The 72,089-nt window shown below is 33.4% G+C and overlaps 1 protein-coding gene across 1 annotated transcript; it reads left to right on the top strand.

The window, feature by feature from the left end:
* Window positions 1–14,485: 14,485 nt before the first annotated feature.
* On the top strand, window positions 14,486–62,836 carry Dnajc10 (DnaJ heat shock protein family (Hsp40) member C10). Its single transcript, XM_027943980.2, has 23 exons — window positions 14,486–14,715; window positions 16,159–16,508; window positions 17,465–17,627; window positions 19,023–19,073; window positions 22,993–23,075; window positions 23,289–23,420; window positions 24,054–24,147; window positions 25,558–25,635; window positions 26,846–26,889; window positions 31,737–31,874; window positions 34,645–34,734; window positions 35,478–35,591; window positions 40,277–40,391; window positions 44,898–45,025; window positions 45,300–45,416; window positions 49,656–49,757; window positions 50,912–51,067; window positions 51,894–52,027; window positions 52,969–53,022; window positions 53,272–53,419; window positions 56,369–56,488; window positions 59,505–59,609; window positions 61,515–62,836. The coding sequence occupies exons 2-23, from the start codon at window positions 16,299–16,301 to the stop codon at window positions 61,524–61,526; spliced, it is 2,388 nt and encodes a 795-aa protein (XP_027799781.2). The 5' UTR covers window positions 14,486–14,715; window positions 16,159–16,298; the 3' UTR covers window positions 61,527–62,836.
* Window positions 62,837–72,089: the final 9,253 nt, after the last annotated feature.

Here is a 72,089-nt window from a genome sequence, read left to right as displayed (position 1 = left end):
ATCCATCTTAAGAGATAAACATTTTTAAAAGATCATTTAAAAGCAGAAAGAAGGAAATAAAGATAAGGAAAAATCAACAAGATAGAAAACAAAATAGTAAAAATCAAACAAAAAGCCAATTTGTCTAAAAGGTGAATAAGATGGATCAGTCAATATTTTGACCAAGGAAGAATGAGAATAATAACCAGTTTCAGGAATGAAAACAGAATATCACTATATATTCCCCAGGTGCTAAAGGATAACAAGCAAATATGAACAATTTTATAGCCATAAACTTGACAACTTATATTAAATAGACAGATCATTTAAAAGACATAAATCACCAAGCCTATCTCAAGGAAAAAATAGGAAATCTGAATAGCTCTAGGTCATAGAGAAATTATAGATAATTTTAAAATTCTATAAAAACCTCTCACAAAGAAAACTCCAGGTCCAGATGAATTTACCATGAATTCTACCAAACATTGGAGGAAAAAAATAAAATCAATTTCTCTTAGAAAGTAAAGAAGAAGAGCATACTTTCATTTATGAGGTCAGTATCACTCTCATATCAAAATTCCAACCCATAACCAGGCTGTCGAGTTTCAAGTTCAAGTTCTGCCCCACAGAGGGCACAACCTGGGTAGAGCAATGTAGTCTCTGTGCCTCACTACCTCCCCCATAAAGCTGGCATAATAACACCAACCTGAGAAGGTTTTTAAAGGATTTAAGGAATTATTATGTGACAAGCACCTAGAACACTGCCTGGTGTGTAGATGCACTTCATACATGGTAGTTATTTTAGCTATCTTCTGAATGTTACTCATTTCTTTTTAAACCTTAATAAGTTCATTCTCTTCACTGTTCCTTCCCAGGAACCCATCCGAGTAGCTGTAGAGGGTAGTAAGAAAGAAGTGTTTTCCCAGAAAGTAGAACAAGAGAATATAGGGTAAAGGATTTCACTTCAGAGAATGTCATTGCTAACCATAGAACTTCTTCCGCTTTGTCTTTCCCATCCCACAGGATTTGATGTGTGCTCCCAAGAAGTGCTTGGTTTCTCATTACATCTTTTTTCAAATATGCATTTTTTTCTGGAGTGTTCCTTTTTCTCCTTTGTATACTAGATGTTTTAAATTACTAATAATGATATTCCCAGAATTCACCCTTTCCACTTATGATTCTAGGCCCATAACAAGATTTAGATTCTTACCTAGAGCACCTGGGAGCAATGCAAGAACTGCTACTAGAAGAAATGACATGCACATACAAATAGTTAAAAAGAGCTGCCAATTCATATTGACAGGAGTCTGGGAAGCATGCAGAAGAATAAATTTTAAGGATATTCAGACCAAGAGATCCAGAATATATGACTAGATAAGACCAAATTCATCTGCATGGATGTGTACCATTGGGATTTCACATTTATATTTTGGCTTCACCTGAATACATGTTCATAACCCTTCAGGATAGCTAAATGAAGCCTGGATTATATGCTGGTTTCTAATTTATGAAGTTAAAATGTCAGAACATTCCTAGAATAATGTTGTGGAAGAACTTTAAAGGTTGGAGGTAAAGAGCAAGTTGAAATGGGTCTATATTGTTTAACCTACCCAATCATTCCCTTTGAACAACCAAAAGAATGTAATCTTCATCAAGGTATTAATTAATGCATTGGGGAAATGTGGGGTAACATCCTTGAAATAGAGCTTTGTGTTGGCTATCTCTCATAGGTCAGAAGTGCAGTGTTATAAGGGATGAGGTAAAGGGAAGGAGCATGGCCTGGCTGTGTGACAATAGGGTGAGTCAGGAGATAGCAACGCCACCAGAGTTGGTGTCCACCCACTCACTGGCACAAGAAACTGACTGATCAAGCAATCTAAGAGGGAAAAGGAAAAACTCTAGGAAGTGGTATTTAGATTTGGGTCTTGCCCTGTATTTGTTCTATTCCAGACACTTTGGTGCCTCCAATTTCCTGGATTGCTTGCTAAGAGAGAACTAAAAGCTCCTTTAGGACACATATCTAGAACATGTGAAGCATTAGGCAGGAGGTAGAGTCACTTTACCAAATAGAATGGTAAAGAGCAAACTGGCAAAATTTGATTTTTTTCGTGACCCATTCTAGTACCACTTTATTGTCCTGATACTCTAATGGGGAAATGATACAGAAGAGCAACAGGATCCTATGATAGGTGGTCCAGCATTATTTTCTGAGTTGTAAAGAGTGTTCTAGTGTCTGATTGGAGGATGTCTGGATATCCCAGAAGTAAACAGCGTCATCTGGTTAAGGCTTTATGCATGTGAGCATCAGCATCTAAACAGTCAATGCTTCTGTTTTGGTATATGAATCATCGGATGGATCTGGGGACTCTGTGGAATGGGACTGGTCAACAACTAAACAAAGGACACCTACTTCACTAGGCAAAGCATTTTCCTATTTAATTATTTAAATGTTATAGGAACAGATATATATAATTTGAGGTTCCTCCTTGGTCTCATCTTTCAGGTAGTCTGAACTCTCCTCTACTATTCCCACTATCTCACAAAGAACGCATTCTGGTTATCACAGGATGGGACCCCCATATCCTACTTTTTTCATAATACATACCAGAGATAACTTCAATGTTATTCCATTTGGTACCTTGAGTTCAAATGCCATAACCACTTAACCTTCCAAAAGACAGCCTTATGGTAGAGACCCACCCTGAAATTCTATCAAGTACAGTTGGTACAGTTATCACCTTCAAAGGAGCAGGGGTTGGGGTCCTTTGAGAGCCACATATTTTATGATCCCCTCTCCTCTTACCCTACATAGTGCCCTCACAACATTCTCTCTTACTGTATAGGATTGAAAGAACAACACATATTCTAGTTACATTAACTATATTACTCTGGGTATACAGCATTAAGGAAATGACCCATTTATCTGGTCTTATGTTATCTAGAATTCTTGGCAAAGTCCACTAGTAGTTCTACCTATGATTCTATGCTAACTCCTCTGCTTCTAGTTCACTTCCTATGCAATTTCCTCTACAGCTCTAAAAATAGTCATTGAATATTGGCAATCTGTAACTCCCGAGGTCTTGACATCCTTGGCAAATTTGCTGCTTAAGAAGTTTGAGACTTCAAAGGTCTAGTTCCTATAACCAGTTGATAATTACCCATCCCAATCATTGAAGCTAGTCATTCTGCCCTATTTGAGCTTTTCCCACTTCCTGGTTAGGTCTTTGATCTCTGATACCATGGTATGCTGAGCAAGATTCCCTGCTTTCTGTGCTAATTCTTGAGCACACGATGCCAAGTGACCAGGCACAAACACACCAGGCCTGTGATAAAGCTCCTGAGAAAGTAGTGAGCATGTTGTTTCCCTGTTGCCTAACATATTCTGGGCTAGAACCTAAGCATCTAAAAAGTTAGACAAAAGTTAGTCACTCTGAGAACTGTTTCCCACTTAAAAAAAAAAAGTAAACATACACTTAACCATACAACCCAGAAATCACAATCCTGGCCATTTATTCCAGAGAAATAAAAACAAGTGTAAGCACACTATACACAAACGTTTCCAGCAGCATTATCTACAGGAGTCCTAAACTGGAAACAACCAAGATGTTCTACAAAAGGAGGAGAGTTAAAATGTGGCATATATATACCATGGAGTACTGTTTCAAAATAAATGAAACAAACTATTGACATCTGCAAAAGATTAGATGTATTTGAAGGACATAATACTGAGTGAAAAGAACAAACTTCAAAAGGTCACATATCAGTTTACAAAATACTCTCAAAATTACAAAGATGAAAAACTAAAGGTTTGTCAAGAATTAAGAGACAGTGGGGCATACAGAGATATGTTTCTAAAGGGAGGTGATCAGTTTCTAAAGGGTAGCATAAGGGAGAACTGTGGCAATGAAATAGTTCTGCACTGTGATTTTTAAAGGTGGTTACTATTATCTACATGTGTGATAAAGTGGCATAGAATTATACAAACACTGTACCAATGTTCTTTTCTGTTTTCAATATTGTACTATAGTTATGTAAAATACCCATTATGGAAAATTTAGTGAAGGCTTAGAGAAAATCTATACTTTAGTTTTTCAACTTTCTTTGAGTCTTTAATTATTATAAAATGAAAATTTAAGGAAAAACAAATAAATATGCTTCATAACCCTGTATCTATTTTTTAATTGAACTTGAAGCTAAAAATCTTCCCACAAATAAAATACTAGATCCAGATAGCTTCACTGGTGTTATTACCAAATATTTAAGAAAGAATTCATACCAATTCTATACAAACTGTTCTAGAAAATGGAGACAGAGTGAATATACCCCAAAGCATGTTGTGATTCCAGCATTATAGCAATACCAACACCAAAGACATTATAAGAATAAAAAATTACAAACCCAAATCCCACATGAACCAAGATGTAAAAAATTCTAACTAAATTTTGGCAAATTAAATCCGATAATATGTAAAAAGAAAATATATCATGACTGAGTTATCCAATGAAAAACAAGCTTAGTTTAACATTGAAATCTATCAACTTATATGTCAAAATACACTCTACTGTTATGTATAAAAGAATAAAAATCAATCAAAAAATCAATAAAATCTATCAATTTAATTCACCATATTAATGAACTGAAAAAATGAAAACTAAACAAAATGTGATTATCTCAAAAAACACAAATCATTTTTTTAAAATCCAATATATAGTTTTCATAAAATCTCTTAGCAAACGAGAAAGAACTTTTTCAACTTGATAAAGGGGATCTACAAAACACATTCAGACACATCAAGATTAATGGTAAAACACTGAATATCTTCCCTTAAGATTAGAAACAATCTGTTCAACACTCTTCTATTCAACATGGTACTGGAGGTTCTAGTCAGTGCAATAAAGCAATATATATATATATATATATATATGAAAAGCAATAATTGGAAAGAGATAAAATTCTCTCTATTCACAGACCCTATGATCATTTTGTTTTTTACAAAATGAAATGGAATCAACAACAGCAAACAAAAATAGCTTCTACACTTTGTTTAGTGATGTTGTAGGACACAAGATTAAAAATGTAATTAAAAAACCTGTGTTACAGATCATGGCATTTGCAGGCAAATGGATGGCATTAGAGCAGATTATGCTAAGTGAAGTTAGCCAATCCCTAAAAAACAAATGCAGAGTGTCTTCTCTGATATAAGGGGGGTGACTCAAAATGAGATAGGGAGGAAGAGCATGAGAAGAAGACAACCACTAAATAGGGAAGAGAGGTGGGAGGGAAAAAGAGGGAGAAGGAGAGTTGCACGGAAGATGGAAGGAGAACCTCATTGTTATACAGAATACATATATGATGTTGTGATGAGAAAAAGAAAAAAAATTGTGTCACATTAGATTGGATAGAGAGAAAGGATGGGAGAGGAGGGGAGGAGTAGGGGGGATAGGAAGGGCAGCAGAATAGGATAGACAATATGATTGAGGTATGTACATTCCATGTATGTATTATATGTCAAAATACATTCTGCTGTCATGTATGACTAAAAAAAATAAAAATAAATCGTATGGTAAAAAAATCAAAATAAACATCCTTTTTAGAGTTAAAAAACCTGTGTTAGTATATATTTGTGATAACAATAAAATATTTAAAATAATTAAGTATAGATATATGCTAAAGCCCAGATGTATACACAATTCCTATGTACTACAGGCTCTTTTTGGTGTTCATGAACAGGGAGGAAAGGTACCATTGAGAGAACTGTGTCAGTCATCAATTTTCTGAGGATGTCATCTTCTCCCTCCTAGCAAACCAGGATCCTTCCTTGAAAACATAGAAAAATCTCATATCTTCATTTTACCTATCTGGCAGCAGCCTCTGCTGTTTACTGCTTAATTGGTTGGGGGCAGGGATGGAAGTTAGAGAGTAAAGGGACTGTGCAGAAAAGAGGTAACATAGAAAGCCTGGGATTGCTATCTTAGGAAGTTGTACTTAGAAGGTTGGCCCTTGCTGCATCCAGGCACTTGGCTGGTAAACAATTTCCTGTACTGATGTAAAACTTTTCTTCATATAAGGATGACTCACTGTGCCTGAACTCTAAAAACAAGGTGATTTGAACTGAACACCTACTTTTCCTTCTGAGAGTTTAGAATTTTGGTACCTGCTAAGCAGAGGGTGTCTATGTGTGCAGCTCCCAATGAAAACATTAGGCATTTAGTATCTAATAAACCTCCCTCATAGACAACCCTTTGCATGTGTTGTCACAATTTATTGTTAGAATTGTGTATTCTGCAAGCTCCACTGCAAAAGGACTTGGAAGCCTGTACCCTGTTTCCTCTATACTTTGCCCAGGCACCATTGTCCTTTGCTATTTTGCCTTGTGATTTTTCTCTATAATAACCACAGGCATGAGAACAACTATGACCTATGTGTCATTTTAGTCAATCATCAAAGCTAGGGGTGTTCTGGGGACACCCCACATGGGGACCACAAATGCTACCCTAGATGTGGTACCATACTAGCCATCATCTTCAAGTTCCCTCATTCCTTGTCAGTCTCTCCTTCCCAACTCCAGAGCCATCTCACAGTTAGCAGCATTCTTCTTCTTGTATATTGATCAGTAGTTACTTCTGTCAATTTAACTCTTTGTCTTTCACATTTCAAGAATTCTTCAAATTTTCTGGTTCATTCAGTGTGTTTCTTTTCCTATAGCCATGATGTTAAATTATCTTTAAAAAATAAACATCTCAGCCAGGTATGGTGGTGCATGCCTGTAATCCCAGCAGCTGAGGAGGCTGAGGCAGAAGGGTCCAGAGTTCAAAGCCAACCTCAGCAACAGCAAGGTACTAAGCAGCTCAGTGAGACCCTGTAGCTAAATAAAATACAAAATAGGACTGCGGATGTGACTAAGTGGCCAAGTGCCCCTGAGTTCAATCCCCAGTGCACCTTACCCTCCCATTCCCCCTCCCCCCAAAAAACTGCTCAATCATTTCTAAAGATTTGGGATATATATATGTAGATGAATTTTGTCAACCTGTTAACAGATATTCCACCACTCAGTCTCTGTTTAGCAAAAAGGAAAGAAAATAAATTTAACTAGGACTATTAACTTGTATTTGTCTGTAGGTCTTTGGGAGGTTCAATTTAGCAAGAATTGATTTATGGATTAGTGCTAAGAAAAGCCAAGGAATACAAGATATATGTACTTATATATGTATATATACATGTGTGTGTATATGTTCCTATGTCTGCTTGACTTTAACTTTTGTTAGATTAAGTGTTTATTTGCCAACAAATCATTTTAACATAAAAACTGTAGTGTCAAAATAATTGGTATGTAGAGAAATAAGCATGAAAGCAAGGTTAGTTATAACTAAAGGGAAAGCCATTGATTGGAGGTAGAAATATGAAATTGCAATTGCAGTAACTCTGCAAATTCAACTGAATGCCAACTCCATTAGCAAATGCTATTGGTGATTTCAAGACATTGACAAATGATTTTTAATATCCAATAAAGTATTACTAAACCTCTCAAATCAAGCTCACAATATTATGAACATTTTAATGAAAATAACACCTCCTCTAGCTTAAATAAATGCTACAAAAAATATTTCAGTTAACCCATCACGATGTCCTTTATGGACTCCCAGTCCAGACCACTCATGTTGGAATCCATATTCCACTAGTCACTGTGTGACGTGGAGCAAGTGGCCTACTCTTTCTTTGCCTAATCACTCATCAGTGAAAGTGACAATAACAGCACTACCTTTAGTATTATTGTGACAATTGAGTGTATAACTGCTTAAAATAGTGCCTGAAACATATGAACATGTATGTTTTAGTTATCATTTTAAACTGGCCAAGAAATCAGGAAATGTAAGTTATATTACCATTTACATTTGAGTGTCAATGGGTAAAGCACTCAAATTTCTCAGCTTCCATGTCCTATATTGTGAAGGAATGGAATTTATTTTTTTATTTTATTTTTTTATTTTCTTTCTTTCTTTATTTATTTTGATATTGACATATCATACATTTGAATCAGATGGGATATAATTTCTCTTTTTTCTGAGTGTACAGGTTGCAGAATTACATTGGTCATGCAGTCACGCATATACCCACAGCAATAATAATGTCTATTTTATTCTGCCGTCCTTCCATTCCTCCCTTCCCCTCCCCTCCCCTCCCATCACTTCTCTCTACCCAATCTAATGTGACCTACTTCTTTTTTTTCCCTCATCATACCTGTATTCTGTATAACGAAGGGGGTCTCCTTCCCTCTTCCATGCAATTCCCATTCCCCCTCCCTTTCCCTTCCACCTCTCTTCCCTATCTAGAGGTAATTTTCTTCTCATGTTCTTCCTCCCTACCCTTTTTTGAGTCACCTCCCTTATATCAGAGAAGACATTCGGCATTCGTTTTTTTGGGATTGGCGAACTTCACTTAGCATAATCTGCTCTAATGCCATCCATTTCCCTGCAAATGCCATGATTTTGTTATATTTTAGTGCTGAGTAATATTCCATTGTGTATAAATGCCACTTTTTTATCCAAGGAATGGAATTTATGATCTCAAAGATTCTATCTGGGTGCTGGGATTGTGGCTTAGTGGTAGAGCGCTTGCCTTGCATGTGCAAGACGGTGGGTTCAATCCTCAGCACCACATACAAATAAATAAATAAAATAAAGGTATTGTGTCCAACTACAACTAAAAAATAAATATTTTTTTAAAAAAGATTCTACCTGGTTCAAAATTTCCAATTATTTTAAAGAATTATTTTGTCTTTTAAATTTATCTGGGAATACCCATAGTTTCCCCTAATTGTCCTCTAAGCAATTCACTCAAAACTTAAGTCCCTATATACCATTTTGTTTATATCACTCTTTTAACATTTATTTTGTGTCTACGTGTGAATGTGTTTAACCATCCCCCACCATATCAGACAATGATAAATTTAGGAACAAAGGGACATTCTTTTCTCTTTGCCCATAATAAATATTGATTCTTCATTCCATCATAATGCATGTATTGAATGGATGCCAAACATTGTTAAAGTAAGACATTGAGAAAAAAATGAAACCAAATTTCTGATTTCTGATTTCAAAGAATTTACTTTAGTAAACCAACCAATAAAGTTTAAGTACACTGTGTTATGACAGATGCAATAATAATGGATGGAGAGATCAAATATCCTTGAATGGTTCACAATAAATGATTTCAGAAGCAACATATATTGGATCTTGAAAGGTAATTCCCCTGATAGAATTAAAAGGTGAAATGGCGAAATGATCTTGTGTATACATGATGAAGTTATTGTATTGAGTTGATTTATTATATCGAAGTTGGCAAGGTCTTGGTCCCCTTGAACCAGACATCCTGTTGTTAATTCTCTGTAGAGATGGATGTTCCTATATCTTTCTCTACTCCATACTGATGAATTCATACCAAATCCTCTATATTATCTTCTACTTTCTCTCTTCTATTTAAAAATGTTTAACAACTGAATATATTTAAGATGTACAACATGATTTGATATATGTGTACACAGTACACTAATTACCATAGTTAAATTAACATGTCCATCACCACTCGAGTTACCTCTGTATGGGCATCGTAGGTAGTAAGGACACTCAAAATCTTCTCTCATCAAATTTTAGGTAGACAATGCAGTATTAACTATAATCACTGTGCTGTATACTAGACCCCAGAATCTATTCATTAAACTGAAAAACTTTTATTTTATTTGACCAACATTTCCCCATATCCCCTATGCCTGAGCTCCTGGAAATCACTATTCTTCTCTCTGCTTCTATTAGTTCAACATTTTAAAATTCCACAGATAAATGAGATTGTACACTATTTGCATTTAATTTTCTGGACTATTCCATTTAGCACAAAGTCTTTCTCATTCTTCATGTTATCACAAAGGCAGGATTTCCTTCTTTCCTATGGTTAAATACATTTCCTTGTATATATGCCACATTTTCCTTATCCATTTATCTGTCAATGGATACTTAGGTTGTCTCTGCATCTTGGCAATTATGAATAGTGCTGCAATGAACTTGAGTTATGCTTTCTTCTTGAATCTGTTCATCTAAATCCACAAGAACTCTACCCTAACCCAAGCCAACATCATCAATCACCTGGATTATTTCAATGGTCAACTAGCCCATTTTCTCATATCTACTGTTGCTCTTATACAATATATTATTCAAACCATAGCTAAAATGATAATGGCCCTTCCCTATTTAAAATAATTCAGATTAAAAACCATTAGATTGGACTGGTGCCATGTCAGAGACCAACCAAGATGGGGAGAGTGTCCATACAAAGGAGGAAAAGTGAGTCTGTATGTATTGGAGCCCCTGCAGGGTGAGTTGTGTACCTCTGTGATTGGAAAGCCTGACCCAGACTGGAACCTAAGTCATGTGAGTAAAACATCTGCTCAGTGTAACTTGTGGAATCCAAGTGGGATAAAGAGGGCAACTAAACAGTGGATAGGCTGGCATCAACAATGAGAGATTAGTTAGGGTATTATGGTTTGGAAATAGGAATGCCCCCTGAAAAGCTAATATAATAGGCAATTTAGAAATTATTAGATTATGAGAGTTATAATTTCATCACTACATTAATCCATCAAATGGATTAATAATATGAATGGACTACTGGGTGATTACTGCAGGAAGATGGATGTGGCTACTGAAAATAGGTTCCTGAAGGTGTGGCCTAAACTCTATCTATAGTCTATGGTTCCTTACTTTCTCTCTTCTTCCCAGCTGCCACGTGCCAAGCAGCATTCCTCTGCTACACCCTTGTGCCATGATGTTCTGCTCATCTCAGGCCATGAGAGCAATGGAGGTGGTGGACCATGAACTAAGACCTCTAAAACCATTAGCCAAAGTAAACTTTTCTTCCTCTAAGTTGCTCCTCTCATGTATTTTGGTCACAGCAATGAAAAGATACTAACACAAGGGGAATTGAACAAATGAGAATATCAAGGATAATGAAGACCAGTTTTCAAAGAAAGGAACTACACATGTAAAAAGAAATAAAATTAAAATGAATGAATTCTGAGTTCTGTGGCATTGCCTTGCAAGGAGAAGTATCACTGTAAACTGATAGTTGTATGCATGTAAATGTGAATATTGTGGGTGTATGTGCATCTATATAGGAGCATATGTTCCCTACCTTTGTCTACAGAAAAGCAATAGTCCCAATAGCATGGAGCACGCCTAGCTCCCCGATCTTGCTATCGAATTACTGTTTTTCAAAAGAACCAAGACTTTTTAAAGAATTCGCTGTCAGGTCTGAGGCAGTGAAAGTCCTAGAGGAGCCTAGAACTTCATACTATGCACAAAACAAACATATTCAAAGTCTGAAACCACTTAAACATCTAAATAAGTGATAGTAATAGATGTCCATTTAATGAAATGGAAATCCATGAATCTACAAAAATATTAATGAATGAATAATTGAAAGTTTAGTGATAAATAGGAAATTTGCAGAGGATCAAAGTACCTCTTTCACAAAGCACTTATTTTAAAAAGGAAAAATGTAACTTTATAGGGGAAAAGTGTCACAAAAAGTTTATAATCGAGCAATCTAAGTGAATACTATGAACAATGAGACAAATCAAACTCTGGGCTACCTAATAATAAGATACAATGAAAAGAATATAGTGCCATTTCTATTGTATCCCTGTCATAACTGCATAATTTATTTATGGGAAAATGTGAGACACACCAAACAGAAAGTTATGTATTAAATAACTGGCATGTGTCATTCACAATTGCCAAGGCCTTAAAAGTCAAGAAAAAACTGGGAAACTGACCGAAGGAGTCTAAAATGTAATGACACTGAATGAAGAAAGTAGTTCCTTACTAGGTCCTTTTACTGAAAAGACATTATTGGGACAATTGGCAAAATATGAATAGGGTCTGTGGATTAGACAATAATAATGTAGTAGTTTAATTTCCTGGTTTTGATGACTGTGTTGTGGTTATGTTCTTATATGTGAAAAGAAAAAGCAGGCAGGCAGACAGACCACAGGTTGGGAAGATAATGAGACAAATTAGCAATGACTCCCAAATGGTTGAGAAAAACAAAGTATTTGTACTATAAATTGAATGCTTTATAACTTTGAGATTGTCTCCAAATTTAAGTAACAAACATACAATGGCATTCCATTACATGAAACTGTTCTGTAGCTTCCTGTTGCTCTTAGGAAAAAAGACAAAAATCCTTAAAACGAGGATTTTTATGAACAAGACTGCATAATCTTGTTCCTACATTTCAGTTTTGTTCTGCTAACTCTCTCCTTTTGGCATGTTGCATTCTGTTGTTCTTTTTGTTCCTTAAACATTCTTGAAGTACAGGGCTATCCACTTGCTGTGCCCTCTGCCCAGAACATTCTCCATTTCCTGGCCTCATATTATATTAAATTTCTTCTATGCGTTTCTTCCTTTCTTTTTTTAAAATTTGGTATGACCTTTTCCAAACCTTTGTCTCCAGGAGTAGGTCGTTTTCCCATTATTCGTCCTCACAGCACTAAGTATTACAGACTTGTCTGAATAATTGATGTAAACTCTATTATACTGCTTTTTGAGGGCAGAACCATATCTTTACTCAGTACAGGATCCCAAAGGATCTAGCCCAGACAACAATAAACAGTTTTAATAAATTGCTTTAAATTGCTACATTTGGCCTAATATTCTCCAAACTACTCTCCCTTTTCCAGCTTTCTCCCCTTGTATCATCTTGCCAATATCTGAGATAGTTATGTAAAATACTCAGTCCTTTACTTAAAAGCTTTAAAAAGCTTCCTCAGCATCTAAAATGTCTAAGTCTTCATCCATTATGGCATTTATAAAAAGATGACCTGGGCCCAGCTTAATTCTCCAGTTTTCAATTTGTTTTTCAAGCTATCCCATTCCTCAGTTTATACCCACAAGACTTAAAATCAGCAGCTACAGCAATGTTTATAGCAGCTCAATTCACAACATCCAAACTATGGAACCAACCTAGATGCCCTTCAACAGATGAATGGAAAAAGAAAATATATTATATATACACAATACTCAGCCTTAAAGAATAAAGAAACTATAGCATTTGCAGGTAAATGGATGGAGCTGGAGAATATCATGCTAAGTGAAATAAGCCAATCCCCAAAGGCAGAATGTTCTGATATGTGAATGCTAACTTCTCAATAAGGGGGTGCTGGGGAAAAACAGATATACTTTGGATTAGGCAGGGGGGAGTGAAGGGAGGGAGGGGTTGGGGGTAGAAACGATAGTGGAATGAATGTACATATATGATTATACAACCAGTGTGATTCTACATCATGAACAACCAGAAGAATGAGAAGTTATACTCCATTTATGTATGATGTGTCAAAATGCATTCTACTGTCATGTATAACTAATTAGAACAATTTTTAAAAAGAAAAAATGTTGGTTTACAGTGTGGCATAATAATTAACATCATAGTCCCTGGAGCCAGGTTGCTTAGGCGTGAATCTCAGCTCAAATACATATTAATCACAATTTCAGCAACTGTGTAATGCGTATAATAATAGCCATTATCTAATAGGAGGTCTGAGTTAATACATGTATATATATTCTTAGACCATTTCCTGGTACATGTTGACAATTATCACATCAGGCTGCTTCTAATATTTCTTCCTTTGTTCATTCTACTTCTTCTGGTTTCCTACAATATTAGCCATAGATCCCATGTATTCATAAATTTTTTATAAGCTGATATTTGGCATACTACCAATGAAGTTGCTACCCACTACAACTTATTTCATGTTGGGCATAATGTCATAAATAGGTATCAGCCTCGTTGTGTTGTTCTCTTTTGATGGTCCTAAGCGTAGCTACTTCCGTTGTTATATTGCTCCAGGTTCAAAATGCATTCTGTACCAGATCATGTAGATACAAGGTGAAAGAAAGGAGTATGGATAACGCCCTAGTATCTGGCTTGAACGACTCAGAAGCCAGGAACTACTGGAGAATGCTCAAATGTTTGTTGGTACAATCACATTTTTATTTCTTGCAAGTTTCCCATTGCCTGTTTAGTTCTCTAGGGTCACCCTGAAATGTCAGTACCGGGAAGCTCCCCTTTTCCTGCCAAATTTCCCTTTTCGGAGTGTCTCCCATCCATCAACCAGACAAAACTTGCACGTCTTCGACTTCCTATTAAAACTGGGGATTTAAGGAAATCTCACGCCCAAACCCTCCCTCAGGGTTTCGCCGTCACCCAGGCAACCGGACCAGGAAGGGGCGGGCTTCCCCATCCTTTCTTCCGCCGGCGGCCGGCGCCTGCCTCATTTAATGCGGGGGCGTTGGCTGCGCAATCTTCCCGCGTCCCTCAGCTCCGGGATGGACCCGGAGCTGGAGCCGGATCCCGGACAGACAGCCACGTCAACCTAAACCTACACCACCCTCCCCACCGCGCCGCTGCGGCTGGTCTCCGGCCGCGTCCTCCACGCCTTTCCCACAATGCCCCGCAGTAGGCTCCGCCCCGGCTCGCCGTGGAGAGCGGCGCGCGAGGAACGAGGAGCGGACCGGAGCTGTCCGCGCGCTCTCGCTGCCGGTGCGGCGCGTGCTCCCCCATCCCGAGCTCGGCGGCCTGGCGGTCGGAGAGTGCGTGCTTTCCTTCTCCGCGCACAGTTTGGGTTCGACTGGACAGGGTCCGCCGGGGATTGAGGATGGGGGAGTAGCCGCTGGAGGCTTCACAGAGGTGGGCATGGGCCGGGGGCTGGGGCTGTCCCGGAGCCGGCGGCGGCCTGGGCCCTCCCGGGAGGGAGGGTCGGCGTGCTTGTGCTCCTGAACCCCCCCTTCTTAGCTCGGACGACTGGCGTGCGGTGTTCTTGTCCAGCTCTTCCTCCCATCTACCCGCTCCGCCCTCTGTCTGTGGGTTCCCGGCTTCCTGCTCCCATTTCTCACTTTAGCTTCAGTCAACTCGGGTTCCCAGTCTCTTGATCAGACCTGACACTTGGGACACGCGCAAGACAGTCCTGTTTCCCCCTCTCCACTTTCTCCCCCATTTCACTCCGGGGAGATGTCTGCGGGAGGCTTTCGCATTTCGAGAAACGCTTTTAGCGTTTACCTGCAGCTTCCACCTGTACCAGAGCTCCAGCTTGGGCAGTTCAACCACACCCACGCTGACAGAACAACCCCTAGGGGAGGAACACCTCATCCCAAAGTGATGTTTGAGATGTTCTCTTTTTCTGAAGGTTGTTTTCAGCCTGGGTGTTTTTTCTTCATCAGTATATTTCCAAAAGGTATAGTTTTGGGGCATGAAAAGGTGGGATTAGAAACGTGACGAAGACCATTCACAGGTAAGGAGGAATTTTTAAAACGAGGCGTTTGGGATTAAAGGAAGAAAGGCAGAACTGGCTGAGGATGCTCGGAAAGTAAAGTTTTTCAAAGCATTTTGAAATCTTGGGTACTAAAGTGTACTAGTTTATGATATGATGAAATAATGATTCTTTTTGTCCTTCAGAGGTGAACTTGTCTAAATAACTGATTCTCCTTTAACTATTATTCTATTTTTGTAAAATAGCCTCTACTCAAATTTAGTATAAGCACCTTAGAAAACTCGGGAAAGATGGCCTGCCATCTAAGTTATGTATTGTAACAGGGTAATTAACTGATGTATTTTAAAAGGTTATGTGAAAAGTAGAGACCCTGTGGAAAAACACTGTGCTTCCTCCCAGTCCCCTGAAAAGATATTTCCTACAAATGAGATCTAATAAAAAGAAAACCACACAGCTTTAAGGAGTGTAAAAATAGCTGAAAAAGAAAAAGGTATTACAAAAGGACAACACCTATGCTAGGTAGAAAATAGAAAATACATCCTTTTCTTGCCCTTGTGTTCGGATGCTGATCAGAGGTTTTTCCCCATTGTATAAATTACTCTTTGTGTGTGTGTGCAGGCAATTGAGTGTTCTAGCTAGTTACCACTAGTCAATACCTTTATCTGCTGTCTTGAGATTTACACAAAATTGGCCACCAAAATATGGAAGCTGTGAGGAAAGGCCATGAAGAATAGATCTTGCATCATTCATACAGATTGGCCATTTGATGGACATTTTATGGCTTGACCGTGCTATTTGAAATAATTTATGTTATTGCTGTTTCATTTGAAATGTGTTTTAACTGCCTGGTTTTCTCTGTTTAGATTAACATTTTTGGAGACAATCCGTTGATACTTGATTCACCCTTGAAGTAATGCAGACAGAAGTTCTCAAATTTGCGTATTACATCAGCTGGACCCAGCAGTCTGTCTTAATGTTCACTTAAACCAGAGCTTGTATAAGAATGAGAATGGGAGTCTGGTTAAATAAGGATGATTATATCAGAGACTTAAAAAGAATCAGTCTCTTTCTTCTCATAGTGTATATGGCTGTTTTAGTGGGCACAGTTCAGGATTTTTACAGTTTACTTGGAGTATCCAAAACTGCAAGCAGTAGAGAAATAAGACAAGCTTTTAAGAAATTAGCATTGAAGTTACATCCTGATAAAAACCCAGTAAGTAAAGTTTTGCTTTTGAAAATATCTGATTATTGTAGTACATTTTGATATTTAAAATATTTTGAAGAAGAGTTTAAAGTGATGAGGAATAGTCACATGCCAAAAGTGACAATTCAGTTAAAAACAGAAGAAGAAAAATATTCTCGTCAGGAATGGTGGGAAGGAATGCCATACCAAATAGGCAGTTCCCTCTTAATTTGAAAACTATTTTCAGCACATATATTAAAGATAATAATTCTCAAATTATCATGTCTGTAAAGGAATTTTTAGTGTAGACTAGGTTATGATCAACTGTTTTAGAGAAGAAAATAATTTTCAGAACTCAGTGTCTTGCCAAAAATGACAATAATAACTGATAATTATGTGCTTTAACTTCCCTTTTTTTTTTCACACATAAGACCACAGACCAGTTAGAAAGTTTTATATATTAAAACTTGAGAGTATTCAGATGTACTTCCATTTATAAATATTTGTGTATCCAATAATGTGATCTTTAAAATTACTTTTAATTTTTATGGTCTGTTTGTAATTTGTGTAATGAATTCAATAATAGCTTTCATCATTATTAAGAATCAAATTATTAAGTTTTTTTTTTTCAAGGTAGAATTTTTTTTTAAAGGATTTTATTTCTGAAACATAAAGCTGAGCAATAGAAACAGTATTTCTTTAGAACTCTTATTAATTATCTTTGTGATCTATATTTAGGATTTTCACTTTTTTCAGTTTTTCTTTTAAATTTTCAGAATATGAAAGATGGTAGACCTACATTCGTATATTATTTAAATGAAAGCATCCTTCAAAAACCAAAATATAATAAAAGAGAAACTGCCAATCCAGTTTGAATTATTGCTTATATTAGTTCTTATGTAATTATCTGAGGGATTGGAGCACATACTTTTTTAAGTTAATATGATGTATCTTAAATAACTGTCATTTGTAATATTTTTTAACAGAATAACCCAAATGCACATGGTGATTTTTTAAAAATAAATAGAGCATATGAAGTACTTAAAGATGAAGATCTTCGGAAGAAGTATGACAAATATGGAGAAAAAGGACTTGAAGATAATCAAGGAGGCCAGTATGAAAGCTGGAACTATTATCGTTATGATTTTGGTAAGGTCATATATTGTGAATTTTATTATCTGATTTTAAAAAGAAGTTAATTTTGTTTCACCACTTAGCTTGTGAATTTAATATGTATCATCTTGATTTGCTTTTTTGAATTTACTCTGGGAGTGGAATTCTAAAGGCAGGTAACTTGGTATGCGGAGGTTATCTGTACAGATATGAAAGTGTATTGGCCAAAAATTCCTACTTAAAAAAAAGTGTGTGTGTATATACATTTACATATGTTTGTATTAAAATTAATTTCTAGAACATCGTGTTTTCCAAAAAGGGTAAATCGTCTTTTAAGTTTAATAGTGGTTACTTCAGTAGAAATGCCATCCTTCTCCTGTGTAACAAAAAATAAGGTAAGAACAGAGGGAGGAAACAAAGGAACCAAGGGAGACAGAAAATAAACACTGATATGAAGGCAGAATAACCAGTATTTCTCAGTCATTAATTAACCTCAAATGCAGTTTAACAACTGAAATATGCTTTTATATTAAACTGACAAAAATATTTTAAATTTGTTTTTAGAAAATGCTTCTTAAGACTGATTTTATTTTCAAAATCATAGTTTCAAGTATATTTTCTGCAACTCCATAACTGTGTCAGCTGTTAGCAAACTACATTTTACTGACCATTTAAATCTGACTCACCACCTGTTTATATAAAATGTTTTATTGGAATGCAGTTATGCTTAATTGTTTTCATGTTGGCTATACGTTCACATTTTGAAGGCAGAGTTTAGTATTTGTGATTAAAAATCATAGGTCTTCAAAAGCCCCAAATGTTTACTAATGGCCTATATAGAAAAAGGTTGCTGACTCCTGGTTTTATATCCATTGTTAGTACTATTTGGATATTTTATATAGTAATGAGAAATTTTCTCACATTGATTTTAATTATGGTAAGTAAAATTCATATTTACTGCTAAATGTTAGAAAATAGAAATTTTCTGTGGAGATGAAATTATGTAAATATTAGAAACTTCCTCTACCCCCAATAAACTCACACTCTTGACAGGCCAGATCAGAAAACTAATGTCTTTTTTGTTGTTTTATTTTTGTTTTTAGTAGTTGTAGATGGACAGCAAGCCTTTATTTTATTTGTTTATTTTTATGTGGTGCTGAGGATCAAACCCAGTGCCTCACACATGGGCAATAAGCACTCTGCCACTGAGCTACAGCCCCAGCCTGAGAAAACTAATATTTTTATATCACTTTGCAGATGTATCACCAATAGTATTATTTCCTGTTGGTTTTTCTGTTAGTTTACTACACATTATGCAAGTTTGAGAATTTATATAAAAATTTTATTTTTTCATGGTTAAAACAAAAATATTACGTGGTAATTTACTTTTATGGAGAAGTGTTTATAATTTTTGTATATTTTAAAAATTAGGTATTTATGATGATGATCCTGAAATCATAACATTGGAGAGAAGAGAATTTGGTAAGTTTGTAGACATGATTTTCTAAAACTAGTTCAATCTCAATACCATCTCTTGGATCTAAATGTGTTCAGAAGTTAGAAACATTTGGGATTTTAGAAAGGTAATAATGGAATATTGTTTATATATTAAACAGTGTTTCCAGAAGAATGTGAGGTAGTATGCCATTAATAAAGACACTAGTATTTCTGTAGCAAAATGCATATGTATGAAAAAATGCATATATATATATATATATATATATATATATGTAAATCAAACAAAAGAAATAAAAATAGTATGTAGCTCTGTGTCCATTCAGGCCAGATTTGGATGCCAAATTAGCTTGCTGCATATTTGCAAAACAAAAAAAATTTCCATAAATAGAAGAAAGATCAGTAGAGTAGAGGGAGGGAGGAAGGGAAGGAACTGGAAAATACTTGGGACTGAATTAAAGCAAATTATATTCCATGCTTTTATAATTGTGTCAAAATGAATCCTAATGTTTTGTATAACTAAAAAGAACCAGAAAGGGGAAAAAAGGAAAAAGAAAAACTTCCAGTGTCTGAGCTTTTTTATTTTAAAATTTTGGATTAGTATATGGTTATTTTAGAATCAGTTTTAATTTGATCTGTGATTTGTGTGAAAATGAATATTAAGAATATAGTTATGCGTATTTCATTTCAGAAACTAACAAAAACTGGATTCAATTCTTACATTTTCAGTCTTTATACAATAATAATAGGTTTATTCATTCTTCTGTATTTCAAAGCAGTAAATTGAACCTCAAATTAAATTCTCATTTTATTCTTCTGTATTATAATCAGATTTAATTTAGAAAACTAAAATAGCATACCAGTTGCAAAAAGTATATATTTTATGTTTTTTATATATTATCATCATAAAAGATGTATTACAGTCACTTGATTTTGTACCATTTATTACTTCTAAGCAAGTATTACCTTTTATTCTAACTTTTTATATCAGTGAATTCAGGCATAAAAAATAACTATACTGTGTTATAAGTTTTGCATGTGAATACAAGTTCTGAGTAAAGAGAAAATATATCTTCCCTACAAAGGAAGTAGGAAAATTTTGAATCGTTTGGATTATTGGTAGGATAAATTAACACCCATGTGATGAACTGGTGGACATAACTTTACAGCATGTTCACTATATAAATCTGTAGCTTTTCCTGTGTGGTTGTTATTGTCACTCATCTTCTATTTTAGTGAGTGTTGTGTGGACCAAGAAAGCAGAAAATATTGGAATTACAGATAGAATAAAAGGAACTGAACAAAACCTGCAAATGAACTAGTTTATGAATCCACCTAGAATGAGACTTTACTGATATTGCACATTAGTTCAAGCTTTTTCAGCTGTGTCACTATGTGGAAAAGGCTGAGAACCACTAACAGTTCACGTAGAACTCCAAATAGTAGTTTTAAATTATTACAGCCACAAAATGTAAGACTAGATTACTAGCTAATATTGACAGTTCAATACATATTTGCCATTATTCCACTTGATATCTAATACTACTCTTCATATTACTAGACTTAGACAAGATAATTCTGAAGTTGTAGTTGAAGAAGCAGAAGTAAGATGTCAAACAGATGGTAGAATCAATTTGCACTTATGTAAATATCACACTACCCTCAATTGTATGTCTATTACCAGTTGTTTTCTTTTGCTTTGAGTTGTTTAGTCTTATGTTTTCATAAATATAGAATTATTTTAGTTTTGTTTTCTTCCTCTAGGAAAGATAATGTATTTTCTTCCAGTTAGGATCACCAGCAGTTTCAAATAAAGTAATTCAAAAGCTGTGCTTTGAATTTTGAGAGGACTAGTCACTTTCCAGTTGTTCTTTATATACAGAAACCTTCTTGAGATGTGCCCTGAATGCCCTTTTGTCCTTCTGGCCCAATAAATCAATTGAAATCTCTGCTCATTTCTTCCTTGTCAGCTGCTACATTTTCTCAAAGTGACAAACACTGACTCTGATTTTTACCTTTTTTCATACCATTAGCCACTGATTCTTCACTGTTTGGTAACTCTCTAATACTTTTAACAAAGGTCTTTTATATTTTGTCCAGTTTTCCAATTTTAGTAGTGGCAGAATTAGTCCAAATTACATAGTTAAATTTTACCAGGAGGGAAAGCCCAAAATGTTCAAGTTTTGTTCAGAAGGAAAAACCTGATTACACTTTCACAGCTTTTAAATGTTCTCATCTTTCTCGGTAAATATTCATTTTATCTTTTTATATGGTATAGGACAGTAGTGTTTCAGTCTTTATAATCAAGTTCTGGATGGTATTTGCAAAAGTGGAGAATGTCTCACATGTGTACTGGTCATTCTTAGTAGTACCATATAATATAGGCATCCTTTAGAAAATAGTATAAGAAAGAGGATCTCAAAGCACTTCTGCCTTTTGTTGCATTTTTCTGTGTTTAAAGAAACTATTAGTTATAGTTGTCTAATTATTAACAGATACCAGTTTTAATTGGGTAATTCAGAGACCAAAAATTGGATCTTGAAATATACTCAAGTCTTTTAGGTCACTGAGTTATGTAAAAGCATTTCTTTGTGCTCTGAAAATGTAGTATTAAAAAAAATTGTAGCTGGGCACAGTGGAACATACCTCTGATCCCAGGAGGATCATGAGTTCAAGCCCAACCTAGACAACATCAAGATTGTCTCAAAAAAGAAAAAAAAAATTAATGAAAATACTTTTAATCTTATTAGTCTTAATCATCCAGAACTGGGTAGATGTGTTAGAAGTGTCCATAAAAACAAAATACCAAAATTACACATTTTCACAGTTATAACTAATAAGGTAATCACTTTTTCTAGTAAAGCTTGCATTGTACTGAGATTTTTAATTAAATTAGCATCCATTGGTCATCAGAGCCAACATGGGAATTGTTTTAACCTAGACAGAGTTGTCTGTCACTTTCTAAGCATTGCTAAAAACAGTTGATAAAATTATAAATTATTTTGCCTATGGTGTACAATTAACTGTTTTTCCATAAATCTATCTTATTGAAACACAGGTGAATATTGACTCATACATATATCAAATTAACTTGAGTTAATCATGCATAGTTAATACAATATGCTTGTTTTGATGTCTCACTATAATTTATGAAAATTTTATTTTAAAATTACAAATAGATTGTGAGGGGAAAGTAAAAAAATAAAATTACCAATAACTGATTTTGATGTAGAATTGTATGAAAACCCTTAACCAAAAGCAAATTGCCCATGCCTTTGAATGTACATATACACCCTTACAATGTTAAAATTATAAAATGAATTAAGTTTCTTTACCCTCATCAAGTCATTTACAGATTATAACATATATTGTTGATTAGACATGTTCAAATCTATTTTAGCAAATATGTATTTGTCTTGAAATAATAAAAACCTTTATCTAGTACTTCTCGAACAACATGATTTTCCAAGGTAAATGTCTTATCTATGGTAAAGATTAAATTTAATTCTACAATCCTTGCTATATTGTGTAGGTTTCTCATTCTTTGAGAATTTAAAATAGGCATCAGAATTGATTTGACCCCATACTTAAACTATGCAATAGGTAGTAGGGGAACCTCACTCTGAATCTTTCTCACTGGTTCTCTATTTCTCTTATCCACACAAGCTCTTACATAAGGTTGGCTGTTATTTCCATGTGTCTTTTTTATTTAAGTTTCAGAGCCATATTTTTCTTGCAGTTCATGCATGCTTCTTACCAAATATGGGTTTAAGAAAGTTTTTTTTTAAAGTTATTGTTGGTTTGACATTTGAAATATTTTCATATAAAAAGTTTTTATAGAAACTGATAAAGGTAGTTATGAAAGATTTATGACTGCTTTTTCTGTTAATCTCAAAAGTTTTTAACTAAACAGTAACGTTTAGTAAATTGTTTTATGTACTTTTAGATGCTGCTGTTAATTCTGGAGAAGTGTGGTTTGTAAACTTTTACTCCTCAGGATGTTCACACTGCCATGATTTAGCTCCCACTGTATGTATTTTTTACCTTCTGATTTATTTTGCATTTTTATTTTTTAATATGTTGGGATTTTTCTATTTGTAATAATTATGACTATTAAATAATTATCAAATACTTTCACATATGTATAGTTTTATTTGATAAAATTTTTTTCCTTTAAGGCTTCATAGCTTGAGATGTTTTTAAGGAGAAAAAATGAATAGAGGTATACTTTTTCTGTCATAGTGGAGAGACTTTGCTAGAGAAGTGGATGGATTACTTCGAATTGGAGCTGTGAACTGTGGTGATGATAGAATGCTTTGCCGAATGAAAGGAGTCAACAGTTATCCTAGCCTCCTCATTTTTAGATCTGGAATGGTAAGAGATGATTAGCAATTTTCAAATCTGTTGAACTTTATAACAAGTGAAATGGCTAGCTAAAGTACAGTATATATATATATATATATATATATATATATGTTTTTAAGTGTTACTTTAGGTGCCATCTAAATAATAATAATGCATACTCATAGTAATATCCATAGAACTCATAGTAGTATTCTTTAGATCTGTCTTGTTGAAATATAGGTGATCATTGACTCCTACACTTTTCACTTTGAGATTATTTTATGAATACTTTTAAATGCCATTACTTTAACTTTGGTGTATGCCAAAATTAAATGTTTTCCAGTTTTAGTTTCTGTCTTAATTTATTTAACATGCATATTGTGGTTTGTTATTCACAGAGTATTTTGTAAATATTAACTTGTTGAATATTAAGCTCCAATCTCCTTTTTCCAAGTTTCCTGTGATAGAACTAAAACTATTAGTATTAATCAAATTCTTTCTGAAGAATCTGTACTATCCATTTTTCTCAGAATATCATTGGAAATGATACTACACTGTTGAGAGATACCTGTTTAAAATAATGTAAAATCAAAGTATTTGATACTCTCATAGTGAGTTTTTAAAAGAAAAGGTAAATATTTCTCTTTTTATAAAATTCAATAGGCTGCAGTGAAATATTATGGAGACAGATCAAAGGAAAGTTTAGTGAGTTTTGCCATGCAGCATATTAGAAGCACAGTGTCGGAATTATCAACAGGTAATTTTAATTTCTTAATGTGCTTGATGTTCAAGGATACTTTTAAATGGGAATTTTAAGTTTTACAATGGCAGTATTAATATTTTGGTCATAATACTGAAATTTTGAAGTATCTTTTCCGTGTTTCTTAAAGAGGAATTGTGTCATTGCTCTGACTTCAACTGAATAGTAAATATTTAACAACCTAGTTATTTTTTTTTTAAGAGAGAGAGAATTTTTTTTAATATTTATTTTTTAGTTTTTGGTGGGCACAACATCTTTTTATTTTATTTTTATGTGGTGCTGAGGATCGAACCCAGCGCCCCGTGCATGCCAGGCAAGCACACTACCGCTTGAGCCACATCCCCAGCCCCAAACCTAGTTATTTTTACAGAAACTTAACAAGGTATGAGAAATGGATCTAAGATGGACATAGGTGACAAGGCAGTTTTTAAAATGCAGCTAAATGTTTAGTAATGTATGTTTTATTGCTTTTATAAGCATAGGAAGTAATAAGTTCATGCCTATCCAGATTTAAGTTCAAAAACATTTCTTAGGCTTTTAATTCATCAAGTGATTTTAGGCTTATTTCTCTGAACTATTCTTGAAATGACAGTATTTATGGTTAAAGGGATATTTATTTAATTCTTTGGGTACCACTTATATATCAGAAACTGTTAATTACTAGGGCTGCAGAAATGAAATACATAATTCCTGCCATCAACAACCTCATTATTTTAATGAGGAAAATACTAATGAACAATTAAAATACAGTACAGTAACTCTTATGATAGACATAAGCTTAGAGAGGCATAAAATATATGAAATAACCCGGGCTGGGGTTGTGGCTCAGTGACAGAGTGCTTACCTAGCATGTTCAAGGCCCTGGGTTCAATCCTCAGCACCACATAAAAATAAATAAATAAAATAAAGGTATTGTGTCCAACTATAACTAAAAAATAAATACTTAAAAAAAAGATATGAAATAACCTATTTGAGGAAAGGTTAGAAAATATTTCTTGGAAGATGTCATATCCAGTCTCCAATGGAAATGAACAGGAAGTCTTCAGAGAGCACTGTGCATTTGGGAATTGGCAATAGCTTCTGTATCTGACAAAAAGATGTAATGTGTTAAGAGTGGTGTGGGGAGACACAGGAGTTTTGTCTACATATTTAGACAAAACTCAGATTACAAGAGGCCTTTCTTGCCATCTTGAATATTCTTCTTAAGGAAATAATGAATTTAGATTTATGTGATGAAAAATTGGAGAGCCAGTAAAGGATTTTGACAAACTTAGAGGATTTTTAGAAAGATAACTTAATAATACAGTGAATTAGAAGAGGATATGATTAGAAAGACAAATTCATTTGGCAGACTGTTGCAATATTGAGTAATAGGTGATCAGAAATTTGCTTTTATTTTCTTTAAAGGAAATTTTGTTAACTCCATACAAACTGCTTTTGCTGCTGGTATTGGCTGGCTGATCACCTTTTGTTCCAAAGGAGGAGGTAATTTTATTATTTTGTCATCCTAAAATGAAGACTGTAACATTTAAATTTTAGGTGGCAGTTCTAAATATGCTACTGTAATTGCCTTTTCATTAAATAATTGATGATTTGAAACCATGATTTAGACACAAGATTATAATTTTTTACTTACTGAATATGTACCATTTTTGTTACATAAGATGTTATCACATTGTTAATTTGTTAATGTGACATGTATTTGTTGGACAAGTTTTTCAGCTTACTTGTATTCATGATAAATTGTAGCTTAGGTACCCACTAGTGTATTTGGCATATTGCAAAAATAATTATTGTTAACAACTATAATTCCTCCCAAATAATAGTATTTGGAAGTATGAATTTTTCCTTGTTAGATATTAAAATGAATATGTTTGGCTCATAAAGTTGTGTATATGAAAATGATACTTTTTCATTTCTAGGACCTTTCCCTCAGTGAACTAAATTGAAATTCAATACCCTACATGCCAAACTATAACATAAACTGCATTCAATGAGATTGATTAAAAATTGGTCCCAATGTTACAAAATATCCTAATTCATTAATTTAATACATTTTTATATGTTAATCCCAACATGAATCTTTTCCCAAAACTTTACCTCTCAACCATAATGCCCCTTTGCTAGGAATGTATTATAATATATGACTAAAATTAACCATTCAACCCCTCCTATAAGACCAATATCAGGAAGATACTGCTTTTGAACAAAAATCAGCCTTAAACTTTTTTTGCAAAGGGATTTTGTTTCATTTTGACCTAATGCCCAGATTGTTGTCCATCCACAAAACATTTTAAACTTTTTAACATTCTTTTGTCTTGTTTTTGAACCCAGGTAATTTGATCTTACCTATCTCTGTAGGCTCTATGATACTACAGCTCCCTTTTCTTCCAAATCTAAACTCAAATGTATCCTACCATTCATATTTACAGAACTTTCATAAAACTAGTGAAGAACATATTTTCAGATTTGTGAAGACCCTAAAGAAACGCTTACTTTTCTGTAGCTAGAAATCCTGAAAAATTAATGAGAAGACATGAGAGTTTGTGTATATAAAATGAGACTACTAAGTAATATTTCATTATTTATTTCAGTTAATGGTCTTAGAATCAACATGGTAGTTTGAGGAAAAGGCATGAGAGGATAGGCTTAATAAAGCTTAAATAGCCTCATAAAGTTTTTTTTTTCCCCTCAGATTGTTTGACTTCACAGACACGACTTAGGCTTAGTGGCATGTTGGTAAGCATCCATCCTTTTTGTAAAACTACATCATTATAAGTTGACTTCAAATTTTTTTCATAGTTTCTTGAACACTTAACTCATATTTTTGTAATTTTTCTTATTTTCTGAATGATGTATTCATAGATAAAACTTTCTAAATAATTAGTTGTGTTAAGTACCTTTTCATGTGGTGCTTTCATTTGTGTAAGTATTCTACATTTATTATGAATTCCTCTAGTTATATATTAGTTTTCTTATTGTTTCCAAAATTTGTTTCCTGTTGTTTTGATTTTACTTTGTTATTTCTTATTCTCATATCATGTTAAAAGTTGAAGAATGTGGTCTGTTTGTTGATTATTTAATGTTATGATAGCATGCATTGGCTTGGGAGTTTTCAGTTGTAAAAGTTGGGAAACTTCTATGTGAGCTCAAATAATAAGTCTCTATATGTATGTTGGGTATAATTTTTGTATCAGATCACATTTAATCATGTTATTCATATCAGTATCATTTAGTTTTTTTCTACTTGATATAGAACTATAATTTCTGAGCAGGCATATTAAAACTTCCAACTGAATGGTTGATGTGTTTCTCTCTGTCCTATTCATTTTTATAGAGAGTCCTGCAGGAGGAATATGTCCTAAGAAATTGACATTATATAATTTCTTCATCAGATGAATATCAGAGTATACTTACACAAACCTAGAAGGTGTAGCCTGCTTCACACCTAATCTATATGTAGCCTATTGCTTCTAGACTAAAACTTGCTATAAATGTTGCTATAGGGGTTGTTGTAGCACAGTGGTTAAGTATTAATGTATCTAGCCATAGAAAAAGTACAATAAAAGTATATTATATTGGGCTGGAGTTGTGGCTCAGCAGCAAAGCACTCGCCTAGCACATGCTAGGCCCTGGGTTTGATCCTAAGCACCACATAAAAATAAAATAAAGATGTGTCCACTGAAAACTAAAAAATAAATATTAAAAAATTTCTCTCTCTCTCTCTCAAAAAAAAAAAGTATATTATAAAAGATGGTACACTTGTATTGAACATTTAGTAGGTAATGGAGCTTGTAGGACTAAAAATTTCTTCAGGTAGATAACTTGAGTGAATATGAGGTTTCAGAGCCTTATTATCTACTACTGTATACTTTATAAGACACTAATTTCGCTACAATAAGTTTATGAAAACAGTTTCTTTAGTAATAAATTAACCTTAGCTTTCTGTAATTTTTTTTTACTTTATACATTTTTTACTTTTTGACTCTTGTAATAATACTTAGCTTGAAACATAAACATTGTACAACTAAATAAAAATAGATTATATGAATATTCTTTTAATTTTTTATTGATTTTTGTGTTTGTGGTGCTTATTCTATAAATGTTTTTCTCTTAATTGTTTTCATTTTAAACCTTTAAAAAAAAAAAAAAAAACTAAAGCACAAACCCACTTTAGCCTACACCTCCATAATATCAGAATTGTCAGTATCACTGTCCTTCATCTCCACATTTTCTTCTTCTGGAAGGTCTTCAGGCATGGAGCTATCATCTCTCATAATAGTACTGCCTTCTTCTGGAATCTTTCTGAATCTAAGTGAGGCTCTTATTGAGGAAATGTCATTCTTTTCATAAATATCTGTGACCATCCAATGTAAACCTCTTCATGTTAGGGTTCATGTTTTCAAACTTTGTAAGGAGCTTAGTAAGGTCTTCAAAGGTTTTACTAGACCCTTAACAGGGAAGTGAAGTTCTTGGGTTCTTCTTTCATTTGATTGCTTTTCACTTGCATCTTTAGTTATGTGTTCACTAAGCAATAGGAATTTTTCAACTGGATCACAATCTTATGGGATCATTTTCCTATATGCTGTTCATTGTTCACCAAATTATTATGCAATGCATATTTATATTTTCACATAATGTATGATCTTGATCAGCATATTCTTTTAGTGGCTATTATTTATACCTCTTTGTGGATCATGGACTTTAAAAAAAAAACAAATTGTTTTATCTAACACTGAAGTGATTAACTTGATATACTTACATTTCATTCTCAACCTTTATTTCACCCTGTACTTAAGACAATGGTTTTTCAACACAATGTTAAAATTCCTTGAGAATCTTCTAAGAATTTATATCAAAACCAGATCTGTCTTAGGGACGGGTGTGGTAGTGCATACCTATAATGCCAGCAGCTCCAGAAGTTAAGGCAAGAGGATCTCCACTTCAAAGCCAGCTTCAGCAACAGTGAGGCACAAAGCAACTCAGTGAGACCCTGTCTCTAAATAAAGTACAAAGGAACTAGAGAATAAAGCTCAGTGGTTGAGTGCCCCCCTGAGTTCAATTGGCGTACCTAAAAACAAATAAAATAAATTTTTAAAAAATAGGTCTCAGATATTAAAAATATTTGAAGATGAGCTCTGAACATAAATATTTTTTGTTAATCTTTTAGGATCGGAGCTGTTAGCCTTTTATATTCTTCCTTTCCAGCAAAGTCTTTGTGTACTTTTAGCATCAAGGAAATGCTGGTCTTAAAAATGTGATGCAAAGTCATCTTTTTCTCTTCTTGAAGCAGTTTCTGTATGATTGACATTATTTCCTCCTCAAATAATATTTTTGTTTGGTAGACTTTAGGGAAGCCATCTGCCTAGAGTTTTCTTTGTATCTATAATCTCCTTTTTAAATCAGATTATTTCCTCTGTTTAGGAAATTGTTTTTGTTCTTCCAACTAAATTTTTAAATATACTAGTTTATAGTTATACATAATATCCTATGATTTTTGTGGAGTTTTCTTATCTGTAACTTCTTTAGTGATTCCCACTTTCACTTTCTGATAATGATTTTCTATACTATCTCCTGTCAACATTAGGAGAAATTTATCAAGCTTTAAAATTTCTACTTTGCATTTATTTTCAATTTTGTTCATTTATGTGCTTTATTTCCTTCCTTCTGCTTCCCTAGAATTTAATTTGCATTTAATTTTTTAAGTTATTGTGATTCAGGCTTTCCTTTGTAATATATGAATTAAACTATGGATTACTGAGTATAGCTTTCAGTTATATTCCATATTTTGAAATGTATTTTTATTACCAGTCAATTCAAAATACTTTATAACCTTTTATTTTTATTGAATTATTGATTATTTAGGACTTAATTTCCAAACAGAGGGTTTTTTTTTTTTTTTCAAGTTTTTTGTTTTTGTTATTTATGGGCACCTTAATTCTACCCTGGTTAGCAAACATGGTTTCAGTGTTTTTAACAATATTCATGTACATTTGAAAAAGTAAATTCTGTAGTTCATAGATGCACACCTGTGTAAAATCAGTTGGGTCAAGTTTAACACTACCATTCAAATATTGATCTTAATAAGTTCATTGTCTGCCTGTTCCGGCACGGAGAAGAAAGTGTCTTAATATCTGTTAATATTTTATTAATTATCCATTGTTATTATGGATATTTGTTTTTTCCATTAATTCTTTTTGTTTATTTATTTTGAGCCTTTGTCATCATGTGGGTACTAATTTAGAATTGTTATTTTTCGTTGTGATAGGAGTTTCTAGCTTGATGAAATAACTCTCTTCTATAATGTCTCTTGCCTTCAAATCTGCTTTGACTGACATCAGTATGACTACAACTTTCTTTTGGTTAATGTTGGCATTCTGGTATCCTTATATTTAAGGTGTATTTTCTGTAATCGGCATATGCTTAATTTTGTTTTTTTATCAGTTTTCTTACTCCATTTACATTTAATATTATTCCTGATATATTGTGTATATTTACTGTCATTAGTTTTCTGTTTGTCCCACCTATGATATAATCCTTTTTCTTTCCTCTTTGCCTCCTTTTAGGTGAGTCAAGTGGTTTAATTTCATTTCTCCTCACTATCATCTCTTTAGTTACCAGTTTTTGTTTTTGTTTTGTTGTTGTTGTTGTTGTTTTGTTTTTTAAACTGTCCTCTTAATGGATACCCTAGAGCTTACAACATGTCTCCCTGACTTAACCATTTCCTGGATAGGGTAGCAAGAGACCTTGAACACAAATTTCTTTATTACTTCTGACACTTTGCCAGCATGTATTTTTAATTTTACTTTTCTTTTTTCTAGTTATTTCTTATATGCAGTTAAGGGAATGCATCTTAAGTGTATAGCTTAGTTATTCTTATGTATGTTCCCAAATAACACCATCTAAATAAAAATTATCATTTCTGCTTTTAAGATTTTTGATTTTCTGAAGTTTTGTTATGATTTGAATAGATGTTTACTTAAGATTTATTGGACCTCTCAAATCGATAGGTTAATATTTTCAAAGTTGTAGAAACTGTTCAGCTATTATATCAATTATTATTAATGTCCCATTCTTTGTTTTTTGGAATTGCACTTGAATGTATGTTACTCTTCTATTTGTTTACTAACTTGAGTAGTCCAGAAGATTTTTTCAGTAACTTGAGGTTCTGAGAAATGTACTTTTCATATAGGACATTAGAGCACATTAAAGTAACTCAGCCACCAATAGGTGAACACTGGGAAGGTACTAATTTAAATGTATGCTGTAGACAGAATGTCTGATAAACTATGATACATATTGAAAGTGCAGTAATAATGATGACTCTTAAACAAGTCACATTTGATTTTTAACCTAAAAGATTATTGAGCAGCCTGTTTTCTATTTTAAAAAAATGATAAATTTAGTTTTTTGTAAATTTGTACAAATTCTAAAAAGTAGATGTTTAACATCAGGGGAAAATGGAAAACTGTATTATCTCAGGTTATTGAGTACTATTTATAAAGTTGTAATTTTATAATAGAAATGTTGGGTTTTAACTTTTTCTTAATTTATAACATAGTGTGTTTTTTGTTTAACATTTTTAGGATGGCCTTGTTAACGTAGGATGGATGGACTGTGCCACCCAGGACAACCTTTGTAAAAGTTTGGATATTACAACAAGTACTACTGCTTATTTTCCTCCTGGAGCCACTTTAAATAGCAAGGAGAAAAACAGTATTTTGGTATGAATAACTTTAAGGAAATTTCTTTATTTATAAATGTGTACATGCACACACATTTAAAAATGTATCCTTTTATAAGCAGTTAGCAAGGAAATGAAACAGTTTATATGGATCATTTCATTAATTAGAATATGTAAATTCTTGGGATTTTGTTTATTATATACTTTAGTTTAAAAATAATCCTTATAAAGTTCTTTACAAACTGGCATTTGTATTATACATTTAAAACCATTATAGTTTTAAACTTCAAAGATATGGTAAAAATACTCTTTCATTTAACCTAACAATGTATTTCATAAGTTTTTATTTTTGTATTTTCTAATGGTAAAAATGTAGATCCCTAATAGGTTTGGCTAGGACCCAGTTATGTTTTTAAGTACCTTATGGGATTCTGATGTAAACTCAGATGTAGAAATTTGGAAATCTGATACAGTTCACCTCCCTGTGTTTCTGAACCAGGAAACTTGAGACTCAAGCTAGTTGTCGAGGAAGTGAGCTAAATAATGGGATTTCCTGGGGACTCCCAAAAGAATATAAAGAAGAATAATAAAGACAAATTTCTTTCAGTTTTCTGTATTTTAATTCTGCTTTTTAAATGTTGATAATTATAACACATACTCATTTCAGAAATTCATGCACAGTACAGAAATATATAAAGATCCAACATTTCCTAAAATTCAATCACTTGTGGACAACCACCATCAAGTCTTGGTAAATACCCTGCAGATCCTTTACATATACACTCTATAATGACTGGTCCATAGTTTATGGCTCAGACCTTTTCCCTGCACTCCAGAAATATTATATATATGCATGGATATGTACACATATGTACACTGCCTTTCAGCATCTCCCGAGATACTAGGCAATATGTCAGATTTAAATGCCTATAATTATCTTGCTAATACTCCCATATATAAATCTGCTTCTCCCCAATTTTCTCCATTTCAGTTTATGAAAACTCTGTCCTTTCTCTTTCAGGCCAAATATCCTGCAGTCAATTTTGATTGCTCTTTTTCTCGTACCCTATAACCAGTTTGTCAGTAAAATCTGACTATCTTTAAGATGTTTTATAATTTGCCTCTATGGCTACAGAGTACTTATCACTTTATAACATGCTGTAATTTATTTACTTTTCCATTATTTTTCTCCTGCATTAAATTTTAAGTTTATATTTGTTCACTGATGTATACCAAATGCCAAGAAGTATTCTGGTGATTATTGTGTGTTTGTATGGCATCTCTGTGTGTATGTATGAGTTTGTATTGTGTATATATACTCTAGGTATATATTTTCAACAGTGTATGTGTATGTGTGTGTATATATACACACATATATACTTCAGTAACTCATATTTACTTTATTAAAGTGTATACACTTTTAATAATTAACAATTTCTTAGCATAATTCACTAAGTAAATATGATATACTTAGAAATAAGTATCAAGAGAGGACTGATAAAAGCTATTTTTGAAGGCTATAAGAGTGCTATAATAAGTAATCCTGTATGTTCATCTTAATTCACTTATTCAAGTTTTAAAACTGTAAAGTATTATCTCAGCTAAATGTATCTGAAAGGTGAGGTTCAAACAGTCCTTTAAAAGTGTAACTAAAATTCTATAAGACAAACACGGTTTATAATGAGTTTATAATATACTAATCATACACGTATATAAAGCTGTTATGAGTATTTTTAGTGTGATCTTTATAATGACTGATTAAAGTATGGAACTATAAGCTATAAAATTGAGACATTAAGGGCTGGAATTGTGGCTCAGTAGTAGAGTGCTTGTTTAGCATGAGTGAGGCACTGGGTTTGATCCCCAGCACCAAATTTAAAAAAAAAATTAAACAAAATAAAGGTATTGTGTCCATCTACAACCAAATTTTTTTTAATTGAAGCATTAAAGATTTATTTTTATATTTTAAGCCATTTTCAAGTAGTATTTCTTAATTATTAAACAGATGATTCATGATTAAAGATATAAAATTGTTTTTTCAACTCTCATACATCTACTTGATGTAAACCATTGCTGCATTCTTTATTGTAACAGCTGCTTCATGGAGAATTGGACAAGCAGAGGGGGTTCTGTGAGACAGAAATAAAGGAGATTTGTTAGAAGGGAGGTGTGCCTTTTTTCAGTTTTTGTCTTAAATAGACATGGCTCTAAAACATGCTTAAGATCTATGTATATTTTAGTATAAACACTCCTATATTGTTTGGTTTGTGAACAGTATTCTGAAAACCATTTCAGTTTTGTGGTTATAAGTTTTTCTTACCTTACCACTATTAATTAGTTGGGGGGTAAAATGTCTTAGATCATCAAAATTCGATTTAAAAATTCTAGGCTAGGGTTGTGGCTCAGTGGTAGAATGCTTGCACTGGCTGGGTTCGATCCTCAGCACCACATAAAAATAAATAAGTAAATGTCTAAAAACAACAACAAAAAAAATTTAAATCTAAAAGAATACATAAGACATGTAAACATAGTTAGCATTAAAATTAAACTGAACATAGTATATTTCTGTGGTGATTTAGCAAATTACTATAAGGATTCCATAGAAAATTTCATATACTGAAACACCTAATAATGGAATTTCTTTTTCATTATTTTTTTAAAAGCCTGGTCATATGATTATTCAGTATTTTAAATAATTGCCCAAATGTGATATACTTTTTTAAAAATTAAAAAACATTTTGAAATATTTTGATAAACTTCAGATTTCTTCTTGTTTACTCAAAGATTACAACATGATTCTCTTATTCTAGTTTCTTAATTCATTGGATGCTAAAGAGATATATTTGGAAATAATACGTAATCTTCCAGATTTTGAACTACTTTCGGCAAGCACATTAGAGGTAATGATTTTATTAATAGTGGCATATAGTAATAAATATTTGTAACTTTTCAAGTCCTTAAGTATTAAAGTCAGCATTGTTTTATTCATCACTAAAGAGAACTAAATGTAGCAGTTTCCAAGAATTCTGTATTAAGCAGTTCTAGGTTACATTTGGATTCCTGGAACTTAGATATTGGTAATTCAAAGTAAATCTATAATTTAAGAACCTACCCAACTTGAAGGTTGGAAAGGCAAGATTTTGATCACAAAGGAACTTTGGATCTGAATTGGAACTTAATGTTCTTGCTTATAGTACTCTTTCTGTTGTTCACTGAAAACTAAGCATTATTTGTGATTAGAATTCTTAGAAATATTCAGTTAGAATCACGTATTCTACTTTCTGATCCCAGAGCTATCCAAGTATATATTTCTACCAAATATAAGTTTTATTAAACCTGCAAAACTTACTTCTTCAACCCCTCCCCAAAATTTTAGCTGTATATTAGTTAAACTATATTTTTTTCTTGGCACAGTCATCTGCTTGAACATTTTATGACTCAATGATTTAGCCACCTATAATATTATAAAATTGATTTACATAGCATTATTCCCAGTAAGCTATAAAATAAGAGCATGAATGGTCTGGATTTTAGATTATATTTGTAACTGAGCAGGATAGCTAAAACTAACCTCAAAGTCAAAGAAATAAAGATTAGATCTACCTTGGAATTTCCCATCTGATGTTTCTTTACCACTTTCAAGGATCGTTTGGCACATCATCGGTGGCTCTTATTTTTTTATTTTGGAAAAAATGAAAATTCAGATGATCCTGAGTTGAAAAAACTGAAAACTCTACTTAAAAATGATCATATTCAGGTAAGAAAAATGTATTTTGCCTTGTCTTCTGATGGTGTGCTTCCTTGTTAGTCCAATACATATGATTAAATTTTAAATAACAAAAATGTTTATTGACTTTGTAGATTAAGAAGCCCTTAAGTGTTTTGGTCTTGGTTGTGTTGGTTTTCATTTGTTTTTTTATTTATGTTTTTTCTATTAAACATGGACATGATATCTAAAAGTGTGAATTTTCATTTTTTCTAGCATTTGACAAATTTGTATCTTACAGATGTTCTGAAAGATGTTATAGAAGAGTATCTTTTCCTTTTTTTTAGTACATGTTTTATTTAACCTCATGTATCCAAAATATTTCAATATGAATTTTTTTTTAAACTGGCACATTATTTGTATATACTTAACAGGGTACACTATGATAACTCAATACATGTATATAGTATAATGATCATATCAGGGTTGTTAGCATTTTCACCTCAAACATTTATCATTTCTATGTATTAGAAACCTTCAGACTCTTCAGTTATTTTGAAATATATTGTGGTAGAGCATGATACTCTACCATGCTATATATAACACCACTATTAATTTCTCCTGTTTAACTGTTTTAGTACTCATTATCGAGCCTCTCCCCCCTTTTCCTCACTCCTTTTCCCAGTCCTACTCATTGTCTGTGAGACCACATTTTTTTTTTTAGCTTTCACAGTGAATGAAAACATGTCTCTTTTTAACATGAAGTCCTCGATTTCATTCATGTTGCTGTGACATTTTTTAACATCTAATTTTCTATTGTGTGTGTGTATATATATCACATTTTCTTTATCATTGATCGATCAGTACACACTTTGGTTGATTGCATAGCTTAGCTTTTGTGATTAGTGCTTATGATAAACTTGGGAATTGTAAGAATATCTTTGATCCAGTGATTTCATTTGCTCTGGATATGTGCCTTGTGCTGGGATAACTGGACCATAAGATAGTTCTTAGGTTTTTTTTTTTTTTTTAAGGAACCTCAATATTATTTTTCTTAATGGCTGTACCAATTTACATTTTCACCAGCAGTGTTTAAGAGTTCCTCTTTCTCCACATCCTCATCAGGATTGATTTTTCTTTTTGATAATGCCCATTCTACTGGATTGGAGTGGTAATCTTGTTGTTTGCACTTGAATTATTCTGATAGTGATATTGAGCATTTTTCCATATGCCAGTTGACCATTTATTTTTGTCATTCTTTGATGTCTATTTAGATCTTTTCTGCAGGTTATCCTTTCCTATTTTAACATTTTTCTTTAATAGAAATAATAGAAGCTTCTTAGTTTGATTTAAGCCCATTTGCCTTTTTGGTGCCTGAGACTTTTGGGTCCTATCCAAAAATAATTGCGTGCACCAATATTTTGAAAGATTTCCCCTGTTTTCTTATAGTAACTTCATAATTTCAGGTTTAACATTCAGGTCTATAATCCATTTTGAGTTGATTTTTGTGTGCAGTGAGAAAGAGATCCAGTTTTATTCTGCATGTGTTTGTCCACTTTTGCCAACACCAGTTTTTGAAGACACTCTTGTTTCTCCACTATGTCTTCTTGGTACTTTGGTAAAATATCAGTTGACAGTGTAAATGTATATTAGTTTCTGAGCTATTTTATTCCATTGGTATGCATAAGATTTTTTATCCTAGTACTAGGCTTTTTCCTTACTATAGTTCAATATTCTGTTTTGAAGTCAGGAATTGAGTACTGTGATGCTTCCATCTTTGTTTTTTGAGATGTGTTTCACTATGTTAAGCTGTCCTTGACCTCCAGGGCTCAAGCAATCCTGCCATAGCCCCCTGAGTAAATTGACACAAGTGTACACCACCACACCTAGTCCAGCTTTGTTCTTTTTACATAGATTATCTTGGTTATTTTTGGTCTTTGTGGTTCTATATGAATTTTAGGGTTTGTTTATTTCTCATATGAAGAATATCATTGGTACTCAATCGGAAATGCATTGAAAATGTAGATTGCTTTGGATAGTGTGGGCATTTTGATTCTTCTGATTAATGAACATGGATGTCCTATTATTTGTGTGTCCTGGTAAAGTTTCTTTCATCGGTGTTTTAGAAATGTCATTGTAGAAATTTTTCACCTCCTTGATTTAAATATTTCTAGATTTTTTTCATAGCTATTATAGGTGGGATTGCTTTCTTGATTTCATTTTAGTTTAATCATATAAAAATGCTCCTAATTTGTTGGTTTTGTATGCTGTACCCTTTACTAACTTAAGAGTTCAGTTTTTTGGTGGAATGTTTGGATTTTTCTATATATAAAATCATATCATCTGCAAACAGGCATAATATGACTTCCTTCTTTCCAGTCTGGATAACCTTTATTTCTGTCTCTTGGCTATTTACTTTTGCTAAGGCTTCCAGTATTCTGTGAAATAAGACTAGTGAAAATGAACATCCTTGTCCTATTCTAGATCCTTTAGAGGAAATGCTTTCAGCATTTTCCCATCCACCATAGAATGGTAGCTATAAGTTTGTTATATATGTTGAGATATTTCTTCTGTATGTAATTTGTGGATTTTTATCAAGAAATGTTGAGTCTGCATTTATTGAGATAATCATATATCTTTTGTCCTTCATTCTGTTGATACGTTTATTGATTTATATGTGTTGAAATCAGCCTTGCACTAAATCTCACCTTGATCGTGGTATATAATCTCCATAATGAGCTATTGTATTCAGTTTACTAGTATTTTGTTAATTTTTGCCATCTGTGTTCGTCAGGAATATTGGTATATAGTTTTATTTGTTGTGTTCTTGTCTGGTTTGGGTCATGGTTTCATGTAGTGAATTAGGCAGTGTTTACCTTTTCAGTCTTTTGGAATAGTTTGAGAATTGGAGTTAGTTATTTGTTGATGTTTTAACATTCAGTTGTGAAGTCCTCAGCTCTTGATCTTTGATGGTAGATTACTGCTTCATTTATTTGTGTTCTGATCTTTGTGTCGTCTAATTTGGGATTTGACTTTTTCTTCTCTAGGTCATTGAGGTATATCATTAGGTTTTATAATTTAGTGCATGTATTTATTGCTATAAATCTGTTGTTACTGCTTTTGTGTATCCCAGTTTTTGATGTTTTTCATTTTTCTATCAAAAGATTTTTTCTTATTTTTAATTTCTTTAGTGACACATTGGTTATTCAAGAACACAGAGTCCAGGTGCCTGTATGTTTTGCATCATATTTTATTGAATTCTAGGTTTATTTCATTGTGGTCAGAGAAGATGCATGATTTTCACTTTTTAAAAATATATTGAAGTTTGATGTATGATTTGTGGTCTATCCTGGAGAATGTTTTGTATGCTGATGAGAAGAATGTGTGTTCTGCAACTGTTGCATGAAATGTCCTGTAAATGGTAGGTCCACTTGCTCTATAGTATAATTCAATTCTGATGTATCCTTGTTTGACATTTTGTGTGTTAATCTGTCCATTGATTAAAATGAAGTATTGTTTTGGAGTCTCTCTTTACATAAAGCAAATACTAGATATATTTGAGTGGTCTGATGTTAGGTTCATATATATTTACAACTGTTACATACTCTTGCTGAGTTGACCCTTTAATCAATATATAATGTTCTGTTTTTTGGTTTTTTAATTAAAATTTGTTTCACCTGATATAAATTCTCCTGCCCCCTTTGGTTGTTTGCATAGAATTATCTTTTTTCAGTTGTTCACTTTCAGTCTGTATAGGTCTTTATCGCAAAGTAAGCTTCTTATAGGCAGCAAATAGTTGGATCTTGTTTGTTTTACATATATAGCCAGTAGTCAATCCTTTGATTGGAGAATTTAATCAATTTATGGTAATAACGCTGAAGTTTTTATTGATACATAAGAACTTAATTCCTGTGTTTTGTTAATTATTCTCTGTATATTCTTTGTTCCTTTCTACCAGTTATTGTCTTTGCGGTCTAGTGCTTTTCTGTAGAAATAACGTTTCTTTTTTCATTTGTGTTTCTCTTTTACTCTTTGCACGTTTTCACAATGGTAGTTATTATTCTTTCATTTGTAGATGCAAAATTCTGTTTAGCAATTCTTATAAGGCTAGTCTAGTGGTGATTAATTTCCTCATTTTTTGCTAGTCTAGGAAAGATTTCACCTTCATTTTTTAAGAATAGCTTTACTGGATATAATATTCTTGATTTACTTTTTTCAGAGGGGAGTTCTTTATCCAAGTCTTCAAGTTCAGAAATTCTTTCTTTACTTGCTTTAGCCTATTGTTGAAACTTTGTTTTGTTTTTTTACCTCGCCAGTTGGATTATTTAGTTTTGGGGTTTCTCTTTGGGTTTTTTATGTTTTTATTTCTTCTCAAGTTGCATTTAGTCCATTGTTGCCCTTGTTCTTCTCTGTGATGCTAACAGCATAGTGCACTTCTGTTCATTCATTTTGGATCCTCTTCCATCCCAAGATTAGATAAACAGCCCCTACATTTTTTGGAGGATATATTTCTTGCTTCACATTTTCTCAGATTTTTGAACTCTTTAAGAAGTATTCTTCAAATTGAGTTTCAGTATTGTCAATGAACTATTTCTTTGTTTAATAACCTATTAGCTTCTGTTGAGAAGCATTGTCATTAGAATGGTGTCATTTTGGGGTTGTCTTTATGAATATTTAAAAGTGGAATGGATAAGAATTTTGTTTCCATCAAATTCAACCTTCACTTTCTACTGTAGGTCGGAAGGTTTGACTGCTCCTCTGCACCAGACATCTGTAGCAATCTCTATGTTTTTCAGCCTTGTCTAGCAGTATTTAAAGGACAAGGAACCAAAGAATATGAAATTCATCATGGTAAGAATGGGAAAAAATGATAACTATCTTCTAATACAAATGTTCCATTTGTGCTTTTTACCTTGTTTTGTGTGGACATAATGTTTGTTCTCATTTGTTAGTAAATATGGGGAAAATCTTTTTAAATTAACATATTCTTTTTACCCTTCTTTTTAAAGTAAAACTTTTCACTGTTTCATCAAAAGTGCTTTTGGTAACATGTCACAGTAGTGAGGAATTTATTTGCTTGTTGGCAGAAGCAAGCAATACCTGCAATTTCCAGTGTGCCACAGATAGCATCTTAGCCATTATAGACAATTTCTAGACATTGTTTTTGGATTTATCTGCTATTAGACTATCATACTTCTCCATTAACTGCTTTGTTATCTCTCTTGAATTTATAATTGCATCTCTATATTTCAGCTTATTAGTTTTCCTAGAGTTTGGAAGACATCAGAGTCCCTTCCCTGAAAGAGGACAAGTGTAGCGAAAGATACAAACCATCAACTGTAATACAGTTAAATGAAAAACAGGTATTTATGAAATGCCTAATAGGTAACAAACACTCCCTTATTTGTTAGGGCTGCAAACTTGTAAGACATAAACTTTGCTCTCAAGAAGATTAAAATACAGTCTGGTAGGATCAGGAGAAGGGAGATGTATAATGAAACAAAAAATATTTTAATGGCCATTATTCATAAATTACAAGAAAAGTGCTATTTGAATTGAGTATAAAATGCTCAATTTCCCAAAACAAATATAGAGGTAAAAGAAGTTAAGCCCTCTGGGCAGAAGGAACTATATCAAAAAGGCTTGGCAAGATAACCCTCACAGTTACTACTAAGTTGTAATAACTTCATTACAACTTAAGATTTATTTCCATTTTCACAACCACTAGTAAATGAGAAAACAGCCTCAGAAAAATAAGCATCTTGCCCCATGAGAAAGAACTAGAAATGAGTCTAGGTAGATTTTGAATGCATTGTGTCTACTACAAAACCCTACAGTATAGGTGCTTATAAACTATGTCAGATCCTCAAAGTGCTAGAAATTACTAAATTTTTACAAAAGACATTTATTCTTTTTCACCTCTGAAACTTCCTCAGACCTCACTCTTGTCAGTTTTCTGCCTTGTTTCAGGTTCATCACCTCCTTCATCTATTGTAAATATTTTCCTGTAGGACTATAGTTGTCTTAGTCCTTCCTCCTGCAGTTGGTTCCTTATCTTGTTTGCAGAGTTGGTACCCAGAACACCATTTTCACATCACTTTTCTGCCTTGACTACAATTTCTTTTAGATTCAATTTCAGATTTCTCAGCATAGGAGCAATGACTTTGTTTTGCTCACTATTCTTTTTCTGGCACTTAGAATGGTACATAGTAACTCAGTAAATAGTTGTGGTAAATGGAGTATTTTCATGGTCTGCCCAGTAATCATAGCTCCTACTGCTTTTGGATCCTTTCACTCCTTTATGTTTTCAAATGTGATTTTTTTTTTTTTTTTTTTTTCTGCACTGTAACTCTTCTAGCTCCTCAAAATATTTTGTAAGCTCCAAAATAATTCTTATAATAACTATAACTTAACATAGTTTCTCCCCCAGGAAGTATACTGAGCATCATTAAGCTCTAAATTAAAGGCATAAAAATAGGAAAAAAAGAACTTAAATTATCACTATTTGCAGGTGACATGATTCTATACCTAGCAGACCCAAAAGGGTCTACAAAGAAACTATTAGAGCTAATAAATGAATTCAGCAAAGTGGCAGGATATAAAATCAACACGCATAAATCAAAGGCATTCCTGTATATCAGCAACAAATCCTCTGAAATGGAAATGAGGACAACCACTCCATTCACAATATCTTCAAAAAAAATAAAATACTTGGGAATCAACCTAACAAAAGAGGTGAAAGACTTATACAATGAAAACTACAGAACCCTAAAGAGAGAAATAGAAGAAAATCTTAGAAGATGGAAAAATATACCCTGTTCATGGATAGGCAGAACTAACAGCATCAAAATGGCGATATTACCAAAAGTTCTCTATAGGTTTAATGCAATGCCAATCAAAATCCCAACGGCATTTCTTGTAGAAATAGAGAAAGCAATCATGAAATTCATATGGAAAAATAAAAGACCCAGAATAGCAAAAACAATGCTAAGCAGGAAGTGTGAATCAGGCAGTATAGCGATACCAGACTTCAAACTATACTACAGAGCAATAGTAACAAAAACAGCATGGTACTGGTACCAAAACAGGCGGGTGGACCAATGGTACAGAATAGAGGACACAGAAACCAATCCACAAAACTACAACTATCTTATATTTGATAAAGGGGCTAAAAGCATGCAATGGAGGAAGGATAGCATCTTCAACAAATGGTGCTGGGAAAACTGGAAATCCATATGCAACAAAATGAAACTGAATCCCTTTCTCTCGCCATGCACAAAAGTTAATTCAAAATGGATCAAGGAGGTTGATATCAAATCAGAGACACGCCATCTGATAGAAGAAAAAGTTGGCTACGATCTACATACTGTGGGGTCGGGCTCCAAATTCCTCAATAGGACACCCATAGCACAAAAGTTAATAACTAGAATCAACAAATGGGACTTACTCAAACTAAAAAGTTTTTTCTCAGCAAAAGAAACAATAAGAGAGGTAAATAGGGAGCCTACATCCTGGGAACAAATCTTTACTCCTCACACTTCAGATAGAGCCCTAATATCCAGAGTATACAAAGAACTCAAAAAATTAGACAATAAGAGAACAAACAACCCAATCAACAAATGGGCCAAGGACCTGAACAGACACTTCTCACAGGACATACAAGTACATGAAATCAACAAGTACATGAAAAAATGCTCACCATCTCTAGCAGTCAGAGAAATGCAAATCAAAACCACCCTAAGATACCATCTCACTCCAGTAAGATTGGCAGCCATTATGAAGTCAAACAACAACAAGTGCTGGCGAGGATGTGGGGAAAAGGGTACACTTGTACATTGCTGGTGGGACTGCAGATTGGTGCAGCCAATTTGGAAAGCAGTATGGAGATTTCTTGGAAAGCTGGGAATGGAACCACCATTTGACCCAGCTATTCCCCCTCTCGGTCTATTCCCTAAAGACCTAAAAAGAGCATGCTACAGGGACACTGCTACATCAATGTTCATAGCAGCACAATTCACAATAGCAAGACTGTGGAACCAACCTAGATGCCCTTCAATAGATGAATGGATTAAAAAATGTGGCATTTATACACAATGGAGTATTACTGTGCATTAAAAAATGACAAAATCATAGAATTTGCAGGGAAATGGATGGCATTAGAGCAAATTATGCTAAGTGAAGCTAGCCAATCCCTAAAAAACAAATGCCAAATGTCTTCTTTGATATAAGGAGAGTAACTAAGAACAGAGTAGGGACGAAGAGCAGGAGAAGAAGATTACCATTAAACAGGGATGAGAGGTGGGAGGGAAAGGGAGAGAGAAGGGAAATTGCATGGAAATGGAAGGAGACCCTCAGGGTTATACAAAAGTACATACAAGAGGAAGTGAGGGGAAAGGGAAAAATAATACAAGGGGGAGAAATGAATGACAGTAGAGGGGGTAGAGAGAGAAGAGGGGAGGGGAGGGGAGGGGAGGGGAGTGGGGATAGTAGAGGATAGGAAAGGCAGCAAAATACAACAGACACTAGTATGGCAATATGTAAATCAATGGATGTGTAACTGATGTGATTCTGCAATCTGTATACGGGGTAAAAATGGGAGTTCATAACCCACTTGAATCAAAGTGTGAAATATGATATGTCAAGAACTATGTTATGTTTTGAACAACCAACAATAAAAAATTAAAAAAATTTTTAAAAAACTGTGGTTGTAACATAAAAAGTGAATTGGTTAAGGGCTGGGACAAATACCAGCATGGCTACTGCTGTAGGTAAATTGAATTCAGGTGGTGGCATTGGTACTGAAGCTACGGTAAGAGAAAATAGATGAAGTTATGATACAAAGACAGAGAAGGCCACTCTGGAGAATCTTATTTAGCCATGTGGTTGATGATAAAAAAAAAGGTGGGAAAAGGAACAGAATTAGAAGGAAATGTGTTTGAAGTGTTTATGGGGTAGTTAATAATACAGGTTTTTATTCCTAAGACTAGTTTAGGTTGAAGAAACAGATGTAGTAGTTAGAGTGTGGTAAATAAAGAATTCAAAGAACACTATAAAGATTATTCTACCTCTGATGAAGAAACATTTCACAGAGGTCTTGTCATTTTAACTAGTCTAAAAACCAGAAGAGTGTGCAAGGAAGAGATACTCCTAATAGAGCCAATTTGTGTGCAATATACAGAACACTAAAACCTTTCCAAAATCAACATGTTGATAAAATATTAAAACAAGACAAACTTATCAACATGTTACACTCAAAATATTAAAACAAGACAAACTTGAGTGTAAAATTCTTGAATGTTTTTATGAATGTAAAAGACATAATGCAGATTTTAAGTTTTCTCTTACTCAATTTTAAAGGAAAGAAGATTTTATATGACATACTTGCCTTTGCCAAAGAAAGTGTTAATTCTCATGTTACCACACTTGGACCTCAAAATTTTCCTTCCAATGACAAAGAACCATGGCTTGTTGACTTTTTTGCCCCGGTAAGTTATTTTTAATCAGTCAGATTTCAGTATTGTCATATTTTCTCTCGTTATGACAAAAGGATATGATATATAAGATGATTTGACTGTTAATACTAGAACTACTACTTCGTGCTTCTGAATGAGTGCCAATGTAATTACTCCTCTGAGTATTAAGTATATACCCAGAACAGATGCCACTAAGTATAGTTTGTCTTACTTATTTAGCATGTTGCTTGTTACAAGACTGAAGGGATTTGTTTCATTTGGCTCAGTGCTTATACTTTCTTCCTAGTGGTGTCCACCATGTCGAGCTTTATTGCCAGAGCTTCGAAAAGCATCAACACTTCTTTATGGTCAACTTAAATTTGGTACACTAGACTGTACAGTTCATGGACAACTCTGTAACATGGTAAGGCAAAGCATAAGAAATTTATTCTAATATTTTTGTAAAATAGAGACTTTGGGCAGTTTAATATTAAAACAAAGTACTTTTTCAAGTATACATTTTCTATTTGTAGTAGTAAACATTCCAACAAATTGATAAAATTATAATTGGATTAAATCATGAGTGGAAAACGTGGTTGAATATAGATAAGGTCTTATTTATCACAGTTAAGCAAATACTTTGACTAGATGATATGCTTGCAATTTTCCATTAAAGATCTTTTTAATACTACTTTTTGGTAGTTCAGTTTTTTTCCTTTGGCTTTCCCCATATTTGTTCTAAGTGTAGGTCACAGAAGGAAATTTTTGAAACTTTTGTTTACATGAAAATATTTTCTTAGGGTAAATATTCACTCCTCAGTTTCAACAAAAACCAGACATGTTACACCTCATGATGGAAGTATATAATACCATGTGTAAAATAATAATGGGGGTGCGGGGATGGAAATTGATCCTTAAGCAAATCAAATTTCCAGATCTGTGACTGCAGAGGAAATCCAATTGATACCATGAACACAAAACATACGAATCCTAGCATGTAGAGAACTTTTCAGGATACTCTATGTAACAAATTCAATTGAAGAGGGTGTAGGAGGAAAAATGAAAAAGACATAAAAGATTAACTAGAATGCAGTGGGTTTTTTTTTTTTTTTTTTTGATGGGTGGGGGTGGGTATATTTCTTTTTAGTTATACATGACAGAGGTATTATACAAGCATGTAATGTATATTACTCCAAGACCCCATTCTTATGGTTGTACACAATGGTGGGATTCACTGTGGTGTATTCATATATGTACATAGGAAAATTATTTTGGATTCATTCCACTCTTTTCCTATCCCTCTGCCTTTTATTCCCCTTTGTCTAATCTACTAAATGTCTGTTCTTACCCTCTCCCCATTAATTATGGGTTTGCTTCCACATTCCATGTGTGTGAAAACATTCCACCTTTGGCTTTGGGGGCCTGGCTTATTTGACTTAGCGTAAAAGTCTTCAATCCATGGCAAATGTCATGAATTCATTCTTCTTATAGCTTAGTATATATATTCCACATTTTCTTTATCTATTCATCCATGAGGGGCAACTAGGTTGACTCCATAGCTTAACTGTTGTGAATTCTGCTACTTTAAATATCGATGGGGCAATGTCACTTGTAGTGTGCCGATTTAAAATTCTTTGGATATATAATGAGAAATGGGATAACTGCATCAAATGAGGGTTCCATTCCAAGCTTTCTTTCTAAAGAATCTCCATACTGCTTTTCAGAGTGGTTGCACCTATTTGCCACCTCACCGTCAATATATCATCCTCACCAACATTTATTGTTACTTGTATTCTTGATTGTTGCCATTCTGACTATTGTGAGATGAAATTTCAGTGTGTTTTTCAGTGTAGTTTTAATTTGCATGCTCTAGTTGCTAAAAGTGTTGAACATTTTTTCATATATTTTTTGACCATCCTTATTTCTGAGAAGTGTCAATTCAGTTTCTAATACAGGGTATCTGATTATTCGAAGACTTGCTAATTTTTAGATGTGAAACTAATACAATGGTTATATTACTTGGGAAAATCTTTGTTTTAAATATGTTATTGATGGATAGTATATGAATATGATAGATCTGAAATTTGCTTTAAAATAATAATTTTGGTAGGAGTAGACAGAAGGTATAGATGATATAAGAGAAGCCATTCTATAGATTATCATAACTACATTAGTACATGAAAGTATTTCCTTTCTATTTTTGTGATGTTTTGACTCAAACTAAAATGCTGAATGATGGAAAGAAGGGAAACAAAAATATATATATATTGTGTTTTAAAAACAGAAGTAAATGTAGTAGAAAATCTTTATAGTATCTGTGTGGGGGAATACTTTCTTGCCTCCATACTTAAAGTACAAACTGTAAGGATAAAAAAACTAATGAATTTGACTACATGTTTGAACTGTTACCAAAGTGACATTATGACTTTAGTAGTGATTGAGAATGCAAATTATATCAAAAATTAGCTAACTTCACCAAATGAACAAAAATTTATAAATCTAACAAGAGCAGATAGATGGATAGTCACACTCTGGGATTGCAGAATATTTAAAAAGAGGTATATTGGGCTGGGGATATATGTAGCTTAGTGGTGGAGCACCTGTCTATCATGCACAAGGTCATGGTTTTGATCCCTGGCACTATAAAAAGAATATATACATACATATGAATGTATTTACCAGCATGGGTAAATCTCAAAAATATAAGGACCAAGTACAGTGGTCCACGCCTATAATCCCAGTGGCTCAGGATGCTTAGGCAAGAGGATTGCAAGTTCAAAGCCAGCCTCAGCAAAAATGAGGCACTAAGCAACTCAGAACTGTCTCTAAATAAAATACAAAATAGGGCTAGGGATGTGGCACAATGGTCGAGTGTCCCCGAGTTCAATCCCCAGTACCAGCCCCCCCTCCCCCGCAATTTTTTTTTGTTACATATTTTACATATGTGTGTGCGTGCATGTGTGTGTGTGTGCGTGCGTGTAAGAAAAGCAGGTTAAAGAATAGCATAAAGTATGATAAAAATTTGTATATATTCAGACATTACCACATACTGCTTAAGAATATATACATATTAGCAAAAATATAAAAACATCAGTAGATACACACTAATTTCAGGATATTGGTGTACCTTGTAAGGGAGAAGGAAGTGAATGAAATTAAGAAAGAGAACATCAACAATCTGCAAGTATGGTCAAAGTTCATTCTTGTTAAATACAGGTGAGGGATATATAGGTTTGTTATCTAATCTTTGTTATTTTTATCTAATGTTTATTAGAAGGGAGAAAGATGTAGATGTTTATTAATTATTCTCTTATTTTCAGTAAGTTTGAATTTTTATTAAACTATGCTTTTTGGGGGTTTTAAGAAGTAAATAGGTCCTTCAGTTTCTAAAGTCATGTGGGACTTAGAAAATAAATGCCAACAAAAAATGCAAAATTATTGTGAAAAAAAAATTTTCTTTTGAATTCCTGTAGTTTTTCTACTTTTACACCTATAATGTGATATTTAATGACTTGAGATAAAGAGTCTAAAATATGGGGTATCAGATTCACTTGAAATAGAAGTGAGTTGCTACTCACTAGTTGATTCACCTTGGCCATGTCATTAGCTTCTCAATAACTCAGTTTCCTCATCTTTTAAGGAGGTTTTGAAATTTTAACTGCTAAGCAGAACTGAGTTATAAATGAGAAACCACATGTTTAGTGCTTGACACTAAACTTGTTAATCCAGTGAATTATTTGAATTTGTACATTTTTCAAAACTTTGATAAATGTTGCCGCTGGTTGTTGGTTTTTTTTTTTTTTCCTGAAATTAAGCTTCTAATTTGCTAGCGAGTGTTTATCTCCTTGAAGCCTGCAAAGATCAGCTGTAGCAAATCTGCAGATAGGGGTCCCTAACTTCTTCAAAAATGAAAACTGTCACCCATATTAATTCTGAGGAAGAAATAAAGCATTTTTTAATCATGAAGATTATCTTGCATATAGAATAAAAGGTGACCACATTCTTAGGGCATGATTCATAATTCTTTAACTGAAAATAGTTATGTGTAGCCAGCATAGTAGCACATGCCTGTAATCCCAGTGGCTTGGAAGGCTGAGGCAGGAGGATCAGTTCTGAAGCCATGCTCAACAACTTAGACTAAGCAATCTGTTGAGGCACTTTCTCAAAAAGGACTGGTGATGTGGTTCAGTGGTTAAGTGCCTCTGGGTTCAATCCCTAGTACCAAAAGAAAGTTATGTACACAATAATTTTTTATTTCTTTATACTTGCTGTTTTGTTCACATGGTCATCAGCTACCTCTAGAAAAATGAGGAGTTCGTAACTATGATTTCAAAAAAGCAACTGAAATTAGAAATATAATCTACTTTTTATAGCTTCTTCCCATCTTTGTTTAGTAGGACAAAAAGAAACAAATCACATAATTACCCATGCTCACTTAATGTTTCAGTGCCTTTGATTTTTAAGGCTCAAGAGTAGCTATAAAGAAGAAATCAGTTATTTCTTTTCTAAATTTGACTAGGTTAAAATTTTTCAGCCACCAGAAATTCAGTGGGTTTTTTTTAAATCTTGTTATTGTCTCTTAAAGGAAAACTGGTTATAAATTTAAAACAAATTGGTAAGATATATAACATCTTTGTTCAATTTTTATTCTCCTTCCTAACAGTATAACATTCAGGCTTATCCAACAACAGTGGTATTCAACCAGTCCAGTATCCATGAGTATGAAGGACATCACTCTGCTAAACAGATCTTGGAGTTCATAGAGGTATTTTACATTACAGCCTCTGACTAGAAATCCTTCTCTGTATATGTACATTGTGAATGAATAATAATGTTTAATAATGGGACTTACTCTTTTTTATGCTACGATATTTTCTGACAAGGAAATTTTTTGTCTATGTTGTGTTTTTTTGCCTAGAATACCTTGTGCATAACAGATGCAGCTATTTAATAAATACATGAAATCATACTTTCACATAGAATTTTACCCATCCCCTTGGCTTGTTCTCTCTGAGCACAGCAATTCCAAGACTCCTACTTAGTAAAAGTACCCTGCAACTGCAGCATCTAATTCCCTTTGTATAGTCTTAACTAAAATTGTTATAGGGACCTCCTAAGAAAGGATAAATTCCAGCTTATTATTTTCTATTTAATGACCATCCTACTCTATTCTACTTATCTAAGCCCTTCTCCTTCAAAGTAATGTTTTGTGTTTTTTCAGTGTAGCTGACCACTTTTGTTAGTATTACCTGATCATTATATACTGAAGCTTTATTGAAATAGCATTTAAATACGTGCTCTCTAAATAGGTTGTGCAATCTCCAGTCAAAATGAAAAATAAAATTATGAATGGCAAATTTATTAAAAGGTCATTTCCAAGCCAGTTTTTCTTGTTTCCTCAACAGAACTATACATGGCCTAGAGTTAATTCTTAGAACTCTATTATATTATCTACTCATAATAAATAAAGTTGCCCCTTTTCCCAGCCCAAGAAATAAGAGAAAACCATACCCTGATTTAAGAAAACTAAAAATCCTAAATTTGGATTTTGCTTAGTTATCATTTTCATATTAAAAACAATTTACTATAGATTTTTCTTAAATTTCCTTTAGCATTTTTTCCTTTCTCTACAGCAGGAATTTTTTTTTTGTTTTCGGTTTTTTATTAGTTCTTTTTAGTTATGTATGACGTTAGAATTTATCTTGACATAATTATAAAAACATGGGATATAACTTGTTCTAATTCAGTCCCCAGCACTTCCCCTTCACCACCCTTCATTCCACCTCCCATTCCCTTCCCTCTATTCTACTGCTCTTTCTAAATCAAGAACTTTCTGAATGACACATACCAGCAATTTTCTAAAGAATATATCAACAACTCTTCTTGTATGTCTAACGTAATAGCATATGTTTTCTTTAGGATCTTAGGAATCCTTCAGTGATCACTCTTACACCGTCCACTTTCAGTGAACTAGTTAAACAAAGAAAACATGACGAAGTCTGGATGGTAGATTTTTATTCTCCGTGGTGCCATCCATGTCAAGTCTTAATGCCAGAATGGAAAAGAATGGCCCGGGTATAGTAAAATCGTTTATTTAAAGTCTTACCACTTAACAAAGAATGTTTATTTAACAGTTATTCTGAAAACAGCTCTGATCATACCATTAAGATTCTACCTCTATTTCTATTATGCAAACTGTACAAAATAGTCTACCTTTTTTGGTGTGGTATCTGGTACACTTTTGACCAAATTCTTACCAGTGTCCCCTTCTGTTTAATTTTTTCTACCATTTTATTTTTAGAGCTTAAAAATTAGTAAAAATAGCCTTGAGCAAAAAAAATTAGAAAATTTTCTACAAATAGGCACAGTGTGGCAAATTACAAAAGATTGGAAACAAATGTTTAAATGCCAGAAAAGAAAGTGTAATTGAAGTTATTTTTAATATCTTCATATTGAATATTATGTTTTTATGCTCTTTTCAATAAATTTTAATTTGGGTGAGACCTTTGAGTCAAAGGAGACCTGTAATGATTGCCTCCATTAGAAAAAGTAATTCTTTGAAATACCATTGTAGAGAGCTTCCTTTAGTGTTGAGTTTATAAACACTAAATTTTAGAAATAAATTTTTTTACGTAATTAATGGATGAATTTAATTATTTAACCTGCAGTAGTTGTGGAAAGTGATTATTAGATTTCAAATTCCCTAGCGTAAATGGTCTGAGTTGAGTCCTTAGTTGTTATTTGGCGATAATCACTGGCAAATAATAATTTCATAGTAGGGCTGGGGATGTAACTCAATGGTCGAATGCATTCTTAACATTCATGAAGCCCTGGGTTCAATATAGGAAAGGAGGTAATTTTATTCTAATCATTGATATATGTATACCATTTTCTTTTATAGACATTAACTGGACTGATCAATGTAGGCAGTGTAGACTGCCAACAGTATCATTCTTTTTGTGCCCAAGAAAATGTTCAAAGATACCCTGAGATAAGATTTTTTCCCAAAAAATCAAATAAAGATTATCAATATCAGTAAGTATTCTCTCAAATTTGAAAACATTTATTATAAACATTTAATTATACAAGTAACATCTAAGTTATCCTAACTAAATAGAAATTAGCCTAACAAATATTTATTGGGAACCCACCATGTTTAAGATAGTGTATTAGTGAGCACTTCAGAAGACAAAGAATTGAATAGTAAGACATTTGAAGAATCTTAATATGAGTACAGTGCCTGAAACCAGACTATTATTTCCAATAATCCTCACATATGCTCTGAGGAAGGAATTACTACCCTTCCTACTATTTCAGAGAAGAAAACAGATTCTTAGCCTTTAGAAAACTTTCCGAAGTCACATTCCTACTAAGGTTTGAAGCTGAGTTTTGAACCCAGGCCTAATTTGAATCCAAGCTGTCTCCAACCACAACATGGTATTTCATATAAAAAACTCAAATGTAGAATATGATGAATGTTATTTTTAAAAGTCAAAATGAGCCATGTGTTTCAAAGGAGGAGAGAATCACAGCTGTGGGGAAAGTGCATTTTTGAGATAGCTTTTGACATGCATCCTAAAGCAGATGGGAATTTTATCGCTAATAACTTGAATAAAATTTAGAAACTCCTAAAGGTTTGGACATGTAGGGCTGCAGAGATGTTCAACATTCTGGTTTATCTGAAGGAAAAAAAGATAGTAGGGCTGGGGATGTAACTCAATGGTAGAATGCATTCTTAACATTCATGAAGCCCTGGGTTCAATCGCCAGCACCTCTCCTCTTCCCTAAAATAAAATAAACCAAGAAAAATAATATTTTGGAAGCCATGTAATCAGTATTTGTAGCTAGGTATTTCTTAGAAGAAAGATGTTAACTAAATGTATTTTTAAAATTGCTAAAAATAAGATTACTTTCTGAATATATCTAATAACAAAAAATACCATTTGCATCTTACCTTTTTTTCCCTCTTTTTTTAGTAGTTACAATGGTTGGAATAGAGATGCTTATTCCCTAAGAATCTGGGCTCTAGGGTGAGTAATCAAAGTTCATTGTATAAAATAGTCAAATCAATTTACCTTCCTCATAGGTATATAGTTAAATTTCTGTGGATTAAGATTCTAGCATTTAAAATTACTTAGAAAAGGATTATATTTACCACAATAAAGCTGAACTTTATTACATTACTCTTCTTTGGAATAATTTTTAACCTAGCCTTACAATATTATTAGTGTTTGCTTTGGCTTTATTTAATGAAAAGTTATTTTGATCCCTTTTCACAGATTTTTACCTCAAGTATCCATAGATTTAACACCTCAGACTTTCAGTGAAAAAGTTTTACAAGGGAAAAATCATTGGGTGGTTGATTTCTACGCTCCTTGGTGTGGGCCTTGCCAAAATTTTGCTCCAGAATTTGAGCTCTTGGCTAGGGTAAGTCTTGTCTATATTCTTAAGTTGTAGTCATATGCATGTTTTAGTAATTGGTTAAAACAAATATAATTCATAATTTAGTTGTAAAGTTTCTTCTGAGTTTTAGAAAACTATTCCATTTCTGTGATGCTAATCTTTGCAGTTGATTTCTTTTTAATTGAAGCTTTCAGCCAACATTTTCTATTTTGGCTGATAAAATCATCCTCTACCTAGCCATAAACGTCAGAAACAAACACAAGATCCTATCAGTTCTGTCTCCTAAATGTCTTTCAGATCTGTCATCTGTCCATCTCCACTGCTGGCTTCATTTGTGTAAGCCTTCATCTCTCACCTAGTCTTGTCATACTTGCCATTGTTCCCTGTACAGTGCTGCCCTGGTGATCTTTCTAAAACAGTGCCTTCTCTGGCAAGTTAACCAGGTTCTTTCATGTGTATTTAACTTCAGGTCTCTGGTCTGATTCTTCCCGCCTCTCAGCTTTACCTCTGCCCTATAGCTCACACTATAGGTTCTCTGAACATGTTTCTTTATGTGCTGATCTGTTCCTGAAATGTCCCATCTTTACCTTGGTTCCCTGAATTGTCTTTTCCTCATCCTGTGAAACCCACCTCCAATGCCACTGGTTCTGTGTCCTCTGCCTATCTCATTAAATCAATGTTACCTAGATATCATATATTCCAACAGTGTATTTATGCAGTGCACACTATTTGTGTATTTATCTATCTCTTGCAGAAGACTGAGGTTCTTGTCTTATCCTTGTATTCCTAGTGCCTGACTCAGTAAATGCTTATAAAATTGAACTGGAATATGTAACTCAATGCAGTCTGAGTTCTTGATGTTTCTGTCATAACAGTCATATTGATGACCTATTCCAAATTCATAGCTTCCTTGCCTTCCTTACATAACTCAAGGAACTCAGAGTTGTTGGTTCATGACACTCAGAATGAAAATTTTAAAATCAACACCAGTTCCACCAATCTGAAATAAAAATATTTGTGTCCCATGCCAAAGGAATATTTTTTAATAGAGGGATTGTTTTTGAAAGGTTCTATAAACTGTAAAAGATTAATGACTGGTTCTTCAAATAAGAGGTTTTCATTCTTTCCACCTAATCAAATGTTTTCCTCATGATTCCTTTTCTCAAAGAATTTACCAGTGTTTTACTCCCTCATCCCTTATGTACTGAAAACAGCTTTGTTATAAATTTTGTGATGCAATTATTCCTGGAACATAGCAGAAAACTATTAAACATGAGGAGGATCACTCATTCAACAAATCCTGAGCATCAAGTAAAAAGCATGCTAGATACTATGGCTACAATGATGAAAAGCCATATTAAAGGAGGTTAAGCTAGTGGGAAGATTAAATGCAAATAAATATAGATGACACAGCAGGGTAATTGCCATAATAAGATTAGAATGAAGTTATACCATGAGCAAATATATACTAGGAGGAAACAAAAATCTATACAGGAAAGTTAGTATTTGAGGTAAGAATTACATGACTTAGCGCTTGAAAGTATTGGCTAGAGAGTACTCTATACAGAAGACAGTATTTGCTTACGTACCAAGAAGTGAGAAAAGCAGTTCTGGAATATTTATTGTTAGTGTAGTATTAACAGAGTCCAAACATGGAAGGTGAATAGTAAAACTTGAAGCTCAAAAAAACGGGCAGGAACCAGGAGTTTAGTCCTTTTTGCCATACTATCAGAATGCACATTCTACCTCAATGATTACATACCATTTAGAATATCTTCCTTATTAATAGTAGGGGAGAACCATTGGTTATGGCAGGAACCCATTTTACATTTTAGAAAGGTTACCTTGATGGACAAACAAGAGCCAACAGAAAGATTTTTAGAGCACCGAAAATAATATGGGGCCCTCCCATGAATTATTTTTAAAATACAGGTAAACTGAAACATTTTGCGAATGACTGAAATTTGTTTAAATCACACTTTTAGATTTCTCAAACCTTCAATACGAGATTGGGGTGTGTGTGTGTGCGCGCGCGCACGTGGGCCATATACATGCTAATTCCTGCAACTTTGCTGGTATCCTAATACAAATTTGTGTGTCCCAATAGGTTTGAAGATCAAAGTGGAGGTAGCAGAGATATTTTAATCGTCCCTAAGTGAGAGATAACTTGAACCAGTATTAGGGCAGTGGTGATGGAAAGAAGGGGAAAAATATGAGAGAGATAAGAATAAACAGAATTTAATGTTTGCTATAGATGAGAAATAGAAAAGTCTAGGATAACCCTAGTTTCTGGCTTGAACTGAGTGAATGGTAGGATAGGAAAAGTAATATGTTAAGGGCAAAGGATCAATTTTAGGCAAGTTGTATCTAGGGGTACCTATGAGACATTCATGTAAAGTAAGCAGATTCACAGTTGAATGTGAAGCCAAAGGGAGAAATTGGGGTTCATCAGCACAGTCATACATAAAATCACCCTGAAACGCTGTTTATAAAGAAAAGATTGTTGGCCAAAGATGGAACTCTGATCAGATATTACAACTTGAGGGTAAAGGAGCTTACCATGCTGGAAAAAGAAAGAAGAGCACAAGGAGCAGTGACAAATGCCAAGAGGAGAAGGAATAGTTAGCAGTGTCCTAAAATGACCAAAATGGTGTTAGGTAGAGGTCACTGATAATCTTAGAACAGTTTTGAGTAAATGGAGTAATAAGACCAGAAACCAGACTGAAATGGTGAAAGAATAGACTGCTGCTTAGGGAAAAAAATGAGACAGATGGATGCTGGTAGCTTCAGGAATCATTGCCATCCTTGTGTGATCACATGTGTATATACTGAAAGGAATGAGAGACCTGATAGGAAGGGACTAAGAAATTTTAAATATATAAAGGATGAAGTAATGTCATATTGTTTTATGGTTGCCAGAACAGTTTATGCCAAAGAGGAAAAAATGGCAAAACATATTTTTGGTTTTTTCAGATGGTTAAAGGAAAAGTGAAAGCTGGGAAAGTAGACTGTCAGGCTTATGCCCAAACATGTCAAAAAGCTGGTATCAAAGCCTATCCAACTGTTAAATTTTATTCCTACGAAAGAACAAAGGTATGTATAGGCTTTCTGTTTTTCTTTTTTAGCATGACAATCTCCAAAGGGAATTTGTTCAGTCTGAGTACTGCTTTCTTCCACTTTCTTCTCCATTTGTCATTTTTTAATATTATTAGAAGAAGCTTTTTATTTAGGGGATCTTAAAAAAGATTTGTCTTATTGATAGGACCTCAGTTGCCTTGAAATTTTTATGCTCATGCATAAAGAGACCTAACAAAATATTAACATGGTTAGGTGGTAGAATTCAAGGTACTTATTTTCTGTGAAGTTTTTTTTTTTTTTTAATTCGTTAATTTTTTTTTTTTTTGGTTGTTTATGGACTGTTTATTTTATTTTTTATTTTATTTATATGCAGTGCTGAGAATTGAACCCAGTGCCTCACACATGCTAGGCAAGTGCTCTACCACTAAGCCACAACCCACAGCCCTTCTGTGAAGTTTTGTATTTTGTATCCCTATCTTTTTTTTTGGGGGGGGGGGGGGGGTGGATTAAGGATTGCTTAAACATTGAACCATATCCCCAGCCCTTTTTCATATTTTATTTAGAGCCAAGTTCTCACCAAGTTGCTTAGACCCTTGCTAAATTGCTTAAGCTGGCTTTGAACTTACAGTCCTTCTGCCTCAGCCGCCAGAGCAGATTACAGGCATGCACCACCACACCTGGCTGTATTTCTATATTTTTATAGAATGAATATGTATTTTTAAGTTCTATGAAAACTTAAAAGAATACTTTTATTGTACTTTTGAAATAGCCTTAGTAATGAGCATATATCTTCAGGAATATTCATTAGGGACTTAGATTACAAAATAAAAATTTGGGTCCCTTGTTTAAGTCATAATTACTTGTGGGCACGACTAACAGTATACTTTTTTGTTTTTTCATTTGTTATTTGTTATTTGTTATTGTTAAAAGCAAAACTAAGGTTCTACTAGTGAGGTGCTTTTAACAAAATGCAATTGAGTGATCACTGATACAGAAGCTGTCTTTTAGCCAGTGTAACTTGGTAACTGAAAGTACTTGTGACTTTTGTTTTCCAAAGTAAAAAAGTTTCCTGACAAGCTATGATACTATTTGAATAAGAATTTCTCTATTCTTTCAGACAGTAGAAGACTAGACTAAATTTCTTATACTAAATTAATTTGTAAGTAAATGAAGTGATATAATTCAGTGGTAGAACACTTGTCTGACATACACGGGTTCTAGATTTAGATTCCCAGCACTGAAGAAAAAAAAAAGTAATGAAAGCATGATGAGAATGATGAATAAGTATAAAAACAACCAGGTTTTTTTGGTTTTTTTTTAAACCCAACAAGTAAAAGGAGGAAGACTAAGGAGATTATATAGTGTGGTGAAAAATAAAATGTATTCTCTTGTAGGATCCTAGAAAAAGAAAGAAAATCATGTACCTTTGAATATCACTTAGCTACCAAAAAGAAAAAAATATTTTCTATTCCAGAAGTAGAAAGAGGATTCTAATTATAATAGGTAAAGCTAAAATTTAAAAAAAAAAAAAAGTGTGGAAAAACTAAATGACACTGATGTCCAGTAAAATCCAAATTAAGGAAGGCAGATTTGAGTGGTCTTCTTAAGTAAATGGGTGGTATTCTACCCAGAATGCAGCTAATGACAAAGTTATTAATCTTGATGATGTGGCCAGTTGAACAAAAAAAAAAAAAAAAAGAACAATTGTGTCTCAAAAGGTTATATAGTGACTTAAGAACACCTGTAATACATACTATACTTCAAATATTTACTTTCAGAATTTCTATTCAAAATGTTCTATGCTGCTTGAATTCATTTTCAAGTAATGAGCTTACTTTGGAAGAAAAAAACTGATAAAACAAGTATTTGCCATGTACTATTTTCTGGCAAACTATTCAAAGTAAATAATTCCAAATGTTTTTATGCTTTTTTAGGGAGACTAACCAGGTTAACACCTGATATTATTTATTGATAGTTATAATACATTTGAAATAACTAAAGAAATTAGGTAACAAATTTTAGAAACCTAGAATTATCACAAATCTAGGTTTTTCAGTGAAAGATTTATCAAGAATTAATCTCTGGGGCGGGGATATAGCTCAGTAGTAGACAGCTTGCCTAGCATATTTGCAGGTAAACTGCACCATGGAGGTAAGATACCCCCAAATATTCTTTTGGAGTCAATTGTTCTATCTTAAGTTTTCACAATAACTTAGAAATGGGTGACATAAATCGGTGTATTATTCAGGTAGAATGATCCTAGCAAAGTATTGATACAATGAGAAGTCAGACTGAACCAGGACATAAAGGTATTTGAAAAGATGATATTACTATGTATCCAGAAGACAAAGTTAGGGACCACAGGTCTCTGTCCATACTGAAAGATGGGTAATCCAGAAGTTCAGGCCAGAGAGGAAAACCAAAGCAGAATAATGATTGAAGTAAATGAATACAAACAACTCACAAAAGCAAAATGGTAGCATACAGTTTGGATTAACAAAGAATAAGAAACCAGTGGCTTAAGATCTAAACTAAGCAGGTCTAGATACAGTGACCTGCTCCTGCCCCTGATTTTCAGCCATCCTCTGGCGTGGGCAGATGAAAACTAGGAGATACTACTTGCTTTCCCTTATTATAGTTTAGAATGATTTCAGCCCTAGGGATATCTTTTCTTATTCAGTTTATGTTTTTTTTTTTTTTTTTTTTTTTTTTAAGAGAGAGAGAGAGAATTTTAACATTTATTTTTTAGTTTTCGGCAGACACAACATCTTTGTTTGTATGTGGTGCTGAGGATCGAACCCAGGCCGCACACATGCCAGGCGAGCGTGCTGCCGCTTGAGCCACATTCCCAGCCCCTCAGTTTGTTTTTTGAGGTCAGCAATGCATTTTTCCCATATGACCTCAAAGAAATCTGAATTTCAGACACTTAAAATTTTAGAACAAAAGAACTTCAAAGCATATTTAACCTAGTTTCTTAGACAGAAATATTGTATTTTGATTTAGTATTTAATGATAATGTTTTTAATTTTAGAAAAATATTTGGGAAGAGCAAGTAAATGCCAGAGATGCAAAAACAATTGCTGCCTTTATTCATGGAAAATTGGAAACTCTTCAAAATCAAGGAAAGAGAAATAAGGTGAGAACTGAACCTAGAACTAACTGGCACAAGTTACCAAAATGTATTCTCAGTAGGCAGTTCATGTAAAGTGAAGCTTAAAAAATATATAAAAATGGAAATTTCTACTTTGGGAAATATATCAATTAAAACATAGCCTTTAGACACTGAAATGCTTAGAAATTTGTACAAGTAACAGCAGTTAGCAGAAAATAATGACTAAGATCCATACAAAAACTTGTATGTGAATGTTTAAACATTCGCAATAGGAAAAAATGTCCATCAATATTTTGTTCATTACTGAATGAATAAAATATGGTGTTTATCTTTGCAATGGAGTAATTTTTACCCCTAAAAGGAGTGATGCTTGCTACTTAAGTAACTTTGAAAACCTATGCTTAGTCAAGGAAGCCAGTCATAGAATCATATATGTGGCCTTTTATCTATATACAATGTTCAGGATAGGTCAATTCAGAGACAGAATGTTGCCTGGGGTAGAGTGGAAAAGAGCAGAAATTGGGGGTGACTGCTAATGGGTGAAAGTTTCTTTTGGAGTGTGGACTGTTCTAATATTAGTTGCTCAACTGTAGATATTATAAAAAACACTGGACTCCTTTAATTGTGGGAATTTTATGGCATGTTAAATGTATAATAAAGCTGTGAAAAAAATGAGTTGGCCATTAACTATTTAAATTTATTCAAATATAATTGTTAGGAATAAATATACTAAAGCCCCAACACATTTTGGATAGCAAATTTTCTTTTGTTCTTGGTATAATCAAAATGTATGTTTAAACCCATTATTCATCTTGGTTCCTCCTTGAATTTTTAATGTATTAAGCAGCATTATAAACTTTGCTGTTATTCTTCAAAAGGCAGTTCATTTCTTTCCTCCTAATTCAGTGTCATTCTAGGGAGTACTTAGAAACAGACCAAAGAGTTGTGAATATTAGAGTAGTTTTTGAATGGAATTTAATACAATCACATATGAATTATCTTGGGTTCTTTCTTTTTTTAATATTTATTTTTACTTGTAGTTAAACATAAATAAGTGAAATAAAGGTATTGTGTCTATATGGTGCTGAGGATCGAACCCAGGGTCTCACAAGTGCGAGGCAAGCACTCTCCCACTGAGCCACAACTCCAACCCCGGGTTCTTTCTTCATAAGGTTAAAGACAACAGCAAAATCTCTGGAGAACTCTAAAGAAATCTAGCTTTTTACAACCCATTAGAATACAGGTTCTTTTTGCCTGGCCTGGTGGGCATACCTGTAATCTCAGCAACACTGGAGGCTAACGTGGGAATTTGCAAGTTCAAGGCCATCCTCAGCAACTTAGTGAGACCCTGTCTCAAAATAAAAAGGGATAGGGATGTAACCCAGTGGTAAAGTACTCCTGGTTCAGTCCCCAGTACGAAAAATAAAGGACACAGGTTCTGTTATAATCCAGTTAAAAATTGTTAGACCCCAGTAAAGAAAGCCTTACAGCCTGCTTCCCAAGTATTTTATCCAAATCTAGAGGTGAGGAAAGAAAGTTCTACAGAAATAGTTCTATATTTTCTTGTTTTATTGAAGTGTTTTGAATATTAGTTTTCTCAGGTTATTTTAAAATTTGTGACATATCTGAAATTATAAATATTCAAAATAAAAAAGTTTAGTCTTAAAAAAGAATATCATAACTGAAATTAACTTTAAAAGCATGCCAGATGTGATTTAATGTATCTGTTGGTGTCAGGTGCAAACTAGGAGGTATTCTGTTTTTGGTTTTTTCCCTTCCCATTGTTACAATTAAGAAAGGTATGTTTCATGGTTATTCATTAAGAATAATGAGTACATTTAAAAAGGTAAAATGTTGGTTAGTTTATATTTCACCTTATTGTAAACATTATAGTCATACTTTTCAATCACCTTTACATTATTAACACAGGATGAACTTTGATGTTGAAAAATGGAAGAAAAATTGAAAAGAAAAAAAAAGTCTGAAAATAGCATCAGAAGACACCTTTTAAGAAAGAATGCTAACTATGTTCCTGGTGGAAATTAATGAACATTACCTTGGACGTGTAATTGCACTGCCTGAATTCTGAACAACGTTGGTATAAAATGAAAGGTCTGCAAACTTCCTGTAAAGGGCCAGATCATAAATGTTTTAAGTTTTGCAGACCATATATGGTTTTTTGTTAAATTTTCTTTGTTGTCTGTAATGATCCTTTTAAAAAATAGAAAAACCATTCTTAGCTCAGGGCCATACAAAGTATAAACCATAGTCCAAATTCAGTCTTTGGGCCTACAGTGCTAACTCCTAGAAATGGTGTTTTGAATGTCTGGCTCTAATGAGTCTACTCTGCTGTTATCTACATACTGTACAAAGTGGATTTTTTTTTTTTTTTTTTTTTTTTTTTTTCTCCCCACTTGCAGTATTTTGGCTGGCCTGGAAAGAGGCAAGTTGGTTTCTGGTCACCTCCTAAAAACCATGTCTGACCATATATTTTGTTTTTAAAAAACACCCATGCAATAGAAAAATACACAGATACCTGTTTTCATGCTGTATCTCCATTTCATCTTTTAAAGGTTGAAGAAATGCTTTAAATTTTTCATAATTGAAAAAACTTTTTGCAACACTTGTAAGTGCAAAAAAATGCTATAGACTGCCCTATCATCTGGAAAAAAAAATCCAAGGGGGAAAAAATTACAACAATTAAATGGGCATTATAGAGTACCTGCCCCCAAATATATCAAGTATTTAGAGCTCTATATTTTAAAGATTTGTTTATTTTTCTGAAATTGTTTTCATAAAAATTTTGCCACTGATAGATACCTCCAATATTTACGTAATTTGCCTTTTGAGTTTTCTTTTGACCTGTATCATTTATTTACACTAATTTCCCCCATAGTTATGGTTTTCAATCTATTCATTATTCAAATAGGAAAGATAATTTCAAAGACTTTACTGTAGCTCACATAGATACTGTGTGGTTATTTATTCCAGTTATTCGTTTACTGTCAGGGGCTGCTTATTCAGATATTGGCATAATAACTGAAGTTATTTTTTTAAGAAAATCAAGTATATAATTCTAGAATGGGATCTTTTAGTTTCAGAGTTGTTAAGACTCAAAGTTTTTTCCTTCCATTTTAACAAAACTGAGTAACCTGTAGTTGTTTAGTTATAATTCAAAATATATGGAGTGGTACAAATTTAAATTGATCAGAAGTCAATAAAAGAATCTTTTTTCATTTTCCAAAAACCTATTCATATTATGGTTTATTGTGTTGGAAGAATTTTGCTTATCACTTTAAGACAAAATATTGGGGAGCAGGATAAAGACTATTCTAGTTATACAAAAAATAATAGACCTATTCATTTTCAACTCTAACCCTATTCATATTCTCTCCCATATTTTTGTTTATATTTTTAACTCCCTACCTTGGATTTTGCTTTTTCTACATATCAGCTCATGGAACAGTAACCACTTCTAACCTTAAATTTACCAGCAAATTTTTAAATTACAATTGATAATGTAAGAGTCTTTTACTCATTAATTAAAGCCTTCAATTCTTCAGAAGTGACTTATTTCTACAAGGATCCCAAAAAGAAACGACTGGAAAGTATGTACTAAACACACCAGTACATGCATACTACTACTTTTGCACACTGAGGAATGTGCAAAAGGAATGTGAGTCTTGTTCCTGGTCTTCCAGGTGTCTGATTCAGAGTTCTGTTCCTGAATTCAAGTGTGTAAGGACTTACATTGTTACCTATAAAATTATTTCCTATACCAGCTGAGAAACATTTTTAGGCAGTAAAAAAGTCAATATTAATTTGGCTTACATCATGTGCCTATGGAATCTGCTACAAAGCCAGGAACCCCCAGGAGTCAGATTAGGTAACCTGTATCATACATACATACATCAGGAAGTTTTCTATAGTCATATCAATGTCATTTGGATCTGTCAAAACAGCTGGAAGATTTGAGGGTTTTTTGTTTGTTTAGCTACTAGAGATTAAACAAAGGACTTACACATGCTAAACATGTGCCCTACCACTTAACTTTTTTCGTTTTATTTTTTGGCGAGTTTCCTAGGCTGACCTCAAACTTGGAATCCTCCTGCCTCAGCCTACCAGGAAGCTAGAATTACAGATGTGCACCACTACACCCAGTGGACTTAGGTTTTAACAGTTTCATTCATTCAGTAGACTATCATCAAGGAGTGGCAGGCATAAGGTGCCATTTCTTCCAACACACCATTTTTGTGAGTCTGTTCTTGTGTAACACGGTACTAATTCTTAAAGTATATGACTACTTGGAGCTGGTGTTTTGGACACTAATGATGTTTGCTTATTCTAGTTTTCCCGATTTTAAAGTATATGATTAAGGGCCTGTTGTGGTGGCACAGCATATAATTGCATCTACTTGAGAGGATTAGGCAAGAGGATTGAAAGTATGAGACCATCCTGGGCTACTTAACAAGACCCTATCTCAAAATATTTTAACAAAGGCTACAGAAGTATTCAGTATTAGAACACTTGCCTAGCATGTCTGAAGCACTAGGTTCAATCCCTAGTATTGCCAAGAATAAACGTATAATTAAAATAAAGCAAAAATGAAGTAGTAGTTGTATAATTTACCTTTTTTATTCTAAAGTTTTCTTTAAATTGTTCTTTGTTTTTCTGTAGTGATCAAAGTGGAAATTTTCTTGGAAGTAGTTCAAGAAAAAAGTACCATTGTTTCTCACAACAATTTGCAAAGATGTTTAGTATAATAAAAATTTTAATGAAGGAGTAGCATTTTAAGCCAAATATTTAATACAATTTTGGTATAATTTTAGTCTAGTCTTAATCCTTTGAGTCTGCCCACAAAACCAAATGTTTCAAATTGGGCACATTGATTCCATCATGACTATTAAATAGTACAAAAGTTAGATTAACAAAATTTTCTAAAATGATACCTACATAAAATTGTCTGACGAAAAGTAAACCTTATTATCTTTGATAATATTCTACCTTACACATGTGAAAAATTTTAAATACATCTAAATTCTAATAGTGAATAAGCTTGTTTTTAGTAATAATAAAACTGAGGCCAAACACCAACCTAGGTTGTAAACATAGTTTTGATAGTCCATAAAAATATTATCAATTCACTAACTTGAGTCATTTTTCTACTTAACATTGGATTTCAATTCTTTGACTATTCTAGTAGTTCCTCCTTCTGTTGGTTTTTATCTTTATTTTTTATTTCTTCTTCATGAAATATTGAGTACGTTTTGTAGTACAGGCTTTCTAGTTGTGAATTTGATTCTCTAAAAGAATTCAATTTAAAACACCAGAACAAAAAATCAAAATGAGAGGAAATACTCATCTCTCAATAACATTGAATGTAAATGGTCTAAACTCTAAAATCAAAAGACATAATTGAGATATTGGATTTATTTTGTTTATTAGCAGTTTTATAGAATTTTCATTATTTTCCCCCTTTAATACACCTAGATACCAACAACCTATTTCATACAGTTGAGAAAAGAAGTATTTCTAGAATGATTGCCTCAAACTTTTTCATGTAATTTTTTTATTTGTTCTTTTCAGATATACATGACAGTAAAGTGTATTTTGACTTATACATAGATGGAGTATAACTTATTCTAATTAGGATCTCCTTCAGAATGGAAGATTGTATTTAAAACAAGACCCAACCCTATATGTCTCCAAGAGACACCTTATCGGCAAAGACATCCACAGACTAAACATGAAAGGTTGGGGAAAAACATACTAATTCACGTGGGTCTTATAAACATGCATGGGTTACTATTCTAATGTCAGATAAAGTGAACTTCAAACCAAAATTAATCAGAAGAGACAGGCCATTTCATACTGCTTACGGGAATTGTACAACAAGGAATAACGATTGTAAATATTTATGCCACAAACAATGGGGCATCTACATACAAACAGACCCTTCTCAATATTTTTAAGACTCAAATTACAACACAGTAATACTGGGTGACTAATACCTCTCATCACTGGATACATCTAAACTAAAACTAAGATACTACAGAACTAAAACATGCAATTAATAATTTGGACATAATAGACATGTACAGATTATTTTGTTCGTCAATGACTACATTCTCTTCTCAGCAACACATGGAACATTTTCTAAAATAGACCATATTTTAGTCCACAAAGCAAATCTTAGCAAATACAAAAAAATAAATACTTGCATTCTATCAGATCATAATGGAATGAAACTAGAAATCAACAAAAAGAAAAAATAGAAACCACTCTAACACCTGGATATTAAATAATACACCTTTGAATGATGAGGGCAGAAGAAACGGGAGAAATAAAAATATTTAGAGGTATATGAGACTAGTGATACATCAAAATCTCTGGGACACTATGAAGGTGGTTTTAAGAAGAAAGTTCATGGCATTGAGCTCATACATTAAAAGAATAAATACCAAGTGAAGAATTCAGGGGGTGGGTGGAATCAAGTTATTGAAATTCATGATGAAATAGGAAATATCACCACAGACACTACAGAAATCCAGGTAATTAACAGAATCGTTGGAAGATTTGTATTTCAACAAGCTAGAAAGTCTTGAAGACAAATTCCTACAGACATATGACTTGGCCAATTAACCAGGAGAATATAGAAAATTTAAACAGATCAATTTCAAGTAATGAAACTGAAGACATCAAAAACCTATCAACAAAGAAGCCCAGGAACAGATGGATTCTCAGCAAAGTTCTACCAGACCTTTACAGAACTTATACCAATCCTCCTCAAATTATTTCATGAAAGAGAAAAGGAGGTGACTCTTACAAACTCATTCTATGAGGCCAGTATCAGTGTGATACCAAAACTAGACAAAGACAGATAAAGGGAAGAAAACTTCAGCCAATATCCTTAAGGAACATTGATGCAAAAATTCTTAATACTGGAAAATTGCATATAAACACGTTTAAAAATCGTGTACCATGATCAACTGGGTTTCATCCCAGGTTTTAAGATTGGTTCAACATAAAAATTCAGTGAACAGTTTGCCACATAAATTGACTTAAGGAATCATGTTTATCTCAGAAATACAGAAAAAGCATTTGACAAATATAGTGTTCATTCATGCTTAAAACACTAGAAAAGATAGGGATAGGAGGAACATACCTAAACATTGTGTATACAACAAACCCATGGCCAACATTCTAAACAGAGAAAAACTGAAAGCATTCCCTCTAAAAACAGGAACAAGACAGGGATGCCACTTCTATTCAACATAGTCCTTGAAACTCTAGCCAGAGAAGGGAATTTAAGGGATATGAATAGGGAAAGAAGAGCTCAAATTATTCTGATTTGCCAATGACATAATCCTATATTTAAAGACCCAGAAAAGATTTTGAGGAGGTGAAATATTTTCAAAAGTGATTACTACATGTTGGTTTGGGGAGGGGGATGAAATTAGAAACTTATCCTATTAAGTTATCCTATTACCAATAAATTACTATGATGACTTGCATACTATTACTTCAAGTAAAAGAAAAAAATAAGAACTTAAATTCTTTTTTGCAGGGGAGGATACTGGGGATTGAACTCACTGTCACTTGGGGGCACTCGAGCCATATATCCCCAGCCCTATTTTGTATTTTATTTAGCACAGGGTCTCACTGAGTTGCTTAGCACCTTGCTTTTGACAAGGCTGGCTTTGAATTCGTGATCCTCCTACCTCAGCCTCCCAAACCACTGGAATTACAGGCATGTGCTACTGTACCCAACCAACATTTTTTTTTTTAATGGTATGTAAAGATGATGTTTAAGTTTATATACTTTTCAGACTTGTAACAGCAATATCTCATTTGGTAGAGAAATGGAGTTATTATGTGAAGATCAACTATATTTTTGTGATTTTTTAAATTAAAACCTTAGCAATTCATTGTCTCAAATAATAAAGAATTCAAGACTCAACATGATATAATCAAAAAACTTATAATCCAATTCACCATATTAGCACTTTGGAAAGTTAATTCAATCTTTGTCAATTTAAATACAAAATGAGAAAAATAACTTATTATAAGCATTATGTAAATTTGAGAATTCATTTTGTTGTGTTTTATATGACTTAAAAATATCTTAAGTCCCCACACCACCCTTATGTACAGTTATCTTTGAAAAAAACAGATGCCTTTCTTCCCTTCTGAGTTCAGAGAATAACACATGGCTTTAATCACAGATATATGACTTATATTTTAACTGTTAACCAGAAATATACTAAATTTTAAGTAAATTTAAATTAAATTTTTAGATTATATCTGTGACAAATTGTTGAAAACCAATTATAATTTCATTATTTCATATCTTAAGAATTACAACTGTCCCATCAAAATAACTTTCTCCACAGAACTAGAGGGGACAGACAACTCCTAAAATTAGCTGGGTGGAGTCCTGTAATCCCAGCAGTTTGGGAGACTGAGGCAGGAGGATTCAAGTTCATAACCAGCCTCAGCAACATAGCAAGGTCCTAAGCAACTCAGCAAGACCCTGTCTCAAAGTAAAAAATAAAAAAGGTCTGGGGATGTGGCTCAGTGGTAAAGCACCTCTGGGTTCAATCTTCAGTACAAAAAAAAAATTAATAAAATCCTAAAATTCTTATGAAACCACACGAGACCCAGAATAGCCAAAATAACTGAGGAATTTAAAAAGAAGAAAAAAGAAACCGTACTACAAAATTATAGGAAACAAAACAGCATGGCACTGGCATAAAAACTGACAGACTAATGAAACAAATTAGAGAATCTAGAAATTAACCACATTCTTTGCAGCCAACTTATTTTTTAAAAAATAAAGTCACCAAGAACACCAATGGAGAAAGGACAATCTTGTCAATAAATGGTGGTGGTAAAATTGTATATACATATATAGAAGAATGAAATTGGATCTCTTCCTCTCAGTGTACACACACACAAAAAAAAAAACTCAATTTGGATCAAATACCTAATGTTAAACCTGAAACTGTGAAGCTACTAGAAGAAAACAAGGGGAGAACTTCAAGATATTGGTATAGGCATTTTTTTTTTTTTTTGATAGGACCCAAAATGCACAGGCAAAAAAAAAAAAAAAAAGACAAATGGGATTATGTCAAACTATTTCTTTGCTGTGCAGAAGATCAATTAAGTCTTAATTCTTTAAATCTTTTTATTTGACCAACAAAACCAAATAAATTCTCAGTCGCTCTAATCATCAGGGAAATGCAAATCCAAACCATACATTCCATCTCAATTAGAATGGCTATCATAACTAAAAACAAATAACAAAACTGCCCCACTGGTGAAAGGAACTCATACACTATTTTGGTGGAAATGTAAAGTTTTACAGCCATTTTATAGAAGCTAGTATGGAGGCTCCTCAAAGAAACTAAAAATAGAACTACCACACAATCCATCCATCAATTCCACTACTGCAATATCTTATCCAAAGGAGATGAAATCATTGGACCAAAAAGGTACTTGCACTCGTTTCTTACAGCTCTATTTACAATAGCTAAAACATGGAATCAACCCAGATACCCATCAGTGGATGAAGAGGCAAAGAAAATGGGAGATATAATGTCTGTATATAATTTTGTGTATGTGTATAGTTGTGTTATGTCTGTATTTTATATATATTTATGTGTGTGTTTGTATAAAACATGCACACACAGGGTAGAATATTATTTAGCCATAAAAAAGAATGAATTCTGCCATTTTCAGCAACAGCCTGGAAGTAAAGCTCATTTTATTAGACGAAATCAGATAAATATCCCACATTCTCGTTTTTAAAAAAAACAATAAGGTAATCTTATAGAAAAATAGAATGCAATAGTAATCACTAGAGACTGGGAAGAATAAGGGGAAAGGGAGATGGAAAGAAGTTAAATAGTGGAAGAATTCTGATTCTTTAGCACATTAAGGTAACTATTGGTTAAAACAACCTACAATATATTTCAAAATGACTAGAAGAGTATGAAATTCCCAGCATAAAAATGATGAACATTTGAACAGATGGAAGTGCTTCTTCCTGGTTTGATTACTCCACATGTTATACATGTGTTCAGCAACCACCACCTGACCTACAAAGATGTACAAATATTATGCCTCAAAAAATTATAGCTAATGGTTTTAAGCTTAATTAGCAGCCCTTAAAAAGTTTTAGGGTATTATAATAGATATTATAGTAACTTTTTCAGATGTTAGAGATTTCTATTGTAATATTTAAGGTAGCTCCACCTATCAAGGTTGCATCTATTCTTTTGAAAGGAACTTTGATTTTTTTTTATGACTTCATAATTCAGTTTTTCTCCTCTAGAAGTTCTTCTGACAGGTTTCTCTGGGGATTTTAGTTAGAAACATCAACACCAGTAGGTGGCAGTGAGAAATAAGCAGAGACATTTCATGACTCAGAAAATACCATTTCTACCTCAGTGTGGAACAAGAATCACAGCGGAGTTCAGATTGCCTTTGTTTTTTCACCAAAACAATTCTGAACTCCACTTATTGACCATGAAAAATCATAATATTTTGCATTCAAAAGTTCATAATCTAATGTAATAAGTATGTGAAAAGTATGAAAGAGTAAATTTAAGAAATTCAGGTGTGTGCACGTACTATTATAGACATATAAAGATATACACATACGTTGAGCCTGAACAGACCCATGAAGAATGGTGCCTACGTTACAGCTCCATGGGTCACTTTTAAGAAATAATAAAGTGCTTATAAAATTGTTCTGATAATTGCTTGATTTTTTAAAATTCAAAATGCTCAAAGTTTTCTGGTGCTTTTAAGTACTCCTTCAGTTTATGAAATAAGAGTTCTAATATACTCTACTGTCATATATAACTAAAAAAAATTTTTTTAATTAGTAATCTAAAAAAAGAAAGAAAGAAAGTCCTGCCATTTAGGTTAAAAAAAAAAAAAAAAAAAAAAAGCACTTGCTTTAAGAAACAGATTTTGACTTGATTACTGAGTTTAGAAAACTTGCTTACTTTCTGTACCATGATTAACTTATTTGCCTCATAGAAAAAGATGTCTCTTCTACCTGCTGCATCAAGAAATCATGAAGTTTAAAAACAAAATGTGTTTTAATAAAAAACATGCAGGCACCAAGAATCAAGAGTGTGGAAAATTCTATAGACAAAAAAAAAAAATAGGGGAAAGGTAACCTACGGATTAAAAGAGAAATTCCACAAAAAGAAAGTTTTGTGTCATATCAGCCAAATACACTGTGTGAACTATTTGGATCTTGATTTTAACAACAAAAATTAAGAAATAGGAAAATTAATATTAGGTATTAAGCATGAACGTGGGGTGTTCTACTTTTAAGTATGCTTATGGTATTTTTGAAATTATAGCATGGTCTGGGATATGCATTAAAATAATTCAGTGACCAGAAATATGTGGGTTTGGGGGTGTCAGGAGTAATAATTCAGGGTCTGGAGGTGGTCTTTAATAAAACATAAAACAAGGCTGGCTGTGTTTTTATCAAGTATTGAACTTGAGTAATGGATAGATTGGGAGGCAGGGGGAACAGTATAATCCCCGTTTTCTGTTTGATAAAGTTTTAAAAATAAATTTTAGTTTTTAAAAAAAGGTCTTTTATAACTGAGATAATACTTGAATGTATGCAGAATGCCAAATGAAAAATGTATAGTCATCTGTTAGACAGTAAACCAGTTTACTGAGTTAGAGGAAAGTTACAGGATGAAAATGGGATTGGTTGGCACTAAGTAGGACCACTTTGGAAGACAGTGGGTATAATTCATTTTCCTTTCATTACTTCTCAGCTTGGAATCTGAAAGCCATTTCACTACCTAGAGCTTATGTAATTGGCTTAAGCTCTGAAATTGATGGAAAATTGTATCCTGTTTCCCTCACTGAGGCAGTAAGACTCAATTCTCAAATGAAAAGAATTGACTAGAGATTGTCCAGTCAAACTAGATTGTCAGAGATCTCACCATCTTCTGAAGGAAGATCAGCAGACTTTGCCTGAAACACAGGGTAGAGCACCTTCCTAATGCGACTTCTGCTTTTCCCAAGGGAGTGGCCCAAGGTGGCTGGCAGTGCCAGGTACCCAGCTTCCAACAGCCAACCAGCAGCTGCTCCTCTTGGACTGTTCTTTCCTTCTGTACTGAACCTTTCCTTCTCTCTCTCTCCGGTCAACAGCTTGATGTTATTCTCTCCATACTGCTTCTGTATAAAAACTTCTTGTGCATACTAGAAACTAGACCTTTCCCCCCAAAGCTCTTTAAGAGTTTCATTCATTGTGCAGCATCTATCTCAGGTTATTCTAGAAAATTTTAAATACTACTATTCATATAAACATCTATGGTCCACCTAAGGCACTGTAGATGCATCGGTAAATAGTTATGTAATTAATATGAATGGATTCACACAGATTCTATGGTAGCATGTATGCATGTATACACCCCTTTCTTTTTTGTCCTAAGGCAGAGCACAGACTTTGACTTGACTTCC

This window comes from Marmota flaviventris, chromosome 11 (genome assembly GCF_047511675.1).
Source record: "Marmota flaviventris isolate mMarFla1 chromosome 11, mMarFla1.hap1, whole genome shotgun sequence".
Classification (NCBI taxonomy): Eukaryota; Metazoa; Chordata; class Mammalia; order Rodentia; family Sciuridae; genus Marmota; species Marmota flaviventris.
This window is presented reverse-complemented; position numbering and strand designations above follow the sequence as displayed.

Excerpts from the sequence above, each read along its gene's own strand:
- Dnajc10 (XM_027943980.2), top strand. The coding sequence starts at position 16,299 with ATGAGAATGGGAGTCTGGTTAAATAAGGATGATTATATCAGAGACTTA. Across the intron at positions 16,509-17,464 it reads TACATCCTGATAAAAACCCA|AATAACCCAAATGCACATGG; the intron begins GTAAGTAAAGTT and ends ATTTTTTAACAG. Across the intron at positions 19,074-22,992 it reads ATTGGAGAGAAGAGAATTTG|ATGCTGCTGTTAATTCTGGA; the intron begins GTAAGTTTGTAG and ends ATGTACTTTTAG.